At 36.2% G+C, this 64744-nt stretch overlaps 6 protein-coding genes across 6 annotated transcripts; all 6 read right to left on the bottom strand.

The window, feature by feature from the left end:
• Window positions 1–4104: 4104 nt before the first annotated feature.
• Window positions 4105–5370, bottom strand: LOC133336222 (chitinase-like protein Idgf3). Its single transcript, XM_061544506.1, has 2 exons — window positions 4824–5370; window positions 4105–4760 (listed from the first exon to the last, which is right to left on the bottom strand). The coding sequence occupies exons 1-2, from the start codon at window positions 5347–5349 to the stop codon at window positions 4105–4107; spliced, it is 1182 nt and encodes a 393-aa protein (XP_061400490.1). The 5' UTR covers window positions 5350–5370.
• Window positions 5371–9134: 3764 nt separating this feature from the next.
• LOC133336221 (chitinase-like protein Idgf3) lies at window positions 9135–14898 on the bottom strand. Its single transcript, XM_061544505.1, has 3 exons — window positions 14782–14898; window positions 9863–10414; window positions 9135–9793 (listed from the first exon to the last, which is right to left on the bottom strand). Exons 1-3 carry the CDS (start codon window positions 14888–14890, stop codon window positions 9135–9137), a joined length of 1320 nt encoding a protein of 439 aa, XP_061400489.1. The 5' UTR covers window positions 14891–14898.
• A 5039-nt stretch (window positions 14899–19937) lies between these two features.
• Window positions 19938–27060, bottom strand: LOC133336219 (chitinase-like protein Idgf2). The gene is made up of 3 exons (XM_061544502.1): window positions 26949–27060; window positions 20661–21218; window positions 19938–20595 (listed from the first exon to the last, which is right to left on the bottom strand). The coding sequence occupies exons 1-3, from the start codon at window positions 27058–27060 to the stop codon at window positions 19940–19942; spliced, it is 1326 nt and encodes a 441-aa protein (XP_061400486.1). The 3' UTR covers window positions 19938–19939.
• Window positions 27061–35519: 8459 nt separating this feature from the next.
• Window positions 35520–41379, bottom strand: LOC133336220 (chitinase-like protein Idgf2). Its single transcript, XM_061544503.1, has 3 exons — window positions 41263–41379; window positions 36248–36805; window positions 35520–36186 (listed from the first exon to the last, which is right to left on the bottom strand). The coding sequence occupies exons 1-3, from the start codon at window positions 41372–41374 to the stop codon at window positions 35531–35533; spliced, it is 1326 nt and encodes a 441-aa protein (XP_061400487.1). The 5' UTR covers window positions 41375–41379; the 3' UTR covers window positions 35520–35530.
• A 2698-nt stretch (window positions 41380–44077) lies between these two features.
• LOC133336218 (chitinase-like protein Idgf2) lies at window positions 44078–50937 on the bottom strand. Its single transcript, XM_061544501.1, has 3 exons — window positions 50826–50937; window positions 44794–45354; window positions 44078–44733 (listed from the first exon to the last, which is right to left on the bottom strand). The coding sequence occupies exons 1-3, from the start codon at window positions 50935–50937 to the stop codon at window positions 44078–44080; spliced, it is 1329 nt and encodes a 442-aa protein (XP_061400485.1).
• A 6841-nt stretch (window positions 50938–57778) lies between these two features.
• On the bottom strand, window positions 57779–60975 carry LOC133336216 (chitinase-like protein Idgf1). The gene is made up of 4 exons (XM_061544500.1): window positions 60963–60975; window positions 60470–60841; window positions 60290–60397; window positions 57779–58437 (listed from the first exon to the last, which is right to left on the bottom strand). Exons 1-4 carry the CDS (start codon window positions 60973–60975, stop codon window positions 57779–57781), a joined length of 1152 nt encoding a protein of 383 aa, XP_061400484.1.
• Between the last annotated feature and the right edge of the window lie 3769 nt (window positions 60976–64744).

Genomic DNA, 64744 nt, shown 5'->3' with positions numbered 1-64744 from the left:
AGCGATCCAACCACACAAGGCGTGGATTTTTTAAAGAATATTTTTTCAGCGATCCAACCACACAAGGCGTGGATTTTTTAAAGAATATTTTTTCAGCGATCCAACCACACAAGGCGTGGATTTTTTAAAGAATATTTTTTCAGCGATCCAACCACACAAGGCGTGGATTTTTTAAAGAATATTTTTTCAGCGATCCAACCACACAAGGCGTGGATTTTTTAAAGAATATTTTTTCAGGCGTGGATTTTTTAAAGAATATTTTTTCAGGGGTCTATAAGAGGCGTGGATTTTTTAAAGAATATTTTTTCAGAATATTTTTTCAGGGTCCCATCCACACAAGGCGTGGATTTTTTAAAGAATATTTTTTCAGGGTCCCATCCACACAAGGCGTGGATTTTTTAAAGAATATTTTTTCAGGGTCCCATCCACACAAGGCGTGGATTTTTTAAAGAATATTTTTTCAGGGTCCCATCCACACAAGGCGTGGATTTTGTAAAGAATATTTTTTCAGGGTCCCATCCACACAAGGCGTGGATTTTTTAAAGAATATTTTTTCAGGGTCCCATCCACACAAGGCGTGGATTTTTTAAAGAATATTTTTGAAAGGGACCCAACCACACAAGGCGTGGATTTTTTAAAGAATATTTTTGAAAGGACACAACCACACAAGGCGTGGATTTTTTAAAGAATATTTTTTCAGCGATCCAACCACACAAGGCGTGGATTTTTTAAAGAATATTTTTTCAGCGATCCAACCACACAAGGCGTGGATTTTTTAAAGAATATTTTTTCAGCGATCCAACCACACAAGGCGTGGATTTTTTAAAGAATATTTTTTCAGCGATGCAACCAACCACACAAGGCGTGGATTTTTTAAAGAATATTTTTTCAGCGATCCAACCACACAAGGCGTGGATTTTTTAAAGAATATTTTTTCAGCGATCCAACCACACAAGGCGTGGATTTTTTAAAGAATATTTTTTCAGCGATCCAACCACACAAGGCGTGGATTTTTTAAAGAATATTTTTTCAGCGATCCAACCACACAAGGCGTGGATTTTTTAAAGAATATTTTTTCAGCGATCCAACCACACAAGGCGTGGATTTTTTAAAGAATATTTTTTCAGCGATCCAACCACACAAGGCGTGGATTTTTTAAAGAATATTTTTTCAGCGATCCAACCACACAAGGCGTGGATTTTTTAAAGAATATTTTTTCAGCGATCCAACCACACAAGGCGTGGATTTTTTAAAGAATATTTTTTCAGCGATCCAACCACACAAGGCGTGGATTTTTTAAAGAATATTTTTTCAGAGATCCAACCACACAAGGCGTGGATTTTTTAAAGAATATTTTTTCAGCGATCCAACCACACAAGGCGTGGATTTTTTAAAGAATATTTTTTCAGCGATCCAACCACACAAGGCGTGGATTTTTTAAAGAATATTTTTTCAGCGATCCAACCACACAAGGCGTGGATTTTTTAAAGAATATTTTTTCAGCGATCCAACCACACAAGGCGTGGATTTTTTAAAGAATATTTTTTCAGCGATCCAACCACACAAGGCGTGGATTTTTTAAAGAATATTTTTTCAGCGATCCAACCACACAAGGCGTGGATTTTTTAAAGAATATTTTTTCAGCGATCCAACCACACAAGGCGTGGATTTTTTAAAGAATATTTTTTCAGCGATCCAACCACACAAGGCGTGGATTTTTTAAAGAATATTTTTTCAGCGATCCAACCACACAAGGCGTGGATTTTTTAAAGAATATTTTTTCAGCGATCCAACCACACAAGGCGTGGATTTTTTAAAGAATATTTTTTCAGCGATCCAACCACACAAGGCGTGGATTTTTTAAAGAATATTTTTTCAGCGATCCAACCACACAAGGCGTGGATTTTTTAAAGAATATTTTTTCAGCGATCCACACAAAAGGGTCCACACAAGGCGTGGATTTTTTAAAGAATATTTTTTCAGCGATCCAACCACACAAGGCGTGGATTTTTTAAAGAATATTTTTTCAGCGATCCAACCACACAAGGCGTGGATATTTTTTCAGGTTTTTTTAGCGATCCAACCACACAAGGCGTGGATATTTTTTCAGGTTTTTTTAGCGATCCAACCACACAAGGCGTGGATTTTTTAAAGAATATTTTTTCAGCGATCCAACCACACAAGGCGTGGATTTTTTAAAAAATATGTTTTCAGGTTTTTTTTAGCGATCCAACCACACAAGGCGTGGATTTTTTAAAAAATATGTTTTCAGGTTTTTTTTAGCGATCCAACCACACTTTTTAAGGAGGGTTTTTAAAGGTCTTCGCAAGCCTCAATTTTTGTAGGAGGGTTTTTAAAGGTCTTCGCAAGCCTCAATTTTTGTAGGAGGGGTTTTCCAGGACTTCTACAAGCCTCGATTTTTGAAGGAGGATTTTTCAAGGAGTTCCACAAGCCTCAATTTTGAAGGAGGATTTTTCAAAGTCTTCCATAAGCCCCGACTTTTGAAGGAGGGTTTTTCGAGGACTTCAACAAGACTCGATTGTTGAAAGAGACTTCCACAAGCCCCGATTTTTGAAGGAGGATTTTTCAAGGACTTATACAAGTCTCAATTTTTTAAGGAGGATTTTTTCCAAGGACTTCTACAAGCCTAGATTTGTGAAGGAGGACTTCAACAAGACTCGATTTTTGAAAGAGACTTCCACAAGCCCCGATTTTTGAAGGAGGATTTTTCAAAGACTTATACAAGTCTCAATTTCTAAAGGAGGATTTTTTCCAAGGACTTCTACAAGCCTAGATTTGTTAATGAGGATTCTCTTAGGATTTTTTGAACATATTTTTCAAGGATTCTTACAAGCCTAGATTTTTTAAAGAGGATTTTCAAGGACTTCTAGAAGATTTCATTTTTTAACTAGGACTTTCACAAACCTCGATATTTGAAGGAGGATTTTTCAAGGACTTCCATAAGCCCCGACTTTTGAAGGAGGGTTTTTTTCAAGGACTTCAACAAGCCTCGATTTTTGAAGGAGGATTTTTCAAGGAGTTATAACAGTCCCAATTTTTTAAGGAGGATTTTTTCCAAGGACTTCTACAAGCCTAAATTTGTGAAGGAGGATTCTCTTAGGATTTTTTGAACATATTTTTCAAGGATTCTAGCCTAGATTTTTAAACTAAACTTTTTTAAAGGATTGATTTTGGGGTTAGATTTATAAAATACATTTTTATACCCTACACAACTATGTTGTCAGGGTATTATAGTTTTGTGCATTATAGTTTGTAACGCCGCGAAATATTGGTCCTAGACCCACCTTCAAGTATACTGATCGTCATATCTCGACTAGCTGAGTCAATCTAGACATGTGTGTCCGTCTGTCCATTATAATTTGTAAACACGTTACAGGCCACAGTTATGGACGAATCTTCACGAAATTTTGCATGTAGGATGGGTTCTGTCCAATGAAGACCCCTATTGTTATTGGTAAAGATCGGTTAATATTTAGGGGATGAAAGGGACCAAATACTAAATTTTTGTCAGTTTTTCTGGTGGCTCCAGAGGCCGGTTGGGCCAAAGAATGAGCATGCCTGTTTTGACAAAAATCTGTCAATATTTAGCGGGTCAAATGGACCCTGACTTTTGTGTGAAAAATTACAAAATTTGTATTCTATGGTGAATATATTTACTCCCGAAGGACATAGACTCGAAAAGTTGATGGTATATCCAAGAGGAGTGGATGCTCTTTAAATTGATACCAATTACATTGTCGTATGTACTCGGATGTTTGAGTTATACGTACATATTTACATGTTCTTACGTACCCGGAGATTTTTAGTAACCCATTACCACACTAGAGGGCGGAAATATGGCTCGGATCGCTTTGATATTTTCCATGAGGTTCCAGTTATGGTTAAGGACAACGCCTATAATTTTCAGCGAAATCAGGTAATCAGGGTATCAAATTGTCGGCCCCGTCCGAGTATACTGCTTCGCTCACTGGTTTTTAATATTTTTTGTGCGGTTAGATTTTTTTTTAGAAATATTTTTATTTTCCAAAAAAATTTAAAAAAATATATTTTTTTATATATTTTAAATAAGTATACAGAAATTATTTACAATAACTTTATTTTAATGGTTCTAAGCAAGGGAAACTTATCTCCATCGCAGGTGCCACGGAAATCATCCAAGCTTAAGTCAAATAACGCCACACCGCCAAGACCACGATTTTTCACATAGGTCGCTTTAGTGCCAGCCGACTCCAAGTCGTCAAAACTGACCCATAAACCATTTTCACCATGACTATCCGCGGAACGATAAGCATAGACATTGTATTTTCGTGTCCGATCAATCACCCTCTTCAAAGGAGCTTCATCGTCTTTGCGATCAACCTTCCATGGACTTGTCAGCTGACAGATTTCTGAATATTTTAAAATACCAGGAATTTTAGTTTCCACACCGGCCTTCGCTGGACCATCAGTATTCGGTACTATGGGTAGACCATCTGCCTTCGATTCGGCAGTCATTTTCCAAGCTCTACCATAAGCGGCAATGCCGACATTAATTTTACTATGCGGTACCCGCTGTGAGACCCAGTGGTCAATTTGATAATCGATATTGTAATGGCCCTGGCGATTTCCCTCAGCAGGTGGTGGGAACAAGGGTGCTGTATAGTCAGCCTCCTTGGGATTACGTTCAGGGGTGGTGAAATCGAAGGCAGCCAAATTGACGTAATTCAAGTTGTTAATAATGGCAGGAGCATTAAAGTACCCTAAGGGATTAAATTTAAACATTAAAAAACAAATAAAATAATAATCCTGATATTCTGGCTTACATGACGAATTAACATTCGGCAACACGGTCAGTGTCAACATCAAATCATATGGCCTAAATGCGGTCTTTAAATCCTTTACCAATTCTGTAAATTGTTCCTTATGTTCATCGGATTTCTCATCGACAATGTGATCGCCGGTAAACATTTTCTTAAATGACTTCCACACTTGGCCAATTTCCGAATGAACCTTGAGGGGTTTATTGCGTGGAAATTGGAATGCCAAATCGAGACCATCGAAATTATACGCCCTCAATACATCACGTGCTGATTCAATGAATTTTGTTTGATTTGCTCGTCCCGACTCTAATAGTTTTATATATTTTTCTGGTTGCTGCAAATCGGCATCACCGCCCACGCTTAGCAGGAATTTTGTTAGAGGGTAACGATCTTTTAGTTCTGTAACAGCATTGAAATGCCTCCGCTTGACATCACGTTGCACATTCAAACTGATTAGTTCAAATGTTTCAGGATCTATGCCGGCATAACCGTACACGATGTGTGTACAAAATTGCAGGGCGTAGTCCATATCGTGAAGAGTGAATTTTGCATCACCTGGAAAAAAGAGCAACAAAATATTGGTTAATTATCTATCGAATTTTTTAAGGATCATCGAAGTTCTATCGATTTTTGAAGGCGACTTTTATTAGTACAGCTATTTTATAAAGAATATAATTCTTTAGAAATATAAACGCGTTTATGTAGGGATAATTAGAACTATATGCCTGGATTTTTAAAGGAATATTTTCTAAGGACGTTCTATGACGGGTGACAACGGTTCTGATTGGCTTTAACATTGAGATGAAAGAGGGACCTCTTTCATCTCAATTGTGGACACTGACCTCACCGCGGTGTAATATGGGTAGCTATTTCCATCAACCGTTGAAATAGTGAGCTGATATAAGCCGAGTTGAGGCGTCGGGTTAGTTGCATACATAGAAAACATCTCCTACTATGAAAAACCAACGAAAAGGAAAATCGATTCGGACTATTACCTTGTGGCAGCCAAGGTTCGCACCCGTCTTAATATAGTAGCAAAGGTGCGATCTAGCAGAGTCCTACTCCGCTCAATTTACCCACCTGCTGGCCAAAAGCACTTCTTGTCCCGACAATAGTTTAGAAGCATAATATCAAAGAATAGCCCACTCCCTTCAAACTGCAGCAAAAGCCACACTTGGGTATCAAAAACCATCATCAAAAACCCATGGTACGATCAGGAGTGTCGTAATGCCACTGATGTGAAAAACGCAGCGTATAGGGAAACCCTACAGACAGTAGCAACACCTAATGCGATGGAGAATTATCGGGAGAAAAGGAGAGAAGAGAAACGATCGTCTGAAGACTAATAAAGCAACAGGTGCCGATGGATTGCCAACCGAACTATTCAAATCTGTTGGTCAGATGCTGGTCAGGAGCATTCACCAGCTGATAAGTAAACCAGGTGAATGCATGAATACACACAGCGTGTCCCGTGCAGGAAAAAGGAGGCAAGACGATATGTGCCAACTGAATAGCTTCTGGCATATAGCTTCTGTGTGATTCTGAAGCCAATGGCCAAGGACATTATTGGACCATACCAATGCGGCTTCAGACCTGGCAAATCTACCATTGACCAGATTTTCACTCAGCGCCCACGAAAAACACATCGACTCATTCCACCTATTCGCCGACTATAAAGCCGCATTCGTCGGCCTATGCGTTTGGCATTCCTAAAAAATTAATACGGCTATGCACGATAGCTTTAAATGACACGAGATCAGCAGTTAAAGTCGGAAAGGACCCCTCTCAGCTTTTTAATACCGAACGAGGATTCAGACATGGTGACAGTTTATCGTGTGGCCTTTTTATCATCCTGGTGGAAAAGGTCATAAGAGAGGCAAAGATGAACAGAAATGGCACTTTGTACACAAAACAACACATGCTACTAGCCTACGCTGATGACGTCGACAAACAAAATTTGAACAAATTGAGAAGGAGTCTGCCAAAGTGGGTCTGGCAGTAAACGGCGAGAAGACCAAGCTGATGGTTTCAACGCGTAAGACGTTTAATAGACTCGGACCAATTGTGGAACTTGAGAACTACAGCTTCGAGGTAGTGTTGGCCAACAGATTCTACTATGATCTAAGTAAGCAGTTTAAAAATAAGGCCATCCCCCGCCAGACCAAACACACAGTTTACAAGACGATGATACTACCCGTGTTGTTGTATGGATCTGAAGAATGGGTACTTACGCAAGCGGATGAGGCAGCTCTTTGAGTATTTAAAACAAAAAAATATCCGAAAGATCTATGGGTCGATCTGAACCATTAGTTGTACCATCTATTACCAGACGTATCGGACTGCAGCGACTACGTTGGCTATGTCATGTCGTGATAATGCATAAAGATGCCCTAGCTCAAAAGGCATATAAAAGCGAACCTGCTGATGGTTCACGCAGAAGGGGAAGGCCACGAGTAAGGTGAAAAGATAAAGTGGAAGACAATATTGTCGAATATGGTCTCTCATCTGCAAACTTGTTTTAATTTGAAGGAATGAATGTCGGAAATCGACTCATAATTATCTGAAACGTAATTGGTCCAAAAGAACGTGGGGTTTAACTCCAGGATTGAATATTTCAAGGCCTTTCGTTGGGCGCCAAGCAACATATTTGTATGTAGGTGGATGTTAATGAAATATTTTCGAGAATTGTTCAAATGGAGCAAGGGTGCTTTCAAATACAATTTTGACTCAACGTTGGGCGCCATTTCATATTTTTTTTTAGAAGGATTTTTTGTAGTAGAATTTAATTTTTTGTGCAAGGAAATAATGTTCTAAAATTCATCATCTTAAAACATAATTTAAATTTGAACCAGTAAGGAAAGTAGTAAAGTCGGACTGGGCCGACTATATGATACCCTTCACCACTTTGACGATATTCTACATATGTATCTTTACAGATGTCTTTTCGAAGTAACATTGACATGAAATTGAACGAACTTAAAAATGCGACCTTTACCTATAGGCCTGAGACTCCAGTACATTTTGCCAATCGGCCTAGCTATGGGTCTTTAGTACATTGGGGTCGCCCAATCTTCGGTTTTTTAGTGCACAATTTATATGAAATCGGACGAAAGTATATATTGGAGCTATATTTAAATCTCTACCGATCTTCACGAAACTTAGCACTCTTCATTCTGGTCCTAATTCAGTACCCTATGCCAAATTCGAAAGATATATAGGGTCTTTGGAGCCCCATTTACCTTAAATCGGACGGATATATATATATATATATATATATATGGGAGCTATAAATAAATCTAAACCGACTTTCTTGAAACTTGGCACACGTCATTCTGGACCCAATTCAGTACCCTATGCCAAATTTCGCAGAAATCGAGAGATGTGTAGGGGCTTTGGAGACCCATTTACCTAAAATGGGACGAAAATATATATTGGAGCTACATATAAATCTGACCTGATTTTCTCGAAACTTGGCACACGTCCTTCTAGACTTAATTTAGTACGCTGTGCCAAATTTCATGCAAATCGAACGGTTTATAGGGACTTTGGTGTACCATTTACATAAAATCGAACAAAACTATATATGGGAGCTATATCTAAATCTGAACCGATTTTCTCGAAACTTGGCACACATCATTCTGTACCTAATTCAGTACTCTGTGCCAAATTTCGTGCAAATCAAAAGATATAGAGGGACTTTGGTGCCCCATTTACCTTAAATCGGACGAAAATATACATGGGAGCTATATCTAAATCTCAACCGATTTTTCCCAATTTCAATAGGCTTCGTCCTTGGCCTAAATAAGCGAAAAAAGTCCATATCGCTGCCAAAAATTTTGCTTATCAATTAAAAATATTTCAAATGAAAAATATCTTCAAGTGATAGTGTGAGCTCATTAACTTGGATTTTTTCAGAAATGTCACGTACTACTTCCATATTCAAATGCATTCCTTAATTAATTCATAATATGTAGATGCATTCTGAATATAATTAAAAAAAAACTCATTATTTCTAATAAGTCACTGATTACTATTATGGTATTTAAATAAATTAAATATATTATCATATTCCAGTCATAATGCGTTCGGAATAAATATGGAAAACCGCAATTAAAACAAAACGTACCAATGACATCAATACAACAACAACACCAATACACACACATACAAACAACAAATATTCTTAGTATTCTATAAAAGTGAAAAATTTATTCGATTCGATAACGATCATGATCACATATTATTTACAATAATAACAACAAAAGCTATATTTTTTCATTTGAGATTAATCATCTCGCTCCCTCTTTGCCTCTCTCACATTAAACGATATTTCATGGATCTTAACATGGGAAATTTATCACCGGTACAGGTGCCACGGAAATCATCCATAGATAGGTCAAACAAACCAATACCACCCAGACCACGATTCTTGACATAAATAGCCTTATCGGCAGCAGTTCCGGGATCATCATAGCTCACCCACATGCCATGTTCACCATTAGAGTCGGCAGCACGGAAGGCATAGACACCAAAACGCTTGGTCGGATCCATTACACGTCGCAGTGGGGCATCAGCACCGGTCTTGCCCATATTAATGGGATTGGCTAATTTCATGCAGATTTCCGACCATGTCAAGAGGCCAGGGGTTTTACTTTCTGGTCCAGCGGGAGCTGCACCATCAGTTTTGGCAACAATTGGTACACCATCAGCATTTGAATCCTCGGTCATTTTCCATGCTCTACCATATGTGGCAACACCAACATTGATTTTATTTGCCGGTACCTTCTGGGCAAGCCAATGTTCAACCTGGTAGTCAACATTGTAATGGGGCAGACGATTGCCTAGCTGCACTGGAGCATAGGTGGGAGCGGTGTAATCAGCCTCTTCGGGATTACGTTCGGGGGTGGTAAAATCAAAAGCACTCAAGGTAACAAAATCCAGACTATCAATAATGGCAGGGGCATTGAAGTACCCTAAAGAAAATCCAACAACAAATTACTTTTCAAAAATCTCCACAAAAAAGAAAATCCACTTCAACTTACATGACGAATTAACATTTGGCAACACTGTCAACGACAACATCATATTGTAAGGGGTAAATGCGGCCTTCAAATCCTTAACCAAATCCGTAAATTGTTCCTTGTGATCGGCAGCCTTCTCATCGACCACATAATCTCCAGTGAAAAGTTTCTTAAACGACTTCCATGCCTGTCCGACATCCGAGTGGACTTTACGTGGTTTATTGCGTGGCAATTGGAATGCCAAATCTAAACCATCGAAATTATAGCTACGCAACACCTCACGGGCCGATTCAATAAATTTATTTTGTTTCTCACGGCCAGCTTCCAAGAGGTTAACATATTTTTCAGGATTTTGTAAATCCTTATCACCACCAACACTTAGAAGGAATTTCGTATTGGGATAACGATCTTTCAAGGAGGTCACTGTGGCAAAATGACGCCTCTGTAAATCACGTTGGGTATTCAAACTCATCAGCTCAAATGTTTCGGGATTTATACCGGCATAACCATAAACGAAGTGTGTACAGAATTGTATGGCCGTCTCAATGTCGGGCAGAGCAAATTTAGCCGCACCTTAAGAGAGAAAAGAGAAGAAGAGGGAGAGAGAAATTGGGTGAGACATTATTCAATGCAAAAAATCGACATTTTCAAATAATCATAAATAAAATTATATAAAATATATATTTTTTTCAAATATTAGGTCTCCATTATCTACCTCCTCTTCTATTTTCTCTTAAAGGTGCCTAAAGGTTATAGAAGAGAAGTTCTCCATAAGATCATTAATTAAATGTTTTTAAAATTTTGGAAATTAGTTCAGACGAAAGTTTACACTTTAGTATTTTGTACTAAATGTATATATTATAAAATTTATAAGTACCAATCAATTACCTCATAGAGTTATTCTAATGGAGGTCCAAATTGAAACTAGTAAACCGTGAATGAAAATATTGGAAAAAGATACCAACAGCAGAACACACTTGGGGAATTGCGATTAAACAAAAAAAAAAATGAAATTGACTCGTAAATAAGGAGATGAAACACTTTCCCATAGTCCTTGCCCTGTTTAATGAATTCCATCGTGTCGGACGTTTGCTCAAACACGAAAATAATTGATTCCGCGCGTGATACAATTAAATTAACATGTGGCATGCCACTAGCACACATTTGATATTGCATAAGCACCTGACAGTGAAAAAGGTAAAGTTGGGTGGTTCCGGAACGAAATAATTCAAAGGAAACATTCCGCAAAAGGACAATCGGAACTAGTTCCGATTCTTTCACTCGTTCAATGTTGCTCTCGATCGCCTAGTTCCTTCTGATCCAATCGTTCAGCAATAAATATAACGTATCTTTTGTTGGATCGCACCGAAAAAGAGCGAACCGCTTCAGGATGAACATAGACCTACTCTAAAAGAAGGTTAAAAATTACCATTGCGTTGCTTCAAATCACTTTTAAATGAACGTCACAGGTGACGAATCATTCGTGAAATAATACTAACGAATTTTGTTCGTTCCTGTGACTTCTTTTATTATCACACATCTTAAACATGTTTAAAGATCGTTAAGTTCGGCATCGTCGAACTATAAAATTATGGACCTTTATATGGGGATTATGTCAAAATGTATAAATTGTGAGTTCTTGGACGGTAAAAAAACTGTACTGACGCAGTGCCCGTAATTTGGCATTATGTACAGATGATGTTCAATATAGGTCTTAATATGGGAGTTATTAAGGTCTTCCGTTTTCCGTGTGATGAATTTCTTAGCAGATAATGACCACCGATTTTCCGTATTTTTATGTTGGGCCGAGTCAAACATAACGACAGTTTTTCTTCTTTGGTATATTCCTTGCTCTAACTGAATTGTTCAAAAGTTGTGTATAAAAATTGGCAGTTCGAGTTCTCGAGAGTATAAAAGACGTCCCCGGAATTTTTTAATATATCCGTAATTATAAGAATTTTGAGGGTCCCAAGGAAAAGCGACTCAGTTCCACATGTTTGGAATTTGGAAGTTTTAGTAACAGTTTCTAAACAATGTGGCTTGTACTATGTAATTTTGTTTTCCCCAGTCGTAACAGAGGAGAGGTGCGGATGATTTTTTATACCCTTTACCACACTATGGTACAGGATGCATATGTTTGTTACAGGAAAAAGGAAACGAGATAGACCTATGGTTCCTTTTGAGAATATGCATAGAATCACTTATTCTCCATATTCTCCATCCGTCTGTCCATGTTAAATTGTAATCAAAGTACAGGTCGCACTTATGATCCGAATTGGATGAAATTTGGCACAGTCCATTTGTTTGGCTCAAGGACGAACCCTATTGAAATTGGAAAAAATCGGTTCAGATTTAAATATAGCTCCCAAATATAATTTCGTCCGATTTTTAGAAAATGGTGCACCAAATTTTGCACAACAGACTGAAATTGGGATAGCCTATGGTGTGTCAAGTTTCATTGAAATCGGTTCAGATTTATATATAGCTTCCATATATAATTTCGTTTGATTTTTAGTGAATTGTGTACCAAAGAATCAAAATTAGGCCGAATGGCACGAAGTTTTGCACGACGTACTGAAGTTTGGACAGTTTAACGTGTGCCAAGTTTTATGGAAATCGGTTCAGATTTAGATATAGCTCCCATATATAATTTCGTCCGATTTTTAGAAAATGGTGCACCAAAGTGTCAAATTTAGGCCGATTGACACACAATTTTGCACAACGGACTGAAATTTGGATGGTCTAACGTGTGCCAAGTTTTATTAAAATCGGTTCTGATTTAGATATAGCTCCCATATAGACTTTCGTCCGATGCCATATATATTTTCGTCCGATTTTCAGTGAATTGTGCACCAAAGAGTCAAATTTAGGCCGAATGACACGACATTTTCCACAACATACTGAAGTTAGGATAGCCTAACGTGTGCCAAGTTTTATTGAAATTCGTTCAAATTTTGATATAGCTATATATTTAGTCCCATTTTTAGGAAATGGTGCACAAAAGAGTCGAATTTAGGCCGATTGGTACAACGTAGTCAAATATGTTACGTTTAAGCCGATTGGCAAAAAATTTTGCAATGTACTAACGTTAGTATAGCCTAACATGTGTCAAGTTTTATTGAAATCGGTGTCAATTTAGATATATCTCCCATTTATTAGTAGTGCACGAAAGAGTTAAACTGTGTCCCATTGACACAACATTATGCGTAACATATCGAAATGGGTCTACAATAATGCCTAGTATGCCTATACCCTATACCCTGATTGAAGTAAAAAATGCGAAGTCTGTTAGGATACATCTCTTGAATATATCCAAAGTGGTAAAGGGTATCATATAGTCGGCACCGTTCGACTTTACTACTTTCCTTACTGGTTTTAACTTGGTATTCGATATTTCTAAAAATAAAATTTAATGTCGATGTGCGTCTTATTGTTGAAAGTCATTGTAGAGAATGCCATATTTATGTTAGAGCATTGAAATACATTGCAATACGTTTTGGTATAGCCCGAATAAATACAACGGGGGTACCGTTGTTTCAGTTCAGTAAATTTCAGTTTCACATATTATGAATACCCACCTCATATGGAAGCTTCCTGGTAGGCCCTCACCTAAAGTTCGGGTGTTTGAGCACCTCTCACAGCAAATTGGTTGTAATTTTATATTTTGGTTTCTCATTGGGAAGAAAACATTTCTCCCGAAATTATCAAAATTGATCCAAGGTTCCGGTTTGCTCTCATATAATGGTACCCCGATTATTCGGTAGTTGGGGGATTTGGCCATGTTTTTCTATCGAACTGGTTCTAATTTAATTTTTCCAATTGTGAACATTATTTTGGCAGAACATGAAGAACCTACTAGCACATAATGCAGTAACATAGTTCTATATAAATGTTCCGACCGATTTAAGGTAAAGGTCCAGAGGATATAAAAATATCGGCCCTTTGTTTTGATACTAATTACTTGGACAGTGTTTCTGTCAAACACTATAAATATTGTTCGATCTTTGGTTTATGCCCAATGTAATGATCCAGCATCATTATAGGTATTTTGATTTTGTACTTTGAGTTCGAAATCCATATTAGAATATAGGTCTCAGATTTAATAATCGTAAGCGCATTTTCAAGTCCAAGTCCACGTTTTGATATTTCCCCATAGATACTGAAAATCCTAATAAAATGTTTGCAATATGTATGTTTTCTGTTCGTCTGAGACCAATGGCCAAATATAGGGGTGTGGACCGATTTTATGTATTTTTAATGTCCACCTCATGGTTGAGGTAGTTCTGACATAGCATAACGATATACATTGTGGAATACATACCACCTTTCACCGGACGAACTAAATATTTTTTTTTTTTTGCATTCTTGTCTGCTGATAACAGTAGCGTATAACACAATTATTTTATCTCCTCACACGTTTGCCGACATAGGGCCCAATAGCGAATCATTTTATTGATCCGCTTTGAGGCTTTCAAAATTCTTCCTTTGACCATAAATCTGTTTGGCAAATCAATGCCATAACAAATGGCAACTTGTAATAACGACAATTTGACTTTAATTGAGACATAGGTCATGATCCGATTTAGTTTATTTTGGTTCAACACAGTTCCAGAATAAATAGAAACAAAATTGATCGCCCATAAATGTGTTTTTGAAGTTCAAATATTATTTGTATAAGCCTCAGGCCATCAAATTTAATAGCTTTAATACTATTTTTTCAATAAAATGTGTTAATTATATTTCAAACACTAATAGCAACCCAATGTAAACAAATGAGTAATGCTGAACTATTTATATTTGTTTTTCAATTGGATTTTTTCTAGATCGCCGTAAAACCCATAGTGGCGATAGTTACACAACAACAATAAATTCGTAAATTATATATTTACATTTTAAAAGTCATCGGAATCATTGCATTTTTTTCTATTTCTATAACTTACCCTGTCTCTCTTCACTGGAAGCATCGTAATAGCATATCATATTGGGACCCAATGCTAGGGTCAAGCGACCCAATGCCACTATGGCAAATAGATTCAGCCAAAATTTCATGACTGCCAGCTAAATTCTAGATTAAATTAGCTTCGAAAAATAAATCTGCGAGTGATTCAACTGATAATTAAAATAATTCCAACGAAAACGAGAAGCCACGATTTTGTTTTTTCAAACTTATCAACAGCACACTTGTGTGTGAACTGATTTAGTTGGAATTGTGAACGTTTTGTCAAAGCTATTCACAAGTGTATCTCAAAACCTAAAACACACGGAGAGAGATTTTTATCAGCTGTGTTTTGGGCTATGAGGTCAACTGATGGAGCTCTTGTGGGCGAGGGAGACTGCGAAATGTGGGGAGATGTCATTCAATGAGTGGGGATCCACTCAGACAAACAATAAAAATTCAACAGAAATATAAATTGTTTTGAGTATTTTTTTTTTTCAATTCGTAATTGAAAGCTCTGTTTTGTGTCACTGTGTGGGAAGCGGTGTGTGTAGCTGGTGTTTTGAGTTGTGCTTTGAAAAAAAAACTCAGCCAAGTGTCGCTCAGCTGAGATCAAGGGATCATTGTTTTTTAATAATTAAGCAATTACTTGCTCGGTAAATTTAATGGGTACGCATTAATAATAAATTCAGTTTTTGTTTAATATTTGGTTCGTGAGTCTACGCTGTGGTTTTACAATGCCTTGCCAAAAACAATTAATATATTTTTTTTTACAAACATTTCCTTATAAAGTTAACATCACCTTCAGTAATTACAAGACCGTGTCTATCATAACTGATTGTGTTCTAAGAATTTTAAATTTTGTTTGGAGATAAATATTGATATTTGTACATGGGCATGAGTAAAAAATAAAAATTTGTATGTAAAAAATAAAAATGAGCGTAGGGTGGGTAAAAAATATTCTTTAAAAAATCCACGCCTTGTGTGGTTGGATCCACGATCCACGATTTTGTTTTTTCAGTCTTATCAACACCACACTTGTGTGTGAACTGATTTAGTTGGAATTGTGAACGTTTTGTGAAAGCTATTCGCAAGTATATCTCAAAACCTAAAACACACGGAGAGAGATTTTTATCAGCTATGTTTTGGGCTATGAGGTCAACTGCTCGAGCTCTTGTGGAAAAAGGGAGTGTGGGGGCATAGCGGGATGCGTTTGAATGAGTGGGGATCGACTCAGACAAACAATAAAATTCAACAGAAATATAAATTGTTTTGAGTATTTTTTCAATTCGTAATTGAAAGCTCTGTTTTGTGTCACTCGATGAGAAGCGGTGTGGGTAGCTGGTTTTTGCGTTGTGCTTTGAAAGAAAAAAAAAAACTCAGCCATGTGTTAATCAGCTGAGATCAAGAGATCATTGTTTATTAAAATGTAAGCAATTACTTGTTCGGTAAATTTAATGGGTACGCATTCATAATAAATAAAGTCTGTTTTTTGTATTTAATATTTGGCTCGTGAGTCTAGGTTGTGGCTTTACAATGCCTTGCCAAAAACAATTAATATTTTTTTTAGTGACAAACATTTCCTTATAAAGTTAACATTACCCTCAGTAATTGCAAGATCGTGTCTATCATAACTGATTGTGTTCTAAGAATTTTAAATTTTGTTTGGAGATAAATATTGATATTTGTACATGGGCATGGGTAAAAAATAAAAAATAAAAACGATCGCTGAAAAAAATATTCTTTAAAAAATCCACGCCTTGTGTGGTTGGATCCCTTTGAAAAATATTCTTTAAAAAATCCACGCCTTGTGTGGTTGGATCCCTTTGAAAAATATTCTTTAAAAAATCCACGCCTTGTGTGGTTGGATCCCTTTGAAAAATATTCTTTAAAAAATCCACGCCTTGTGTGGTTGGATCCCTTTGAAAAATATTCTTTAAAAAATCCACGCCTTGTGTGGTTGGATCCCTTTCAAAAATATTCTTTAAAAAATCCACGCCTTGTGTAGTTGGATCCCTTTGAAAAATATTCTTTAAAAAATCCACGCCTTGTGTGGTTGGATCCCTTTGAAAAATATTCTTTAAAAAATCCACGCCTTGTGTGGTTGGATCCCTTTGAAAAATATTCTTTAAAAAATCCACGCCTTGTGTGGTTGGATCCCTTTGAAAAATATTCTTTAAAAAATCCACGCCTTGTGTGGTTGGATCCCTTTGAAAAATATTCTTTAAAAAATCCACGCCTTGTGTGGTTGGATCCCTTTGAAAAATATTCTTTAAAAAATCCACGCCTTGTGTGTGTTGGATCCCTTTGAAAAATATTCTTTAAAAAATCCACGCCTTGTGTGGTTGGATCCCTTTGAAAAATATTCTTTAAAAAATCCACGCCTTGTGTGGTTGGATCCCTTTGAAAAATATTCTTTAAAAAATCCACGCCTTGTGTGGTTGGATCCCTTTGAAAAATATTCTTTAAAAAATCCACGCCTTGTGTGGTTGGAAAAAATATTCTTTAAAAAATCCACGCCTTGTGTGGTTGGATCCCTTTGAAAAATATTCTTTAAAAAATCCACGCCTTGTGTGGTTGGATCCCTTTGAAAAATATTCTTTAAAAAATCCACGCCTTGTGTGGTTGGATCCCTTTGAAAAATATTCTTTAAAAAATCCACGCCTTGTGTGGTTGGATCCCTTTGAAAAATATTCTTTAAAAAATCCACGCCTTGTGTGGTTGGATCCCTTTGAAAAATATTCTTTAAAAAATCCACGCCTTGTGTGGTTGGATCCCTTTGAAAAATATTCTTTAAAAAATCCACGCCTTGTGTGGTTGGATCCCTTTGAAAAATATTCTTTAAAAAATCCACGCCTTGTGTGGTTGGATCCCTTTGAAAAATATTCTTTAAAAAATCCACGCCTTGTGTGGTCGGATCGCTGAAAAAATATTCTTTAAAAAATCCCCGCCTTGTGTGGTTGGATCCCTTTGAAAAATATTCTTTAAAAAATCCACGCCTTGTGTGGTTGGATCCCTTTGAAAAATATTCTTTAAAAAATCCACGCCTTGTGTGGTTGTGTCCCTTTCAAAAATATTCTTTAAAAAATCCACGCCTTGTGTGGTTGTGTCCCTTTCAAAAATATTCTTTAAAAAATCCACGCCTTGTGTGGTTGTGTCCCTTTCAAAAATATTCTTTAAAAAATCCACGCCTTGTGTGATTGGATCCCTTTGAAAAATATTCTTTAAAAAATCCACGCCTTGTGTGGTTGGATCCCTTTGAAAAATATTCTTTAAAAAATCCACGCCTTGTGTGGTTGGATCCCTTTGAAAAAATATTATTTAAAAAATCCACGCCTTGTGTGGTTGGATCCCTTTGAAAAATATTCTTTAAAAAATCCACGCCTTGTGTGGTTGGATCGCTGAAAAAATATTCTTTAAAAAATCCCCGCCTTGTGTGGTTGGATCGCTGGAGAAATATTCTTTAAAAAATCCACGCCTTGTGTGGTTGGATCTCTGAAAAAATATTCTTTAAAAAATCCACGCCTTGTGTGGTTGGATCTCTGAAAAAATATTATTTAAAAAATTCCAGTGCTTGTGTGGTTGGATCTCTGAAAAAATATTCTTTAAAAAATCCAAGTCTTGTGTGGTTGGATCGCTGAAAAAATATTCTTTAAAAAATCCCCGCCTTGTGTGGTTGGATCGCTGGAGAAATATTCTTTAAAAAATCCACGCCTTGTGTGGTTGGATCCCTTTGAAAAATATTCTTTAAAAAATCCACGCCTTGTGTGGTTGTGTCCCTTTCAAAAATATTCTTTAAAAAATCCACGCCTTGTGTGGTTGTGTCCCTTTCAAAAATATTCTTTAAAAAATCCACGCCTTGTGTGGTTGTGTCCCTTTCAAAAATATTCTTTAAAAAATCCACGCCTTGTGTGATTGGATCCCTTTGAAAAATATTCTTTAAAAAATCCACGCCTTGTGTGGTTGGATCTCTGAAAAAATATTCTTTAAAAAATCCACGCCTTGTGTGGTTGGATCTCTGAAAAAATATTCTTTAAAAAATCCACGCCTTGTGTGGTTGGATCTCTGAAAAAATATTATTTAAAAAATTCCAGTGCTTGTGTGGTTGGATCTCTGAAAAAATATTCTTTAAAAAATCCAAGTCTTGTGTGGTTGGATCTCTGAAAAAAATATTCTTTAAAAAATCCACGCCTTTTTTGGTTGGATCGCTGAAAAAATATTCTTTAAAATATCCACGCCTTGTGTGGTTGGATCGCTGAAAAAATATTCTTTAAAAAATCCACGCCTTGTGTGGTTGGATCGCTGAAAAAATATTCTTTAAAAAATCCACGCCTTGTGTGGTTGGATCGCTGAAAAAATATTCTTTAAAAAATCCACGCCTTGTGTGGTTGGATCTCTGAAAAAATATTCTTTAAAAAATCCCCGCCTTGTGTGGTTGGATCCCTTTGAAAAATATTCTTTAAAAAATCCACGCCTTGTGTGGTTGTGTCCCTTTCAAAAATATTCTTTAAAAAATCCACGCCTTGTGTGATTGGATCCCTTTGAAAAATATTCTTTAAACAATCCACGCCTTGTGTGGTTGGATCCCTTTGAAAAATTTTCTTTAAAAAATCCACGCCTTGTGTTGTTGGATCCCTTTGAAAAATTTTCTTTAAAAAATCCACGCCTTGTGTGGTTGGATCTCTGAAAAAATATTCTTTAAAAAATCCACGCCTTGTGTGGTTGGATCTCTGAAAAAATATTCTTTAAAAAATTCACGCCTTGTGCGGTTGTATCCTTGAAAAAATATTCTTTAAAAATTCCACGCCTTCAAGTAATCCCTGAAAAAATATTCTTTAAAAAATCCACGCCTCATAGTAGCCCCTGCAAAAAATATTCTTTAAAAAATCCACGCCTCATAGTAGCCCCTGCAAAAAATATTCTTTAAAAAAGCCACGCCTTATAGTAGACCCTGAAAAAATATTCTTTACAAAAATCCAGGCCTCGTGTTGCCCTTAAAAAATATTCTTCAAAAATCATTGGTTGGTTCTAAAAATATTTTGAAAAGTTCGAAATATTTTTTATTTTTAGTTTTGAGTATTTTTTATTAAAAACGTATTAACATAAAAAAATGTGTACATTAAGAAACGAGTAAACATTAACAATTTACGAACGACAAAATTCTACAAACGATATTTGGCAGCTCTCAACAATGGATATTTGTCACCATTGCACAATCCCCGGAAGTCATCATAACTCAAATCGAACATTGACAAACCACCCAAACCCTTGGCATGGACATAGCTGGCCTTATTGGCAGCCGTCTCTGGGTCTTCATAACTAACCCAAATGCCATGATTGCCATCGGCATCAGCCAAACGGAAGGCATAGGTACCATAACGCTTGGTGGGATCATTGACACGAGTCAGTGGAGCATCAGCACCCTTGAGGAAGGTATTCGAGGGGTTTGGTAATTTAGCACAAATTTCAGGCCAGCTAAGCAAGCCAGGCGTCTGACTTTGCAAACCAGCATCGGCGGCACCTTCAGTCTTTGGCACAACGGGAGCACCACCACTGACATTCGAATCAGATGACAATTTCCAAGCACGGCCATAGGTAGCCATACCCAAGATGAGTTTTCGGGGTGGGCAATGGTTTTGTAGCCAATAGGCAACTTGGAAATCAGCATTGTAGTGAGGCAAACGATTTTGATCGTAAAGTTCATATAGGGGTGCGGTATAATCAGCCTCTTCGGGATTGCGTTCGGGAGTGAGGAAATCAAAGGCGGCAATGTTGATGAGATCAGCAAAACCAGAAACAGCTGGAACATCAAAGTACCCTATAAAATTTAATAAAAATTAATAATTTCATAAATTAAAATAAATTTCTTTATCCCCAACTTACACGAAGAATTCACATTGGGCAACACTGTCAACGACAACAAATAACCATCGGGACGTAGGGCATTTTTCAAATCTCTCACCAAAGCAGTAAATTGCTCCTTGTGTTCTTCGGCCTTGGGATCCACAACAAAATCGCCGGTAAATATTTTCTTGAATTTCTTCCATACCAAACCAACATCCGAATGGACTTTACGCGGCTTATTCTTGGGGAATTGATAGGCCAAATCGATACCATCAAAACCATAGGAGCGAACCAATGAGTAGGCGGAATTAATAAAGGCCGTTTGACGTACACGTTCTCCCTCCAACAATTCAATATATTTATTCGGATGTTCCGGATCAATATCTTTATCACCACCAATGCTCAATAAAACTTTGAGGTGGGGATATTTTCTCTTCAATGCGGTGATCTCTGAATACTGATGTTTGTAAATATCCAAATCTTCGTGCAGGCTAAAAGCCTGATATGTTTCGGGCTTAATGCCACAGTAGCCATAGACCAAATGCGTGCAGAATTGTAGAGCAATTTCCAAATCAGGATTCAGCAATTTACCCAGACCTGAGAAAGGAAGAGAGAGAAAGAGAGGAAGAATAGAAATTAGTTACATTATTTTCAGATAGATAGATATTTTGCTGTAATATCAAAATATTTTGGGTTCTCACTTCTTAGAGAATCTTCCTACAAAAATTTGTTAGTATTAGTATTTTAGCACGTTGTGACCCATAAAATTGTCCCAACCTATCTAGGGTATAAGTGTATGTTAGGGTATAAAAAGTTCGACCCTGCCGAAATTTCCAATTTTAATACTACTGTAAATCTTGTGGATTAAGATTCCCCCCTTAACTTCGGTACTGTTGACATCTCAATTCAGTAATTTGTTGACAGACAAGTTATTGAAGCTGTTAGTCACGTTACAAAAGCCAGCCACAAAACCTCAAAGTTGGCTGTCACTGTGGAATATTTAAAATCATAAACTAGTTTTTGATGCGATCATTTATCTTTAAATTATTCCATTTCCGTTGTTTGAATTTGAATCTGAACTTTTACACTCTCAATTTCATTGCCAGCAAAAGTCGTGTCGTAGACAATTCATTTAAAACGGCGCTCAAATTTGCAATACATTTTAATTGTCATTCGCGGAACGTTGGCTAGTCGAATGGAGGATATAATAACTGACATTCATTAGAATGAGAATACTCGACTTGCATTTAATTATTTTAATTTTTTTAGCAATTTGTTTTGGTTTTATTTATGTATTCCTAACCGGTCACAGGTTAGGCTATTCACAAACCAAAAATACTGGTTATGACTCATTTCTTGGTGGTCGAGTATGTTTGTTTATGTATTTAAAAAAAAATTAATAAATAAACAATAGCCACAATAAAAATTCATAGCATGTGCGAGTTGTTCAGTTTTGTGCTGATTTGAGGCTTAACCATAAAATCTTGGTTGGTGTTATATTGTCATCTATTCTATTAATATTACTACCATTACTATTGTATATATTAGGGTGTGACGTATATTTTGTAATCTTATATTGAAATTTAGATATTTTGATGCATTTTTTGTTCTGAGCACCCTTATATTTATATTCCAAGGCATTAAAATGCAATTAGCGTTAATCATTAATTTCGAATCACTCGTAAGGTTGCAAATTAGAAATTAAATTAATTGCACTTTTACAAATTTATAGTAATTTTTAATAATTACAAGTAATGTAAGGTAGAAATTTGAGATTAGAATTAAATAGGAAGTAGACGAACAAGTGCAGTACTTTATAATTTCTCTGGTCTAAACCTTTGTACAATGTTGAATTATTTCCAAGGAGATATTTTATTATGTGAATTATATTTATATGCTCTGAATTGTTATAGAATCCATTTCAACCTTCAGAGTAGCCTAAGACTTTTAAAAATACAATCCAAACTTTAGAAAGAGAGTTATTATATGATAAATCGTCTTGGTATTGGACTTAAGTTCCAATAAGAATAAACCTCGTACAGGTCGTCGAATGACAGAGTTTTTTTTGTGTTCTTTGGATAGAAGGTTTTTGCAATACCTCGAAAAATATAAGTTCCGTTCCAGAACCTAAAAGAATCTACTAATTTTCCTGAGCCCACAAAACTGGTAAAACATTGAACCAAATTTAACAATAACAATAAGGAAAGTTCAAAAGTCGGAAGAGGCCGACTATATGATACCCTTCACCACTTTGGGTACATACAAGAGATGTTAACATCTACAATATCTTATAGATAGAACAGACGTGGAGTCTTTGGAGGACCATTGGATATTTGAACCAACTGAAAAAACCCATGCACATACCATTCTGAAATCAATGAAAAATTGTCAAACGGGCAGACTTGGAAGATATATAGGGTCTTTGGTACAGCATTAACATTAAATTGGACTAAAATATATATGGGATATGCGTAAATCGACTCAAAAGTGATCTTATGCATATCCTCAAAAGGATCCATGGGTCTATCTCGATTCCTTCTGCCTGTTACAAATATATGCACAAATACATAATACCCTGTACCACATATGGTGAAGGGTATAAAAATGTACTGGGACAGACCAATATTATTGATCAGAATAAAATTCTATGTCGATTTAGCCATGATTTGTTTGTCTGTTGAAGATACAGATATGAAATTTTAAACTGGCATTGATATTACTCCTCGGAATATTTCGTATTGAAAATTAAGTAAAGGGTGAGATGAAAAAACGCCAACCAATTTCAGACTGCTGTCATTTCTAAGCCACTCGTCCGACAGCTGTTAAAATTATTCCAGTGACAGCTCATTATATTGTTTACAAGCGTACAAAAACATTTTGGTCCGAATACTCAAAAAAAGAAGTTATTATGTGACTGGAAATAGGGAAACGTATTCTAGAGTAAAAGTCGAATTTTAGACTTTTCGATTTTTGCCTCTGACTAAAAAGTCGATTTTTAGACTTTTCGATTTTTGCTTCTGACTAAAAAGCCGACTTTTCGATTTTGTCAAAATTGATTTTCGACTTTTCACCTAAAAATTTTCTTTTTTATATGAATTGTTGTCAACAGAAGGAATAAAGTTCTGGAATATGTAATTTTTGGGAAGTTTGGGCTTTATGACCATAAACGAAGTATTACAGCCTTACCTAAAATTCAACTAGCTCGTTCGACGTTTTTCACCACAAAAGTTACTGAAATACGTTGACGTACGAATTTTCAAAGTTGAAAAAAATTTAACTATGACAGAACGTAGTTTTGTTTTTTTTTTCTTTTGTTGAAAAAAGAAACAAAACATAATGCCATGTACAGACGAGCGTTGTTCGCTCTCTCATTCGTTGTTCGACCCTTATTATGAAGTAATTACTTAGTTCCCCATACAAAATTGTCTGAGCGAACACCGACTTTTGTACGTTGTTCAATTCGAATCACTCTCTGAATCACCAAGAATTTTGTCCCATCTCTAACAATAGAGAGAATTTATCGAAAATAAATTAATTTTGACAGCATGAAAAAATTTTTAAAATTTTCAAATTATTTTTTCTATTTAGATCCATATGTGATTCACGCAAATATGTTACAATTTTGGTGTAAAACAAGAAACAAAAAGTTTGAAATAAAAAAACTCTGATGACATGAATTAAGAATAGTGTTGTATGAACGGGTTAATTCATATACGTAATTCTGAGAGAATTACGAATTACGAGAATTAATTACGTTGTTCGAATGCCCGTCAGAACATGGCATAAAGAAATATATTTTATTTTCAAAAAGACTATGAAATATTTGAACACATTTTATAATTTCTTAATTTTATTTCGCGATTTTGTTTAGTTCGCTAAGAGAAATGGATTCGACGTATTTGGGTAATACGGCCGTACAAAACATTTTGTCATAGTGGGGAAGTTGAATATAGTACACTTCGTTTAATTTTAGGTAACGTTGTTAATGAAGAAAATCGTAAATTGATCTTGAAAAGTCGACTTTACAATTTCCTCAAAGATCAAATGGTGACTTTGACGTTTAGACTTTTCTAATAAAAATTCGATTAATCGAAAGTCGATTTACTTATCCCTAGCTGGAAACACAAGTGGCTATCGTTAGAGCACTCCAGCATTTAAATGTGAATAAATCTTTTGTGCTGCGTACCATCGTTCGTTACCGTGGGACGGAAAGAAGAACGTGGGACATCAGCAGAAATGGTTCGAAAAGTAAAGAAGCGAATTGATCGATTCCAGCGTCTCAGTGACCGAAAAATGACTTGTGAGCTGAACATATCGAAATATATTTGCGAAAACATTCGGCAAATATTGAAAAATGAGATTGGGCTAAAGCCATTAAATTGCCAAAAAGTGCAAGAACTTACACCGCAACAGAAAGAAAATAGACTCAAAAGAGCTAAAGAGTTGCTTCGATTGGCCGAAAGTGCTGAACTGCCGAATTTGGTTTCCTCCGATGAGAAAATATTCGTTGTGTAGCAGTTTGTAAACAAACAAAATTATCGTGTTTACTTGCCAAAGAAGCCAGCTGAAAATGTGCACCTTCGGTTGGCCACCAGAACTCAAGCCGATGGTCGATCTCCGCTCGGATTAATCGACCGTGGGATCAGAACAAATGCCGAATATTTTCGCGAAAATATTTTGGAGGGTGCGTATTACAGCCTACGGTACGCAAACATTTTGGCCGCAGACCTTGGACATTCCAACAGGACTCAGCACCATCGCACTCAGAACGCGCCACCCAAGAGTGGTTACAAAATAAGGTTCGTTCCTCGCTTCATTTCCACTACTGTGTTTCGAGTATTTTCGAAAGCAAGGTTGGCACTAAAAAATACCAAAGTGTCGATCACCTCAAGCAAACGCTTCGCCGGGAATATTCCAAAATACCGCAGATCAACATTCGAGCAGCGTGTGACGGTTTCACTGACCTTTGAAGGCCATAATTCGTACCAAAGGCGACCAATTCTAACAAATCTAAACTTATTCTAAAATGTGATGCTATTACCGAAATATTTTGCTGTCACTCAATAAAAATTTAAAAAAAAAATGTAAAAATTATATCGTTTGACTTTGTTGCAGTTTTTTTAAAGTAAAGAGCGCAGAAAGTGCCCCAGTCTCCCCTAAACAAATAGCCGATTTAATACGTAAAGATGATCGGGAATTTGTCTATGGGCGCAATGCCATGGGAAATTGCTGCCAGAAGAAAATGAAAAACTAAATTAAAGACACTCAGGTTTAAAAAAAATGTTTTAGGACCATGAAAATTCCGAAAATGGATATACCGAAATGAGCTTAGGACCATAAAAATACTTATAAAGACGATCCGAATACACTTGGTTGGAAAAAAATGTGTCAAAAAATTTTTGTCGTATATACAGGGTATCTGGTGGACACTTCGAGGTGCTGCAAATAAATCTAATCTAAAAATGTCTAAATCGAACGTGTATATTTTATGGAGGCTTTGCAAAAGTTTCGATGTGTTGCAAAGGGAATGATTAAACATTTTGTTTTCCATCCATAGTTATTGCGGGAAATCTACAATGACTGAGATAGGTATGTGTGGAACCAGTATACCGATATTCATATTTTGAGTAGTTGAGCCGATCTAGATATGTATGTCCGTCCGTACATAGTGTAGGCCGTAGTTATGGGCAACACTTATTGTGATAGCGATCGGTTGATATTTAAAGGGATCCGCTGGACCAATAACTGTATTATTTGTCCGCTTTTCTGGATATCCTACAGAGACCATAATTATGACTCGAACATCAGGGCGAAGGAACCTAGACAATGGATATCTATGGTATGAAAAAATATGAAAAATGCTAAATTTGTAATTTTCACTCCAAAGTTTTGATTCATTTGGCCCCACTAAATATCGACCTATCATCATCGTTCTGCAATGAAGATCATTAGATTTTCATTAATCGATGAATATATCCTTAGAAGTATACTTTTTATTCGCAGATAAAAAATGTCAAATAGTTCCAAATTGTACCACAAACCACATTGGGATAAAGGGGATCCAAGACACATTCTAAACACGTCTAACTATTAGATGATGACGTCGACATTTGAACATTCCCATATTTTATTTAAGCTGGGCAATAATCTGATCAGTGAATTTCGAATTTAATGGTATATTTTTTGTAATTGCCCAGATTATGTCAAATTCATTGCCATACATAAAAATTCCCCGAATTGTAATATTTTCTTAGAAAATAATCTAATATTCAGAACTTTTACTTTCAGTAATCTTTAAATACACACAAACACACACAATCGATTTACCTTCACGTATAAAACTGCCCGAATCATAATAGCAAACCATATTGGCTGTGCTATTGGCAGCACCATGGATGCCGGCAAAGAGCGATAACACCAAAACCACCAACAGCTTCATGGCGATCCAAAAATAACACTACACGCACTGATAATCACAAAATTTATACAAAATATTATAATTAATTCAATTATAAAATATAATTAAAATCTAAACACAACCGCTGTGTCCAATTGTTAAAACGACACTAAAATTGTATAGAAATTCACAGATCAAATGTAAAATATAAGCTGTGGTAAAATGGAGCATTTAATAGTTGTATTTGTTGTTGTAGTTATTGTTTTTTCGCTATTTTTATATTTCGAAGAATAAAACCAAAACTGTGTTTTCGTTTTGTTTTAAGACAAAACTGAAAACAGTATTTAAATTTACACTCTTTTCTCAAATAAAATAAATGAGTCAAAGCTTTTGTTTGCCCAAGACACTCGATTTATGATGTTGAGATGTTGTCAAAAAAAAAAAAAAAAAAAAAAAACACAAATGTCACGTCAAAATCAAAACAAAACAAACTCACAAAATTATAACACACAATACAGGGTGACATAAAAAAACTGCAACAAAGTCAAACGGCATAATTTTTACATTTTTATACCCTACACAACTATGTTGTCATGTTTGTAACGCCGCGAAATACAGGTCCTAGACCCACTTTAAGTATACCGATCGTCATATCTCGACTAGCTGAGTCGATCTAGACATGTGTGTCCGTCCGTCCGTCTGTCCATTATAATTTGTAAACACGATACAGGCCACAGTTATGGACCAATCTTCACGAAATTGCATGTAGGATGGGTTCTGGCCAGCGAAGACCCCTATTGTTTTTGATAAAGATCGGTTAATATTTAGGGGATGAAATGGACCAAATACTAAATTTTTGTCGGTTTTTTCTGGTCGCTCCAGAGGCCGCAGCTATGGTCCGAACATCGTGAAATTTTACATGGAGAAGGGGATCGGGCCTAAGAATACGCATGACTGTTTTGATAAAGATCGGTCAATATTTAGCGGGTCAAATGAACCTTGACTTTTGTGTGAAAAATTTCATATATACCTGCTCCTGAAGGACATATACTCGAGATATTGATAGTATGTCCAAGATGAGTTGTTGACCTTTAAATTTATACCAATTATATGGCTGTATGTACTCCGATGCGGGAGTTATACGTAATTAAGTAAAGTTGACTATGTGCATATTATTACTATTACTCCATTAGAGGACGGAAATGTCGCGCTGATCGCTTTGAAATTGTACATGAAGTTCCGATTATGGTCAAGGACGACGATTGTAGTTTTCGGCGAAGTTGAGATTTCATTCAGGGGGTGCTATGAACCGAAAACTTTAATTTTGTCAGATTTTCTAGTCGCTCTAGAGGCAATTATTATATATAGAACATCACATATTTTACAAGGTGAAGGGAATCTGACCAAATACTTAGAGCGGCTGTTTAGATGATGATCGGTCAATATTCCGAGGGTCAAATCAACCAAAACCTAAAGTGACCAATTTTTTATTGTATGGCGTAAAAATTCACTTCAAGAACAACATTTTGGAAAATAGACTTAGAAAGAGGAGTTGTTGATCTATAATCGGTAAAAAGGGTGCAAATATCACGAAATATTGTCCAGGCTCAGAATATAGAAGCGCCGAAAGCGTGTTTTTCGTGGTAGTTGTGTAGGGTATCATATGGTTGGCCACGACCGACTATACTGCTCCGCTCACTGTTTTTTTTTTTTAATTTTATTGAATGAAAGCAAACAATTTTGTTCGACTTGGTCACCTTTGGTTCGAATTATGGCCTTCAAACGGCCAATGAAACCGTCACATGCTGCCCGAATGCTGCTCTGCGGCATTTCGGCCTATTTCTGGCGAAGCGCTGGCTTGAGGTGATCGACACTTTGGTATTTTTTTTAGTGCCAACCTTGCTTTCCAAAATACTCCAAACACAATAGTCCAACGGATTGGTATTCTGAGATTTTGATGGCCATTCTTCGCTGGAAATGAAGCGAGGAACTTCATTTTGTAACCATTCTTGGGTGGCACGTGCTGAGTGCGATGATGCTGAGTTCTGTTGGAATGTCCAAGGTCTGCGGCCAACATGTTTTCGTGTCCAAGTCTTTAATACACCCACCAAAATATTTTCGCGATAATATTCGGAATTTATTCTCTGGTATCCGATTTGATAAATACGAGCGTAGAGCCACCATCGGCTGTTATGGCGGTCCACACCATCACCATGGCCGGCGCTTGAGTTATGGTGGCCAACCGAAGGTGCACATTTTCAGCTGACCTCTTTGGCAAGCAAACACGATCATTTTGTTTGTTAACAAACTGCTGGACAACGAATGTTTTCTCATCGGAGAAAACCAATTTCGGCATTCCACCACTTTCGGCCAAGCGAAGAAACTCTTTAGCTCTTTTGAGTCGCTTTTCTTTCTGTTGCGGTGTAAGTTCTTGCACTTTTTGGAATTTCAATGGCTTTACCCCGAGCTCATTTTTCAATATTTGCCGAATGGAATATTGCGATATGTTCAGTTCACGAGACATTTTTCGGCCACTTCGACGCGGGTTTCGATCAAGTAGCTTCTTTACTTTTCGAACCATTTCTGCTGATGTTGTTGTTTTCTTCCGTTCACTTCCTTGACGTCGGGCTACGCTACCAGTATCACGGTAAGAAGCGATGGTACGATACACAAGTGGTTTTCCAGCCAAATATAAAGAAATCACACTATCACGCTTGAATTCCATCACGAATAACTTTTTTCTGGAAAATTGAAAATTCTCACCAAAATTCTTTTGTACGCTTTCATACAATATACTAAGCTGTCACTGGAATAATTTTAACAGCTGTCGGACGAGTGGCGTAGAAAAGACAGCAGTCTGAAATTGGTTGCTGTTTTTTCAACTCACCCTGTATGTATGGATTCAAATTATGTGTCAACGTCTGCTGCTGTGTCGGCGGCAACTGTCGTCGATTGTCGCGACGCTACGCAGTAACCAGAAACGTCGAGAAGATCACGTCACTGTTTAGCTGAAAAAAGCTTAATCTCAAGAAAAATTGTTCGGATCAGAAATAAGTACGAATTGAAAAACAAAGTAATTAGAAAATGTCTTGTGAATAAAAAATTATATTGAACATAGTTTATAGTATTTCAAATATGAGTAATTTGAACAATGTAATTACTGTATATTGTAATTATATATGATGTGTTTGTGGTTATAATTTTATATTGAACTAGCATAGACCCGCTACGTCGTTAGCGGATATTTGTATAGTTAAAATAAATAAACTTTAGTTTAGGTACACAATATAACATGATATGGATTTATGAATTTCTAAGTATGTACTATAAACGAATAATAATTGGTCCTACATTTTCAATTAGTCAGCTTAGTCAGCATTTCTTTCGAACAAAACAGTTGCCAAAATCCTAATTGGAAAGAATTGTCAGTATATGGAATGTCCGATTTGAATCAAACTTTGTTCAAATTATTATCTGTACGAAGCCTTCGCTTTCCCTCCCCCAAAAAGGTCAATATTATATAAACATGCAAATTTTATTTTAAGCGAATTGAATGACCGATTTCAACAACGTTATATACGAAACCACTTTGATAAAAACATATACATTATATAAACCTTATATATATATATATATACCATGTGTGTAACTCCGAAGATCTCCGCATACCACATGTATATATGTCGGCAACACCGACTGATATATTTTTATTTGTTAGTACAAATTTTCGAAAAATAGTTGCTTTCGTTTATACTATACTTAGTACTTTTTAGTACAAAACAAAATGCGAAAAGCATTGTTTTTCATAAAAAAGGGTTGTACTAAATTTCAGAATTCTTTTAGTCCTGTTTAGAACATATTTCTGGTAAATATTTATATAGAAATTTTTCTGTTATAAGTATTTAATAACAGGTTCCTGCTCTTATCCGTTCTAGCGTTCATAATATTTAGTACTTGTTAGTAACTTTAAGAAAAATTTAGTACCATTTAATACGAATTTCCAACACTAACCTACATGCAAAATATCAAGATTCTTCTGGTCGGTGATGATCAGTCAGTTATAACGCAATTATATAGACTATTTTACATATAGATTAGGCAATGCCAATTTCTGTCTTATTAACTCGTTAATGGCGCTGGGAAAATTTTTATTTTTATTTTAGAAGCCACATACACGAATTCCAAACTCCATCACTTCTAATCGCTCAATACCCATGTACAATATTTAGTAGTTTCAATGCCTTTCAAAACCCATTCTATAAACCAGCGAGCGGAGCAGTATAGTCGGACGGGGCCGACCATACGATACCCTACACAACTTCCATAAAAATCTAGCTTTCTGTGGTTCTATATTCTGAGATTGGACAATATTTCGCGATATTTGCACACTTTTGACTGGCTAGAGGTCAGCAAATGTTCATCCGAAAAATTATTATCTGATCATCACCTAACATTTTAGGCGTTGTCCTTGACCATAACTGGAACGACATTTCAAAGCGATTAGCGCTATATTTCCGCCCTACAGTGTGGTAATAGGTTACTAAATAATATATGAATAGTAAGCACCTGTAAATATTTAAGTGTAACTCCCGCATCCGAGTACCCACGACAATATAATTGGTATCAATTTAAAGGTCAACCACTCCTCTTGGATATACTATCAACTTCTCGGGTCTATGTCCTTCAGTGGTAAATATTCAGTGGTAAATATATATACAAATTTTGTCATATTTCACACAAAAGTTAAGGTACATTTGACCCGCTAAATATTGACCGATCTTTATTAAAACAGGCATGCATATTCTTTGGCCCGATCCCCTTCTCCATGCAAAAATTTGCGGTGTTTGGGCAATAATAGCAGCCTGTGGAGCGACCAGAAAAACCGACAAAAATATTTTTTTTGGTCCATTTCATCCCCAAAATATTAACCGATCTTTTCCAAAAACAATAGGGGTCTTCATTGGCCAGAACCCATCCTACATGCAAAATTTCGTGAAGATTGGTCCATAACTGTAGCCTGTAGTGTGTTTACAAATTATAATGGACAGACGGACGGACGGACAGACACACATGTCTAGATCGACTCAGCTAGTCGAGATATGACGATCGGTACAATCGTTTGGGGCTGCACAAAGCTATAATACCCTGACAACATAGTTGTGTAGGGTATTATAGCTTTGCAAACGAACTAAATTTCCTCACTCTTAGTACAAATATTTAGTATGGTTATATTTCTTACCATTCACCATTTAGTAGGGGAGACTGGGGCACCTTCGGCATCGGGGCAGCTTCGGCAATCGCGTTTTCGATATGAACCTCTCACCGTACATCACTAGTTTCGATACATAGGTACCGAATATCGAAATAAATAACTGACACAAAGTTTGAAATTTCCAGCTAATAAGCTTATTTAGATACATAGGTTTTTCTATTTTTATAGATGTTTTTGTAATATTTCCATTCCATTTCGTAAGTATTTCATGTATACAACTTTTCAAATTTTAAGACAATATTATTAAAAAGTGGTTAACTACGATGTGTACTATTATAGAAGTATATAAAAATATAATGTTTTTACAAAATTGACAGAAAAAAATTAAAAAAAAACTATAAGAAGTACATTCGGGGTAGATTCGGCATTTTACAGTGGGGCACATTTGGCAATATACAGATAGTGCAATTTCATTTCCTTAAAATGTTTTTGAGATCGTCTTTTAAAATAATCCTTTAATATGGTTCGAAATTATATATATAAGACTAAACGTGCTTGTATTGACGAAAATGCGTTAAAAAAAAACCTATTTCTGATGGTGTGTGCGACCTTGAGATTTCAACGTCCGCCGCTAGAAAATATAGCCCTAAAATTCAAACATTATGTCGCGTATTAAAACCAAATAGAGCCTTTAGAGTATCTGAATTTCAACCAGACTGATAGCGATGATACTTACCATGGTGCCGAATGTGTCCCATCAAATGCCGAAGCTACCCCGGGTTGGGGCACATTCGGCGAATTTGACTTTTTTTACAAAACTGTAAAAATTTGTAACTAATAATAATATTTTATATCCTTTTGATACTAGTTTTTATAATTAAGTGTCAGAGGACAATAATCAGCCATAAAGTTTTTATATATGTTGAATAAGTAGTGAGATATAGAGCTCTAAACAAAAAGTGCCGAAGGTGCCCCAGTCTCCCCTACTTTCTTCAAAAATATATCAATACATAGCATAGTCTTTGTAATAGTGAAATCTACCACGTTTCCGATTTATATTTTTACCGGTTCCATTGTAGTGTTTATTATCGCTTTAGTACTAATTTTCACAAAAAAATTTACATAACGTACTAATACTAAAAGAATAAATAGTTAAAGCTATATACTAATTTTCGTATTTTCATCTTTATCGGTTTTTGTACTAAATTTATACTTCTTCCATTGTAATATAATTTTATAGTTCTACTTCCAACCGTACCGGAGTAATACAGGTTTTAGTGTCACATTCTATTTGTAACAGCTTAAGCTACATATAAAGTTTCAGATATATATTAGGAATATATATATAAATTGTAATATAATATTTAGTACCTTTAGTACTAATTTCCAATTTTTTTTTTCAAATTTTCAGAGTTCTACCTCCAACCGTTCCGGCGTAATAAAGTATTAGTACTTTTTAGTAGCTTTTAGTACTAATTTCCGAAAAATATGTTCGCCCCTCATTCTATTGGTAATAGCTTGAGCTCCACACCAAGGTTCTGATATGAATCTTCACCGATTCCAATCAAATGTAATGTTTAGTACTTTTTAGTACCTCTTAGTACTAAATTTAAAATTTTTTTCACACACACCATTTGGCTTATAGTAGGCAAAGGTGCATACAAAATTTCAGAAATATTCTTCCAACCGTTCCGGCGTAATATAGTTTTAGTACTTTTTAGTACCATTTCCAAAAAATATTTTTGCACATCATTCTATTTGTAATAGCTTAAGCTACATACTAAGTTTCAGATTGGTATATCTACCGTTCCCATTCAAATATAACATTTAGTACTTTTAGTACTTTTGCCGTTTCATCTGGGCGTTGATGATCAGTCAGTCACTTATAACGCAACTCTTTTATATATATAGATAGATTGTACAGAATATGAATGAGTATGTCATACCCTTTTTTATACCCTTCACCACACTGCGGTACAGGGTATTATGTCTTTGTGCATACGTTTGTAACAGATCGCATTTATGATCCGATTGGATGATATTTGGCACAAGTCACTTATTTTCCCCCAAGGATGAATCCTATTGAAATTGAAAATCGGTTCAGATTTAGATATTGCTCGAGTACATAGTTTCATCCAATTTAAGGTAAATGGGGCACCAAAGACCCTATATATCTTTCGATTTGCACGAAATTCGGCATAAGGGTACTGAATTAGGTCCAGGATGATGTGTGCTAAATTTGGTGAAAATCGGTTCAGATTTAGATCACATATATATTTTCGTCCGATTTAATGTGAATTGTGCACTAAAACCCATAGTTTGGCCGACCGCACACAATTTTGTGCAATGAACTGAAGTTACCATAACCTTTCGTGTGTTAAGTTTTCTTGAAATCGATTTTGGGCCCAATACAAGTCGGGTATTTTTTAAATAAAATATTTCTGGAACCAATACCAACAAGGCATGTATTTTGGGTTGATTTGACATGGCGTGAATTTTTTAAAGATTATTTTCAGCGATCAAACAACTCGTGCATTTTCAAAAAGATATTTTTTATGGATCCATACAAGTCATGGATTTTCTAAGGAATACTTTTTGGAATATTTTAAAAATATTGTTAGGAACCAGGCGTGGATAAAGGGTATCTACAATTCTGCCCGCCTCACGCTTTGTTTTGTTATGCAAATGGTAGAGTTTATGAGCTGGGGTGAGTCAGGGATGGTAACCGTAAATGGCCGTAAACATGTCTCTGAATGTAGGCCATTCGTCATAACTTCCATAGAAGTTTTGCTTGTCGCAAGGTGGAACTTTAATACAAATATCCGACATATTAAATGCGGTATTTGGGGGATACTGACTGAATTGTGAAATGATGAAGGACCCATTAAATCGCCTCTAGCGTCATATGCATTTTAAATTCATCTTTTTTTTAATTTTCTAACCAATTGGACTTTATATCTGGCTGTCAATTTGCAATCTTCATCGTCTTCTGTAAAGTAGACCCTTGACAAAATATTCTTTACAAAATCCACGCCTTGTGTGGCCCTTGAAAAAATATTCTTTACAAAATCCACGCCTTGTGTGGCCCTTGAAAAAATATTCTTTAAAAGATCCACGCCTTTTGTAGCCCTTTAAAAATATTCTTTGAAAATCCTTAATGTTTCTACAAATATTGTGAGTCCTTACTGTCCTTAAATATTTAATTTTTATTGAGTATTTTTTTATTAAAAACTTGTTAACATAAAAAATGTGTACAATAAGACACATATAAAAATAACAATTCACGAAACATACAATATTTTACAAACGATTTTTGGCAGCTCTCAACAATGGATACTTGTCGCCATTACACAATCCCCGGAAGTCATCATAACTCAAATCGAACATTGACAAACCACCCAAACCCTTGGTATGGACATAGATGGCCTTATTGGCAGCCGTCTCGGGGTCTTCATAACTAACCCATATGCCATGATTGCCATGGTCATCAGCCAAACGGAAGGCATAGGTACCATAACGCCTGGTGGGGTCATCGACACGAGTCAGTGGAGCATCAGCACCCTTGAGGAAGGTGTTCGAAGGGTTTGGTAATTTACCACAAATTTCAGGCCAGCTAAGCAAGCCAGGCGTCGCACTTGGCAAACCAGCATCGGCGGCACCTTTAGTCTTTGATACAACGGGAGCACCACCACTGGCATTCGAATCAGATGACAATTTCCAAGCACGGCCATAGGTAGCCATACCCAAGATGAGTTTTTGGGGTGGGCAATGGTGGTCTAGCCAATAGGCAACTTGGAAATCCGCATTGTAGTGGGGCAAACGATTTTGATCGTAAAGTTCATACAGGGGTGCGGTGTAATCAGCCTCTTCGGGGTTACGTTCGGGAGTGAGGAAATCAAAGGCGGCAATGTTGATGAGATCAGCAAAACCGGAGACAGCTGGGACATCGAAGTAATCTATAAAAAATTTATAAAAATTAAAAATTATATAAAATATATTTCTATATCCCCAACTTACACGAAGAATTAACATTGGGCAACACGGTCAACGATAACAAATAACCATCGGGACGTAGGGCATTTTTCAAATCCCTGACCAAAGCGGTAAATTGTTCCTTGTGTTCTTCGGCCTTGGGATCCGCAACAAAATCTCCAGTAAATAGTTTCTTAACTTTCCTCAATGCCTGACCAACTTTCGAATGGACTTTACGCGGCTTATTCTTGGGGAATTGATAGGCCAAATCGATACCATCAAAACCATAGGAACGCACCAGAGAATAAGCGGAATTAATAAAGGCCGTTTGACGTGCACGTCCACCCTCTAACAATTCAATGTATTTATTCGGGTGTTCCGGATCGATATCTTTATCACCACCAATGCTCAATAAAACTTTGAGGTGGGGATATTTTCTCTTCAATGCGGTGATCTCTGAAAACTGGTATTGGTAAATATCCAAATCTTCGTGTAAACTAAAAGTCTGATATGTGTCGGGTTTAATGCCACAGTAGCCATAGACCAAATGCGTGCAGAATGGTAGAGCAATTTCCAAATCAGAATTCAGCAATTTATCCAAACCTAAAAGAAAGGGAATTAGATAGATTTTATAACAAAATGAAAAAGTATTTATATAGGAAAGCTGCAGAATGTTTGGATGATAAGGGCTACTGTATATATTCTTGGGCTAGGCAACATGTTTACATGTTTTCTGGAGCTATCTGGCATTTCCATTGGAAAGTTTGACATTTTTAGCTTAAAAGTGTTATGTACGGCTTGACGTACGAACATGTCATTAAAATCAATAATGATGTGATAATTTTTCTCAAGTTCCGACATGGATTAGTCGCGGTCGACGCTCGCTCAAAGATTGTCATGTGAGACACCCTTAGACAAAGGCAACATTGTGTGAGTTCTTGCACTTTTTGGAATTTCAATGGCTTTGCCCCTAGCTCAATTTTCAATATTTGCCGAATGGAGTATTACGAAATATTCAGCCACTGCGACGAGGGTTTCGATCAAGTTGCTTCTGTACTTTTCGAACCATTTCTGCTGATGTTGCTGTTTTCTTCCGTCCACTTCCTTGACGTCGGGCTACAATACGAGTATCGCGGTAACGAGCGATGTTACGTGACACAAAAGATTTATTCAAATTTAAATGATTTTTTCTGCAAAAATTCTCACCAAAATGCTTTTGAACGCTTGTAAACAATATAATGAGCTGTCACTGGAATAATTTTAACAGCTGTCGGATGAGTGGCTCAGAAATGACAGCAGTCTGAAGTTGGTTGCCGTTGTTTCATCTCATCCTGTATTTGATACCTTCTATCACTAGAAAAACAGACCAGATCTTGTGGAAAATACATTATATGAAGTCCTTGTTCGAAGTTAGTAAAGCCTAGAGTTTTTAATTTTTTTGCTTTGAATTTTTTCCCAGCCGAAGTCGTGTCGCAGACAATTCATTTAAAACGGCGATCAAATTTGCATTCATTCAAATAAGAATACTATTTATGCCCTACACATCTATGTTGTCAGGGTATTATAGCTTTGTGCAGCCCCAAGAGTTTGTAACGCCGCGAAATATTGGTCCTAGACCCACCTTTAAGTATACCGATCGTCATATCTCGACTAGCTGAGTCGATCTAGACATGTCCGTCTGTCCATTATAATTTGTAAACATGATACAGGCCACAGTTATGGATCAATCTTCAAGAAATTTTGTATGCAGAACTGGTTCTGGTCAATGAAGAACCCTATTGTTTTTTTGTAAAGATCTGTTAATATTTAGGGAATGAAATGGACCAAAAACTAAATTTTTGTCTTATTTTCTGGCCGCAAACTTCGCGAATTTTGACATGGAGAAGGGGATCGGGCCAAAGAATAAGCATGCCTGTTTTGATAAAGATCTGTTATTATTTAGCGGGTCAAATGGACCCCGACTTTTGTGTGAAAAATGACAAAATTTATATTCTATGGCGTATATGTTTACTGCTGAAGGACATCGACCCGAGATGTTGATATTATATCCAAGAGGAGTGGTTGACCTTTAAATTGATACCAATTATATTGTCGTATGTACTCGGATGTGGGAGATACACTTAAATATTTACAGGTGCTTACGTATTGATATAGTATTCAGTAACTCATTACCACACTGGAGGACAGAAATATAGCGCTGATGGTTTAGAAATTTTCCATGAGGATCCAGGTATGGTCAACTACTACGGCTATAATTTTCGGTGATGATCAGATACTAATTTTGGGATGAATTAGACCGAAAACTTAATTTTTGGTGTTTTTTTCAAGTCGATCTATAGGCCACAATTGAAAGCCGAAGATCACAACCCAACCCACTGTGAAGGGAATCTGTACTCAATATTAGTAATATTTGTTGACCTCTAATCGGTCAAGACGATGCAAATATCGTGAAATATTGCCAAGATCAGAATATAGAACCCCAGAATGTTAGATTTTCGTGGAAGTTGTGTAGGGTATCATATGGTCGGCCCCGTCCGACTATACTGCTCCGCTCACTGGTTCATGTTCTGTTTTTCATTTATTGTAACAGAAATGATCTACAGGAAATGCAATTAAATACGTGATATTTTCAAAAACATTTTTTTTTGCCAAATTTCGTGTTTTTGGAAGGCCAGTTCCCGCTATTCTAGCTTTTCACGAAGAAGATTTTTTAAAATGTAAAAAATCTTACTGATCGCGGGTACCCATATCATTCAGTTGACTGATCTAAAAATTTGGTCCGAAAAATAATTTTTTTAGAAATTTCATTGCACAAAATGTCCACCTTCGGATGAGTATTACTCTGAAGCTGTACATACTACATACACAAAATGTTTATCAAATTACTCAGATTCGCGACTACAATAATCTTATAATCGATCTTTAGAAATTCTTGTTTGCGCATTGAAACTAGAAGTAAAATCCAAAAAACACTCAAAATCGAGCTTCAAAATGTCAGCATAATTTAAAGGTAAAAGCAGTTAAAATATTAAAAAATGATACATAAGAGGCGTAGTCCCGATTTGGTTGACTTCTAGTTTTACTTTGACATGAAGACCGTGAAATGAGTGTCTTAGTCACAAATCGAAAGAGAACATAAAAAAACTCGTTCGCCTCAACCTGTTTTTACACATTTTTATACCCTTCACCACACTGTGGTACAGGGTATTATGTCTTTGTGCATATGTTTGTAACAGGCAAAAGGAAGCGAGATAGACACATGGTTCCTTTTGAGAATATGCATAGAATCACTTTCTAAGTCGATTTATGCATGTCCGTCCGTCCGTCTGTTGATGTTAAATTGTAAACAATGTACAGGTCGCATGTTTAATCCGATTTGGCTGAAATTTGGTACAGCTCATTTATTTGGCCCAAGGACGAACCCTATTGAAATTGGGAAAAATCGGTTCAGATTTAGATATAGCTCCCATATATAGTTTCGTCCGATTTAAGGTAAATGGTGCACCAAAGTCCCCATAAATCATTCGATTTGCATGATTTGTGTGCCAAGTTTCGAAAAAATCGGTTCAGATTTAGATATAGCTCCCATATATAGTTTAGTCCGATTTAAGGTAAATGAGACACCAAAGTTCCTATATATCTTTCAATTTGCACGAAATTTGGCATAGAGTACTGAATAAAGTCTAAAATGATGTGTGTAAAGTTTCGTGAAAATCGGTTCAGATTTAGATATAGCTCCCATATATAGTTTCGCCCGATTTTTGGTAAATAGTCCACTAAAGTCCCTATATATCATTAGATTTGCACGGAATTTGGCACAGCGTACTAAATTAAGTCTAGAATGATGTGTGCTAAGTTTCGTGAAAATCGGTTCAGATTTAGATATAGCTCCCATATATATTTTCGTCCGATTTAAGGTAAATGTGGCACCAAAGCCCCTATATATCTTTCGATTTGCACGAAATTTGGCATAAAGTACTGAATTAGGTCAAGAATGACGTGTGCCAAATCGGGTCAGATTTATATATAGCCCCAATCAGGGACGAACGCAGGGGGGCGGCCCTGGGGGCCCGGGCTCCCCCCGAAATGAATTTTTTTCACAGTAAATTTATATTTGCAACAGCGATTTTTTTTCATTTTGTACTACCGGGCCACCCCCGAAATGAAATCCTGTGTACGTTGCTGGCTCCAATATATATTTTCGTCCGACTTTAGGTAAAAGGGTCTCCAAAATCCCTATATATTTTTCGATTTGTGCGAAATTTGGCATGACGTACTGAACTGAGCCTAGAGTGACGTCTGCCATATTTCGTCAAAATCGGTCCAGATTTAGATATAGCTCCCATATACACTTTCGTCCGATTTTATGTAAATGGTACACCAAAGTCCCTATTAATCTTTCGATTTGCACGAAATTTAGCATGACGTACTGAATTGAGCCTAGAGTGACGTCTGCCATGTTTCGTGAAAATCGGTCCAGATTTAGATATAGCTCCCATATATAGTTTCGTCCGATTTTATGTAATTGGTACATCAAAGTCCCTATATATCTTTCGATTTGCACGAAATTTGGCACGACGTACTGAATTGAGCCTAGAGTGATTTTTGCCAAATTTCGTGAAAATTGGTCCAGATTTAGATATTGCTCCCTTATATATTATCGGTTGACGCACCAAGTAAGTAATTGACGCACCAAGGAACCAATATATTACTGATATTACTAACCTAAGAAATCGGTTCTTATTTGGATATAGCTTCCATATTTATTTTCGTCCGATTTTAAGTAAATGGTGCATTGTTCAGATTGACATGAAATTTTGCACATCGTACAAAATTTAGCATAGAATAGCTTAACAAACGAATGGCATGTTTATTGATTGATCTTAGTCGATTTAGATAAGTATTACATATTTTAGTTCATCCAATTTCATGTTAATGGTCCTGCTTAATATACACATAGTGGTGAAGGGTATCATATAGTCGGCCCCGTCCGACTTTACTACTTTCTTACTGGTTTTAATTCCAGTGAGAATCCAAAATACTTAATTATATCCGATTACCTTGACGTATTAAACTGCTCGAATCATAATAGCATACCATTTTGGCAGTGCTATTTGTAGCTCCATGGATGCCGGCAAAGAGCGATAACACCAAAACCACCAACAACTTCATGGTAATCGAAAAATAACACTACACCCAACGATAAAGAATTATTTTCAATATTTAAAAAATTATATCAATATCTATAAAACACAACCGTTGTGTCCAATTGTTAAAACGACACTAAAATTTTATCAAAAAAATCAGAGATCAGATGTCAAATATAAGCCTGTGCTAAATGGAGCTATTAATAGTTGTATTTGTTGTTGTAATTATTGTTTTTTGTTTTTTTTTTATATTTCGAAGAATAAAAGACACGACAATATCGAAAGAAACATTAAAATAATCGAAGCTTCTGTTTGCCCAAGAAACTGGATGTATGATGTTGAGATGTAGTCAAAAAAAGGGCACGTCAAAATCAAAACAAAACAAACGCACAAAAATGATAACACTCAATATCTATTCAAATTATGTGTTAACATCTGGTGCTGTGACGGTGGCATCTTTCGTCGCTTGTCGCGACGCTACGCACAAACCAGAAGCGTCGAGAATATCACGTCATTGTCAGACATAAGCACGTACAGTAGATATCGGATATAAGCACATCTCATATATGAAAAAATCGCATATAAGAAAGATTATTTAAAACACCTATTTTGCATCTCCTCAGTGTAAAAATTGCTTCATATAAGAACCAGTAAGGAAAGTAGTAAAGTCGGACGGGGCCGACTATATGATACCCTTCACCACTCTGGGTATATTCGACAGATGAATCCTAACAGACGTCGAATTTTTAAAGGACCAGTAAAATGAAAGTCGAGTCATAAACATGTCATTTTGCAACCTATACTAAATTATTCATTTGGTCAGATATAGAAGCTATATCTAAATCTGAACCGATTTTCACGATACTCAGCATTCCAGGCTCAATTCAGTACGCTATGCCAAATTTCTTGCAAATCGAATGATTTATAAGGACTTTGGTGAACCTTTTATATAAAATCGGACAAAACTATATATGGGAGCTATATCTAAATCTGGACCGATTATCACGAAACTTGGCAGACGTCACTCTAGGCTCAATTCACTACGTTATGCCAAATTTCGTGCAAATCGAAATATTTATAAGGTCTTTGGTGAACCTTTTACATTAAATCGGACGAACATATATATTGGAGCTATATCTAAATCTGAACCGATTTTTCCCAATTTCAATAGGGTTCGTCCTTGGGCCAAACAAATGAGCTGTGCCAAATTTCATCCAATTCGGATCATAGCTGCGACCTGTACTTTGTTTACAATTTAACATGGACAGACGGACGGACAAACCCCCCTAATGTTGACGACCCCCGCAAACGTAAAAAAGGACCACGATCTGCGAGTCTGCACTTGGAATATGCGCACCTTGTAGAGAACGTACAAGAAGTACAAAGCCGATATTATTGTCTTACAGGAAATGCGATGGAAATGGAAAAGATTACGCTCTGTATTATAGCTGCCATGAAACGAGACATGAATTTGGCTGCGGATTTACGGTTAACAGGAGAATAAAATACTTCGTCTCCTAATCCTGGAAAAAAAACCCACGAAAAACACATCGACACATTCCACCTATTCGTCGACTATAAAGCAGCATTCGACAGCCCTATCCGTTCAGAGGTGTATAAGCCATGTCTGCGTTTGGCATTCCTGCAAAATTAATACGGCTATGTAGGATAAATTTAACAAGCACAAGATCAGCAGTTAAAATCGGAAAGGACCTCTCGGAGCCCTTTAACACCGAACGAGGATTCAGACAAGGTGATAGTTTGTTGTGTGACCTTTTTAACATCCTGCTGGAAAAGGTCATACGAGAGGCAAAAGTGAACATAAATGACACTCTGTACACCAAACAACACATGTTGCTCGCCAACGCCGATGACATCGACATAATGTGTCGAATACTGAGAGCGGTAACAGCAACCTTCTAACAAATTGAGAAGGAGTCTGCAAAAGTGGGTCTGGCAGTAAACGGCGAGAAGACCAAGCTGATGGTATCAACGCGCAAGACGTCCAGTAGACTCGGACCAACTGTGGAACTTGAGAACTACAGCTTCGAGTTAGTCAAAGATTTTATATACCTTGGTACCGCCAGAAACAAAACGAATGACATCAGGTTTGAAATTCGGAGAAGGATAGTGATGGCCAACAGATGCTAATATGGGTTGAGCAAACAACTCAAAAGCAAGGCCACCTCCCGCTAGACCAAACTCACACTCTACAAGACGCTGATACTACCCGTGCTGTTATGTGGGTCTGAAGCATGGGTACTTGCGCAAGCAGATGAGGCAGCTCTTGGAGTGTTTCAGAGAAAAATTCTCAGAAAAATCTATGGGCCGATTTACGTTGACGGTGAATATCGCCGTCGAATGAACCATGAGTTGTACCAGCTATTCTCGGACATCGACATTGTTAGACGTATTGAGCTGCAGCGACTACGTTGGCTAGGTCATGTTGTGAGAATGGATGAAGATGCCCCAGCCCCAAAGGCATATACATAAATCAACGCCTATCGTAGCCTTTGGAAAAGTATTCTTTAAAAAACTACTCCTATTGTAAACATTGAAAGCATATTTCTTTAAAGGCCCTGGTTGTTCCTACAAATATTTTGGAAAAATTCGCAAAACCTTTAATTTTTTATTATTGAGTAATTTTTATTAAAAACGTGTTGACTTATAAAAAATTTGTACATTAAGAAAAGAGTTAAGATAAAAAAAAATCACGAAACACAATATCTTACAAACGATTTTTGGCAGCTTTCAACAGTGGATATTTGCCCCCCTTACACAATCCCTGGAAGTCATCATAACTCAAATCGAACATTGACAAACCACCCAAACCCTTGGTATGGACATAGCCGGCCTTATTGGCAGCCGTTTCGGGGTCTTCATAACTAACCCAGATGCCATGATTGCCATGAGAATCAGCCAAACGGAAGGCATAGGTACCATAACGCTTGCTGGGGTCACCGACACGAGTCAATGGAGCATCAGCACCCTTGAGGAAGGTGTTCGAAGGGTTTGGTAATTTTGCACAAATTTCAGGCCAGCTAAGTAAGCCAGGCGTTCCAGTTAGCAAACCAGCATCGGCAGCACCTTTAGTCTTTGGTACAACGGGAGCACCACCACTGGCATTCGAATCAGATGACAATTTCCAAGCACGGCCATAGGTAGCCATACCCAAGATGAGTTTTCGGGGTGGACAATCGTTGTCTAGCCAATAGGCAACTTGGAAATCAGCATTGTTGTGTGAAAAACGTTTTTGATCGTAAAGTTCAAACAAGGGTGCGGTGTAATCAGCCTCTTCGGGATTGCGTTCGGGAGTGAGGAAATCAAAGGCGGCAATGTTGATGAGATCAGCAAAATCGGATACAGCTGGGACATCGAAGTACACTACAAAAATGTATAAATATTAAAAATTATATAAAATAAATTTCTATATCCCCTACTTACACGAAGAATTAACATTGGGCAGCACGGTCAACGACAACAAATAACCATCGGGATGTAAAGTAGTTTTCAAATCCCTGACCAAAGCTGTAAATTGTTCCTTGTGTTCTTCGGCCTTGGGATCGACAACAAAATCTCCAGTAAATAGTTTCTTAATTTTCTTCAATAATTTTTCTTCAACACTCGAATGGACTTTACCCGGCTTATTCTTGGGGAATTGATAGGCCAAATCGATACCATCAAAACCATAGGAACGCACCAGAGAATAAGCGGAATTAATAAAATCCGTTTGACGTGTACGTTCACCCTCTAACAATTCAAGGTATTTATTCGGATGTTCCGGATCCAAATCTTTATCACCACCAATGCTCAACAGAACTTTGAGGTAGGGATATTTCTTCTTCAATGCGGTGACCTCTGAAAACTGGTGTTGGTAAATATCCAAATCTTCGTGTAAGCTAAAAGCCTGATATGTGTCGGGTTTAATGCCACAGTAGCCATAGACCAAATGAGTGCAGTATCGTAGAGCAAATTCCAAATCAGGATTGAGCAATTGACCCAAACCTAAAAGGAAATTAGTTAGATTTTATAACATAATGAAAAAGTATTTATATAGAAAAGCTGCAGAAAAATTTGGATGACGAGGGCTATTCTATATATATTCCTGGGCTAGGCAACATTACATATTTCCTGGCGCTATCTGACATTTCCAGTAAGAAAAAAATGAAGTAAAGTAGGACGGGCCGACTATATAATACCCTTCACAACTTTGATTATATTCTACATAGCCTCCTAACAGACGTCGCCCGTTCAAAAGACATGCAATTGAACGAAAGATATATAAGAGCTTTGGTGCACCATTTATATTAAATCGGACGAAAGTATATATGGGAGCTATATCTAAATCTGAACCGATTTTCACGAAACTTAGCAGACATCATTCTAGACCTAATTCATTACGCTGTGCCAAATTTTGTGCAAATCGAAAGGTATATAGGGACTTTGGTACACCATTTACCTTAAACCGGATGAAAATATATATGGGAGCTATATCTAAATCTGAACCGATTTTCATGAAACTAGACTTAATTAAGTACGCTATACCAAATTTCGTGTAAGTCGAATGAAATGCGAAATTTCGTGCAAATCGAACTTTTGTGCATCATTTACCTAAAATCGGGCGAAACTATATGTGGGAGCTATATCTAAATCTGAACCGAAACTTAGCACACCTCATTCTAGACTTAATTCAGTACACTATGCAAAATTTCATGCAAATCGAAAGATGTATGGGCGCCATTTACAGATAATCGGATGAAACTATATACGGAAGCTGTATCTAAATTTCATCCGATTTTCTTCAATTTGAAGAGTGTTCGTCCTTTGGGCTAAATCAGTTGCGTGTGCCAAATTTCATCCAAATCGGATTATAAATACGACCTGTATTTTGTTTACAAGTTAACATCTACAGACGGAGAGACTGACGGACATGCATACATCGACTCAGAAACTGATTCTATGCATATTCTCAAAAGGAACCATGTGTCTATCTCGTTTCCTTTTGCCTGTTACAAATATATGCACAAAGACATAACACCCTGTACCTCAGTTTGGTGAAGGGTATAAACATCTGGACTTTCTGAAAAATATCCTTTTATTTTTTGTGAGGCCTGTTCGTACTTCATTAGGGAATTCCATGGAATAACCTTCTGATACCTCTTCTATACCACAATAACCGGTCAAAGTCATACTGGTCTATGAAAAAAGTGTTCCTGGTCTTTGACTTCATAAACTATGAGAATTAGACCACGATATATAAAATATTTTTGGTCTGTTGTTATATTTAATAACTTCGATCACTAGAAAATCAGATCAGATCTAGTGGAAAATAAATTATATGACCTCCTTGTTCGAAGTTAGTAAATCCTAAAGTTTCATTTTTTTTTTTCTATGAGAAATCGCCAATAGTATATACAGAGGTCTTCCTGTAGAAGTCTACCTACATTCTGTTTTCCCCCCTGTTAGATTCTATTCAATACCCCCCTCACTTATAGAATACTTTGTAATGTCTACATCTCAATTCAATAATTTGTTGACAGACAAGTTATTGAAGCTGTTACTCACAAAACCTCAAAGCTGGCTGTCACTGTGGAATATTTCAAATCATAAACTAGTTTGTGATGCGATCATTTAAATTATTTCATTTCCGTTGTTTGAATTTGAACTCTTAAACTCTAAACGTCATTGCCAGCAGAAGTCGTGTCGCACAAATTTGCATACAACAAAGTAAGAATACTCGACTTGAATTTAATTATTTCTATTTTTATATTTTTAAAAATTTGTTTCCTAACCGGTCACCGGTTAGGGGATTCACAAAACAAAAATATTGGTTATATGTGGTTATACAATAGCCACAATAAATATTCATAACACGTGCGAGCTGTTCAATTTTGTGCTAATTTGAGGCTCATATATTAATATTAATACTATTACTATTTTACATATTGGGGTGTGTTTAATATTTAGCATTTAAAATTGTTTTCTTCTGCACACCCTAATGTTTCTAAATTTGGTACAAGTTGGATTTAGATGAACAGATAGAGTTGGAGTCTTAAAATTGGGAATTAAAATAATTGGGACTTGCTGTCGAATTTGACGTAGAATATTTTATTCTTTGATATTATATATCTAAAATTAAGTTTCATGCCACTTTTATGCGCTAGTCGAAAAGAGTAGAAATGTCTTTGAAAAAAAAAATACAATAACATTTTGAATTTTTTGTTCAAAATGTATGACTATATATTCGGTATATACATTATATATACAGATTTCTCTTGTTCAGTGACTTATTCTATAAATTGATGGAGAATATTTTTGTTCCTTATACCATCCTTCCAAAACGACATCTTGTGGGGAAAATGAGTAAAAACCAGTAATATGTACGATTTTAAACCTAAAATGATTTGTGGTTTTTTTTTATAAGATTTTTGACGTTTAGGCTGATTTGTGAGTTTTAGCCTATTCTGAGACATACAGAAAAATTTTATGGCGAATATTTCTGTAGAATATTCTGAGCACCTTTAACCCCGTTTTGAATGAGTTCTCAATACCTTCTGCAAAAGGGGACCGAAAAGTCTTCTTCAATGAGTCGGTTGAGGGTTAAAGTTGTATACCAAAATATTCCTCCATATTTTATCAGTAATAGTGCCGAAGATACTATATATACCCAAAATGCAAGGATTTCATGAAAACATAATTCGAAAATTATCAAAATTCTTGAAAAGAGGGAATATCCCCCCCCCTTTTTTTTTGGGTTACCCCCGATGTAAACTTTCAAAACGCTGATATACGTGTATTCTTTTTTTATTCCCTTTTTCATAATCTGTAGGAATTTCCCGGTAATTATCAAAAAAATTTAAATTTGTCGCTCAGTGTAATAGGCAACGAAATACTGTTTCAGGTATTTTCAAAAATATTACGAAGTGTAAAGTTTTAGTCAATTCGGATTCATATGAAATTTATGTTGGAGGTGTATATTAAATTTGTCATTTCGTTTGTAAACCACAACCTGTATTGTAATATACTGGTCCTCAATAACATCAATAAAATATACCCCATTTGTGCCTAAGCCAGTTTTCCAAACTGAGTGTCTTTAATTACATAAATTATTCATTACATACATAAATTATTAGTTGTTCCTAAGTCAACTATAAATTCGCATTTTAGGTGTCTCACTTGACAGAAGATTTTTCATTTTATCAATAAATTTTATAGCAAAATACATAAAATTTCTGGGAAAATTACATTTACAGTTTCAATTGGACCTAAAGCTTTGAAAAAAAAAAACAACAAGTTGATCTATTTTTTTAACTTCAAATAAAAAAATTACAACATATTTCCACATATACAATTTCAGTTGCATATGTTTTGATCAGCACTGAAAGGGTGAGATGAAAAAAACTGCAACCAACTTCCGACAGCTGTTAAAATTATTCCAGTGACAGCTCATTATATTGTTTACAAGCGTACAAAAACATTTTGGTGAGAATTTTCAATTTCCTTAAAAAAATTTATTCATGATGGAATTCATGCGTGATAGTGTGATTTCTTTTTATTTGACTGGAAAACCACAAGTGGCTATAGTTAGAGCACTCCAGCATTTAAATGTGAATAAATCTTTTGTGATTCGTAGCATCGCTAGTTACCGTGATATTAGTAGCATAGCCCTACCGAATTTCGGCAGTCCAGCAGTTTGTCAACAAACAAAATTATCGTGTTTACATGCCAAAGAGGTCAGGTGAAAATGTGCACCTTCGGTTGGCCACCAGAACTCAAGCGCCAGCCATTCTGATGAGTGGCCCCCATAACAACCCATGGCAGCTCTCCACTCGTATTGATCGACCGTGGCATCAGAATAATTGCCAAATATTATCGCGAAAATATTCTGGAGGGTGTATTAAAGCCCTGAGCACGCAAGTATTTTGGCGGCAGACCTTGGATATTCCAACAGGACTCTGCACCATCGCACTCAGTACGCACCACCCAAGAATGGTTACAAAATGAGATTCCTCGCTTCATTTCCAACGCACAATAGCCATCAAAATCTCCGGATACCAATCCGTTGGACTATTGTGTCTGGAAAATTTTGGAAAGCAAGGTTGGCATTAAAAAACTACCAAAGTGTCGATAACCTCAAGCAAGCACATCGCGGGGAATGGGCCAAAATATCGCAGAGCAACATTTGGGCAGGGTGTGACGGTTTCATTGGCGGTTTGAAGGCCATAATTCGTGCCAAAGGTGACCAATTCGAACCAATCTAAACTTATTCTATAATTTTATGTTATTTCCGACACTTTTTGCTTTCACTGAATAAAACTTAAAAAAATGTAAAAATTATGGTGTTTGACTTTGTTGCAGTTTTCTATCGCACAAAATTGCAATTTGGCTGAAAAATGTGGCAAATCCTAGGGCGGCCATCCTAGGATAATAGCAAAATATGTGCAGAATTTCAAAGCTCTATCATGATTTCAACAGATAGACGGACGGACATGTTATCGACATTCGACGTAGAATTTTATTTTTTATCAAGAATATATGCACCTTATGGGGTCTCAGGTGATATATAATTCGAGGTTTTATAAATGGAACGACAAATTAAATTAAAAACTAGTAAGTGGAGCAGTATAGTCAGACGGGGCCGACCCTACACAACGTCCACGAAAATATAACTTCAAAGCAGACATGCTTAATCTTTGGCCCAATTCCCTTCTCCATGTTAAAATTCGCGATGTTTGGGCCAAAATTGCGGCCTCTGGAGCTACCAGAAAATCAGACAAAAATAAAGATTTAGGTACATTTCATCCCTTAAATATTAACCAATCTTTACCAAAAACAATAGGGGTCTTCATTGGCCAGAACCCATACTACGTGAAGATTGGTCCATAACTGTGGCCTGTATCGTGTTTACAAATTATAATGGAAGGACACACATGTCTAGATCGACTCAGCTAGTCGAGATATGATGATCGGTATACTTAAAGTTGGGTCTAGCACCAATATTTTGCGGCGTTACAAACTCTTGGGGCTGCACAAAGCTTATAATACCCTGACAACATAGTTGTGTAGGTTTTAATAACCAAAAATACATTAAGGGGACCTCCCCCATTTTAAATGTAAATGAACAATAATTTGCAAAATTTGGTTGTTGTTTTTAGTGATTAAAGAAAAGTCCTTATTTTTGATGGTGGGCATGATAACTCCTCACTATCTTCAATAGTTCTTGAGATTTTCACTAGAAAATTTTTTTTCGACATTCTTCAAGTAGTGTAGATTCGAATTAAATCAAAAAACAAAATTAATTTTTTTTGACACCTTAGGGGGCAGTACCCCTTAAGTGGAAAATTCAACACTCCAAAATTTCATTTAAGCTGTGCAATAATCAGGACAGTGTTTTTTGAAATTGAATGACATGTTTTGTAAGTGTCCAGACCTTTTACATTCAATAACATTTAAATACACACACACAATCGATTTACCTTCACGTATGAAACTGCCCGAATCATAATAGCAGACCATTTTGGCAGTGGTATTTGTAGATCCATTGATGCCGGCAAAGAGCGATAGCACCAAAACCACCAACAACTTCATCGTAATCGAAAAATAAAACTACACCCAATGATAAAAAAAATATTTTAAATATTTAATAAATGATATCAATATCAAAACACAACCGTTGTGTCCAATTGTTAAAACAACACTAAAATCACACGAAAATAAAAAATCACAGATCAAATGTCAAATATATGCTGTGGTAAATGGAGCGTTTAACAGTTATATTTGTTGTTGGGGTGTTTGAGAAGAAACTTCTTCGAAAGATCTACGGGCCGATCTGCGTCGACGGTAAATATCGGCGTCGAACGAAGCACGAGCTTTACAATCTATACACGGATATCGACATAGTCTGTCGTATTGAGCTGCAGCGACTACGGTGGCATATAAAATCGAGCCCACTGATCGTTCATGCAGAAGCGGAAGTTTCGCGAATTAGATGGAAAGACCAAGTAGAATACAACATCTCGGAACATGGTCTTTCAAATTGGAGGAGATGCACACAAGACCGACGCGCTTGGAAATTTTTATATACCCTTTACCACACTGTGGTACTGTGTATTATGTCTTTGTGCATATGTATGTAAAAGGCAAAAGGAAACAGGACAGACACATGGTTCCTTTTGAGAATATGCATAGGATCACTTTCTGAGTCGATTTGTCCGTCTGTCTGTCCGTCCGTCTGTCCATGTAAAATTGTAAACAAAGTACAGGTCGCATTTATTTGATCCGAATTGGATGAAATTTGGCATAGGTCATATTTTCAAAAAATCAGCTTTTTTGTTTTTGTGGTACATCAATGATTTTTGGTACACATATAGAAAAAAATGTTCTGACTCCGAAAACGTTGAAATTTTGGGTTGATGCGCGCAAAAGTTATCGAGGATTTAATTTTGGGCATAAGAAAAAAATCTTAAAATTACGCCGTTTATTATATTGACCAAAAACGTTGATATATATCTTCCTCCGTAAAATAAGAATATGAATATATTATAATAATCGCGAAAAAGTTGTGTATCTTCGCGAAATATGAGAAAAATAATAATATTAATGACATACACACACCTAAAAAATAATTTAAAAATATCTACATAATCTAAACACGATGATGAATCAAATGATATCAAAATCACACAAGTCAGTGTAGCGGTTTGTAAATTACAGCGACAACAAAACAAGATATTGAGGAAAATTTTTTGTTTTTGGTTCGAAGAAATAATGTCATCATATTTATTTTTTAATTTTATACAAGAAATTTCAGAAAATAAAAATGTTGGGGTTATTATTCTATTTTACCCGAATCTCACCGAAAAATTGCCATATATAAAAATAATCCCTTCATATGTATAAGTATACACCTTGCGGATTGTACCAAGACCCTTCCGATAAATCTTGGGGTTCTATAAATAGGAATAAATCTTAAAATACAATAATATTATGAAATATACATTTTAAATTGCGTCTAAATCGCGTAATTATCAAAATCATTTGATGCGCATGCGGTTTCAAGGAAGTACTCAAGTTTATCTTCCAATCCATGTATATTTTGCGAAATTTCATTTGACGGCTACGATGAGCCACATGTTGCATTGAAGTACCCAAAAACTCGTAAAACGTGAATAATTTCCGAAAACTCCATTTGCCTTTAACGCGCATCCGATTTCGGTGTGCACCCTAAAGAATTACATCAATCTATACCGATTTCAATGTGGTCCATTAAGAACCATAGATGTGCCAGCTCACACTATTTTTGAGATAAATTGGGTACATATCTCTTTCGGCTGAAGTTTTTAAAGTTCTCTTTTCGAAAAAGATCAAAATCCGTATGAGGTCATTTATTGAAGCGGAAATGATCCACAGAAAATACAATTAAATCCGCGATATTTTCAAAAACATTTTTTCCAAATTTCGTGTTTTTGGAAGGTCAGTTCCCGCCGTTCTAATTGATGGATTTTCACGATGATGATGGATTTTCATTCAGTTGACAGATCTACAAATTTGAACCGAAAAATAGTTTTTTTTTTAGAAATTTGATCGCACAAAATTTTCACCTTCGGATGAGTATTACTCTGAAGCTGTGCATACTACATACACAAAATATATATCAAATTACTCAGATTCGCGACTACAATAATCTTATAATCGATTTTTAGAAATTCCTGTTTGCGTATTAAAGCTAGAATTAAATTCAAAAAACACTCAAAATCGAGCTTCAAAATGTCAGCATCATTTAAAGGTAGATGCAGTTAAAATTTTGAAAAATGATACATAAGGGGCCTAGTCCCCATTTTGTTGGCTTCTAGATAGAGAACATAAAAAAACTGGTTCGCCTTTAACCTCTTTTTACACATTTTTTTACATTAAAGTAGACACAGCTTCCACCAAAATAAAATTTGGAGGTCAATATCAGATCGATTAACCCAAAACTATTCACTTTTCTTCATATACTTAAGTAATTCCCGAGGGGTGAACCTCCGCTTCAGCTATGTTATATATATTCTTTAAGGGGACCTCCCCCATTCTCGGTGTCAATTTTTTTTTTTATTTAATTCGAATCTACTCTAATACTAGAATGTTCCTACAAAATTTCAAGTGAAAATCTCAAGAACTCTTGAAGATATAGCCGATTTATTGTGTCAGCATTAAGTGACGGCTAAAGGGCTTCTCAAACTTTAAACGCGTTTTTCTCAAAACGAATGGCGGGCACGATAACTCAAAAACTAACAATCCAATCGGTTTCAAATTTTGACACGTTTCTCTGGGAGTGTGTAGCTCTCGTATGAACTAGGATAAAGCCAATCGGTGGAGATCTTCCTTATTTTTTAACTTAGTTTGTGGTAAAAAAATAGGCGATTTTCCATATAAAAATTTTCAAAGTTCCGCCATTTTGTTAATTGTTGTGCGTCAATAATCCTAGTTCATACGAGAGCCAGACATGTCCTCTTTCTAACACAGTTGGAATTTTCGGATTCCGATGTTCCAGTGAGGAGTTATCATGCCCGCCATCGAAAATATGGACTTTTCTTTGAACCCAAAAAAACAACAACAAAACAACAACAACAAATTTTAGTAAATTATTTTTCTTCCTTTTTAAATCTTCAAATATATATGTGCCAAGTTACAAACCTTAACAAGCATTGGTATTCATTTACCAGCCCATTTAAAATCTTAAAAATAAAAAATCGAGAATGGGGGGGGGGGGGGGGGGGTTCCCTTAAATTGATTTACACAATTTTGTCCCATTTTAAGAAGCAACCCTATATCTGACCAAATGAAAAATTTAGTATAGGTTGCAGAATGACATGTTTATGGATCCATTTTCATGTTAATGATCCTTCAACGTCTGGTAGGATTCATCTGTTGAATATACCCAAAGTGGTGAAGGGTATCATATAGTCGGCCCCGTCCGACTTTACTACTTTCCTTACTGGTTTAAGCCAAAACGGTTTTTTTTTTTCAAGACAAAATCGAAAAAACAGTATTTAAATTAACGCTCTTTTTTCAAAAAAATAAACGAGTCAAAGCTTTTGTTTGCCCAAGACACTCGATGTATGATGTTGCCAACAAAAAAAAAAACACAAATATCACGTCAAAATCAGAAAAAATTAAAACAAAACAAACACACAAAAATGATAACACACGATATCTATTCAAATTATGTGTCAACGTTGTGGCGGCGGTATCTGTCGTCGCGACGCTACGCAGTAACCAGAAACGTCGAGAAGATCGCGTCATTGTTTAGCTGAAAAAGCTTAATCTCAAGAAAAATTGTTCGGATTAGAAATAAGCACGAATTGAAAAAACAATGTATTTAGAGAATGTCTTGTGAATGAAAAATTATATTGAAAATAGTTTATAGTATTTCAAATATGAGTAATTTAAAAAAACAAAACAGCGCTTTATATTTGTATATAAATATTTAAATGAATTGATTGGCATCTGAAATATTCATGGTTTTCTATAATTTAGTCACTATAACCACCATACTTTACACACATTACTCTAGCTATATCTAAATCTGAACCGAATTTCAGGAAACTTAACACACATCATTTTAGACCTAATTCATTACGTTGTGCCACATTTCGTACAAATCGAAATATATTAAGGGACTTTGGTACACCATTTACCTTAAATCGGACTAAAATATATATGGGAGTTTTATTTAAATCTTAACCGATTTTAACGAAACTTAAAACACATCATTCTAGCTATATCTAAATCTGAACCTATTTTCAGGAAACTTAAGACGCATCATTCTAGACCTAATTCATTACGATGTGTCAAATTTCGTACAAATCGAGTGATATATAGGCACTTTGGTGCACCATTTACATTAAATCGGACGAAAATATATATGGGAGCTATATCTAAATCGGAACCGATTTTTCCCAATTTCAATAGGGTTCGTCCTTGGGCCAAATAAGTGACCTATGCCAAATTTCATCCAAATCGGATCATAAGTTCGACCTGTACGTTGTTCACAAAAATACATGGTCGGACGGACGGACATGCGTAAATCGACTCAAAAAGTGATTAGATGCATATTGTCAAAAGGAACCATATGTCTATATCGTTTCCTTTTGCCTGTTACAAACATATGGGAAATTACAAAAATCTTTTAAATTCCTTGAAGCTGAGGTTTGCAAGGTTATAACTCGCGAAATATGAACATATTGCATATAATTTAAATTCAAATCTATAAAATGAAGTATTCTTGTCAAAATCTTAAAATATTGGTAATAAATAATAAGTTGCGTGGAAGCTGTGATGGTGGTAATGTAAAAAAATGGGTGAAAATGTGTTGAAGCCAACGAGTTTTTTTTGTGTTCGTTCCCGATTTGTGGCTAAACTACACAACGCACGCACATGTGATCAGTGACTAAGTTGCAGAATACCCCATGGACAATATGGTTCTAATGTATGATTTTTCGATATAATCACTGCATCCACCCAAAATGGATGCTGACATTTTGAAGCCGAATTGATTTTCCGTGTTTTTTGAATTTTTCTTATAATTAGGATGCGCATCCAGATAATGGAATAAACTAATTATAGGATTGTAGAACTCGTGATTCTGCTTCGTTTAGTGTATATCTCATGAATGTGCTCATTGTAGCTTCTTTGCAATTGGTTTCCAAAGACGAAAATTTGGTGCGTAATTTTTTATAAAAAACATATTTTTTGAGCCTAAAATTAAGAAAGTCCTTTCAAATTCCGTGGAACCCCGCGTGATTTTAGTGTTTTTACGTGCCGGACCTAATGAGCCCATCCATGTTCAATTCCGTCCAATAAAACGGCGGATATAGGTACCTTGAATGTGGGAAAAACTGCAAAAACTTATTTTGACAAATTCGCGTAAATAATCGCGGTTTTCTTCGAATTAATTTTACATGCATTTATGCTTGTATTGTCAAATTCGCGAATCTGTGTGGAAATATGTCAAAAATACATCGATACGCGAATAATATGCGTATTTTATCCAAAATTGATTGTGGAGGCACATCCGCGGTTCTTAACCGATCCTTTTAAAATAGGTGTCCTTTTGCGTATTTTCATAGGAGATTACTGAAATCTGATGCGCATAAAAATCGCATGCACGTTGCGTGATTTTTAGCCATTTTTAGGGTTTTTGCATAGTAAAGTGCATCGAGTGGCACACTTTGACCGCTAAATTAAAAATCGAAAAATTCATAATTATTGAAAGACATTGATTCGGTTTATACGAAAATAGTATGCGCATCAACTGATTTCAACTAATTCGCGAATTGTAAGCTTTTCAATATTGATCATTTTTATGTATTGTAAGTGCAATATATTTAGCCATTAATGACGTCAAAACTCTTATCAGATGAATCTACCGATATTTAACAATCATCTAAAAGAATTTGCAGAAGAAAGCGTCGTATATTTTAGAAGATTAAGGCAAACCCGTATCCTCTAAACCATACTAAAAAATCGAACATTCAAAAAACATTTTTGTTTTAATTCAAAAATTAATTTATTTTATTTTCCGATATCTTCATGTTTCTATTTGTTTTTCGCGACTATTAAACCGTATTTCAGTGTGATTTGACTAGTACGCAAAGAAAACAATGGTGTTTAAGCATTTGTGAAGAAATTCGCGAATTACAACGAATATGAATCCATTTAATTTATATTTGAAATACAAGATTTAAAACCGCTATAACTTTTGTGCGCAGCATCCGAATTTGTGAACGCGAACAGATTTCGAATCAGCATATTTTTCTTAACCTATGTACCAAAAATCATAAATGTGCTCGCAAAAAAAATTTTCAAAATTTTTTTAATGGAATTTTAAAAGAATTTTGTAATTTCCCATATGCACAAAGACATAATAACCTGTACCACAGTGTGGTGAAGGGTATAAAAATCTACTTGCAAGGCCTCGAAAAAAAAATATTATTTTTAAAAATCTCCGACTACGAAAAAAATCTAGACCTCGAAAAAATATCCTTAACAAGTGTACACTTTGCATGACCCTGAAAATATAGTTTGAAAAAATCTACGCATTTAAACATGTTATAAAGAATCAATAATATTATTTTATTATTTAATATTGTTTTATTTATTATTGAATTATGTTTTAAAATTACAATAATAAGAAATTTAACAACATATGTATATACACACATCACTTACATACTAATAATGTTATCACTAGACTACCCGATTTAATCTTGAAAATGACCCTGAATCTATAATCTTGAATATACATTTTTATTGGAAACAACTTAAAGGTCAATAGCATGCTATACGGTTTAACAAATATATATTTCAAATATTTTCACTTTACTCTACAACAACAATTGTTTATTTATTTTTCTAATCACTAAATGTAAATTACACAAAAACTATTCTAATCAATAACATTTTGTACAGAACGTAATATGGGGAATTTGGCACCCGTACACAATCCCCGGAAATCATCATAACCCAAATCGTACACAGCCATACCGCCAATACCCTTCTGCCGGGCATAATCTGCCTTGTATCCAGCAAAATCTGGATCATCAAAACTAATCCAAATACCATGTTCATTATTTTCATCGGCTGGACGAAATGCATAATTGCCATATTTACGATCGATATCGACCACTTTCTGCAGGGGAGCATTGGCTCCACGGAATGTACCCGCCGTACTGGCCTTATTAAGTAGGCCACATATTTCAGGCCAACTCAGCAGGCCAGCACGACCAGACATAACACCAGCATCGGCAGGACCATATGTTGCCGGTACAACTGGCATACCCGACAGCTGTGAATCCGTTGTCATTTTCCATGTACGCCCGTAGGTGGCAACACCTAAGTTAAGTTTATTAGCCGGGCAACCATTTGTCAGCCAATAATTAACTTGGAAATCAACGTTATAGTGGGGCAAACGATTCTGTTCATCTTTCAAGAAGATGGGTGCTGTGTAATCTGCCTCCTCGGGATTACGATCTGGTGTAAGGAAGTCAAAGGCGAACAGATTGATATATTCGAAGTGGTTATGTATCTTGGGAATATCAAAGTACCCTGGAAGAGAAAGAGAGAGAGACATAATAAAAAAATATTCTTAAAAAATATAGGCCTATAATATTCACTGAAAAAAATGCTTTAACAAATCCCCGCCTTGGATGCCTGAAAAAATATTTTTTAAAAAATCCACGCCTTGTGTGGATGCCTGAAAAAATATTTTTTAAAAAATCCACGCCTTGTGTGGATGCCTGAAAAAATATTTTTTAAAAAATCCACGCCTTGTGTGGATGCCTAAAAAAATATTTTTTAAAAAATCCACGCCTTGTGTGGATGCCTGAAAAAATATTTTTTAAAAAATCCACGCCTTGTGTGGATGCCTGAAAAAATATTTTTTAAAAAATCCACGCCTTGTGTGGATGCCTGAAAAAATATTTTTTAAAAAATCCACGCCTTGTGTGGATGCCTGAAAAAATATTTTTTAAAAAATCCACGCCTTGTGTGGATGCCTGAAAAAATATTTTTTAAAAAATCCACGCCTTGTGTGGATGCCTGAAAAAATATTTTTTAAAAAATCCACGCCTTGTGTGGATGCCTGAAAAAATATTTTTTAAAAAATCCACGCCTTGTGTGGATGCCTGAAAAAATATTTTTTAAAAAATCCACGCCTTGTGTGGATGCCTGAAAAAATATTTTTTAAAAAATCCACGCCTTGTGTGGATGCCTGAAAAAATATTTTTTAAAAAATCCACGCCTTGTGTGGATGCCTGAAAAAATATTTTTAAAAAATCCACGCCTTGTGTGGATGCCTGAAAAAATATTTTTTAAAAAATCCACGCCTTGTGTGGATGCCTGAAAAAATATTTTTTTTAAAAAATCCACGCCTTGTGTGGATGCCTGAAAAAATATTTTTTAAAAAATCCACGCCTTGTGTGGATGCCTGAAAAAATATTTTTTAAAAAATCCACGAAAAAATATTCTTTAAAAAATCCACGCCTTGTGTGGATGCCTGAAAAAATATTTTTTAAAAAATCCACGCCTTGTGTGGATGCCTGAAAAAATATTTTTTAAAAAATCCACGCCTTGTGTGGATGCCTGAAAAAATATTTTTTAAAAAATCCACGCCTTGTGTGGATGCCTGAAAAAATATTTTTTAAAAAATCCACGCCTTGTGTGGATGCCTGAAAAAATATTTTTTAAAAAATCCACGCCTTGTGTGGATGCCTGAAAAAATATTTTTTAAAAAATCCACGCCTTGTGTGGATGCCTGAAAAAATATTTTTTAAAAAATCCACGCCTTGTGTGGATGCCTGAAAAAATATTTTTTAAAAAATCAACGCCTTGTGTGGATGCCTGAAAAAATATTTTTTAAAAAATCCACGCCTTGTGTGGATGCCTGAAAAAATATTTTTTAAAAAATCCACGCCTTGTGTGGATGCCTGAAAAAATATTTTTTAAAAAATCCACGCCTGAAAAAATATTCTTTAAAAAATCCACGCCTATGATGGCCTCTAAAAAATATTCTTTAAAAAATCCACGCCTATGATGGCCTCTAAAAAATATTCTTTAAAAAATCCACGCCTATGATGGCCTCTAAAAAATATTCTTTAAAAAATCCACGCCTATGATGGCCTCTAAAAAATATTCTTTAAAAAATCCACGCCTATTATGGCCTCTTAAAAATATTCTTTAAAAAATCCACGCCTATGATGGCCTCTAAAAAATATTCTTTAAAAAATTCACGCCTACGATGGCCTCTAAAAAATATTCTTTAAAAAATCCACGCCTACGATGGCCTCTAAAAAAATATTCTTTAAAAAATCCACGGCTACGATGGCTTCTAAAAAAAATATTCTTTAAAAAATCCACGCCTACGATGGCCTCTAAAAAAATATTCGTTGTTGTTACTTACATGTAGAATTCACATTTGGCAACACTGTCAAAGCCAATGACAAATTTGCCGTTGCATAGCCCGCCTTCAGATCCCGCACAAATTCCGTAAATTGTTCCTTGTGTACCTCTGCATCGGGATCCACAATAAAATTACCCGTAAATAATTTTTAAAATTTCTTCCAATATGTTCCCAAGGTGCCATGAACCTTGCGCGGCTTGTTGCGTGGAAATTGAAAAGCCAAATCCAAACCATCAAATCCATTATTTTTCAACATGGTCACTGAACTACGAATGAAATTATCATACAACGGTTTGCCACCTTCTAGAAAATGAATATATTTCTGCGGATCCACTTCATCGTTATCGTAGTCACCACCAAGACTAAGGAAGATTTTCAAATCGGGAAATGTCTTCTTCATTTCTGTTATTTGACGGAAATGGAACATATCCAGGTCAACGTTGAGGCTGGCAATTTCGAAGGATTCACGGGTAAGGCCGGCATAGCCATACATCAGATGAGTGCAAAATTGCAGGCCATATTCGAGGCTGGCAAGGGGGAATTTAGCAAAACCTACAATTTGAAAAAAAATTAAATTAATGATTTTTTTGTGTGAAAAATTTCATAAGTCCTACCTGATCTCAACGAACTCTGGGCATTGTAATAGCAAATAATCCTTTTTTGTGATTTTTACCCCCAAACCCCATTGCTGTGGCTCAGGGCTAGCAACGCTAAAATTGTTGTCAACAATTTCATTTTCTGTAGGTCTTTCTCGAAGCTCTCAGTTCTTATTTTTTTGTATTTTTTTAACGACGTGATCTTTTGCAATGTCTGGCTTAAACTGAACAGCCACTCACAAGTTGTAGTCATACACGGTGAATAAAAATAAAAAACCTTGTTGGCCGACTCAATCATCTCGGTCTTATCACTTGTTTCTCAATAAATAAATAAAAATAAACTGCAAAACAAATAAAAAATATTAAAAAAAATCATCTGTTTTGAGTAATTTTTTCCGCAATAGAAAACGAGTAATCAAGTAGTTGTTGTTGTTGTTGCTTTTTTAAACAGAAATTTCGAAAACGTCATTACGAAATATAGCGCTATTTTGTCATTTTTAAAAGGGGTTCATTTAAACCGAAAGCAAGAACATTTACTAGGTTAGGATTTTGGAAAAAAATGACTGAGTCTGGTTGTTATGTGAAAACATAGATATTTCTCTCCAAAAAATATTCTTTTTCTTGGGGGTCATTGAAAAAATATTCTTAAAATATTCATGCCTTGTGGTGGTCATTCAAAAAATATTCTTCAAAAAATCTACGTCTTAAGTAGCTCTTGAAAAAAATATTATTGAAAAATATCCTAAAAAAATTCACGACTTAAGCACCTATTTTTTAGCTAGCTGTGACAGAACTTTCGTTCCATAAGCCGAGCTTAAAAAAGATTTCCAGGCCCGTCGGTCTTTTGCGCAGTTTTTCCAATTTGATATTCGGCAATGTTGTCTTCCACTTGGTCTTTCCATCTTATTCGTGGCCTTTCCCTTCTGCGTGAACCATCAGCTGGTTCGCTTTTATATGCCTTCTGGGCTGGGTCATCTTCATCCATTCTAACAACATGAACTAGCCAACGTAGTCAATGCAGCTCAATACGTCTAACAATGTCGATGTCCGAGAATAGTTGGTACAACTCATGGTTCATACGACGTCGATATTCACCGTCAACGCAGATCGGCCAATAGATCCTTCGGAGAAGTTTTCTCTCAAACACTCCAAGAGCTGCCTCAAGTGCCCATGCTCGAGATCTATATAACAGCACGGGTAGTATCAGCGTCTTGTAGAGTGTGAGTTTGGCGGGAGGTGACCTTGCTTTTGAGATGTTTGCTAGTAGCATCTGTTGGTCATCCCTATCCTTCTCCAAATTTCAAAACTGATGTCATTCGTTTTGTTTATGGCGGTACCAAGGTATATAAAATCTTTGACTACCTCGAAGCTGTAGTTCTTAAGTTCCATAGTTGGTCCGATTCTACTGGACGTCTTGCGCATTGATGTCATCAGCTTGGTCTTCTCACCGTTTACTGCCAGACCCACTTTGGCAGAATCATTCTCAATTTGTTCAAAGGTGGCTGTTACTGCTCTCAAATGTTCGACCCATCATGTCGATGTCATCGGCGTTGACGAGTAACATGTGTTGTTTGGTGTACGGAGTGTCATTTCTGTTCACCCTTGCTTCTCGTATGACCTTTTCCAGCAGGATGTTGAAAAGATCACACGACAAACTGTCACCTTGTCTGAATCCTCTTTCGGGCTCCGAGAGGTCCTTTCCGACTTTAACTGCTGACCTTGTGCCACTTAAAGTTATCCTGCATAGCCGTATTAATTTTGCAGGAATGCTGAACGTAGACATGGCTTTAAACACTTCTGAACGGATAGGGCTGTCGAATGCGGCTTTATAATTGGCGAATAGGTGGTATGTGTCAATGTGTTTTTCGTGGGTCTTTTCCAGGATTTGGCGCAGAGTGAAAATCTGGTCAATGGTTGATTTGCCCATCATCGCTTATTGGTTCTGGGGTATCTTCTTCACCGCCACTATTTGATACCAGAAGCCTTTTAAAATGTTCCTTCCAGATCCTCAACACGCTGTCTGTATCTGTCACCAGATTTCCTTCTTCATCTCTACAGGAGGATGTGCCTGCACCAAAACTTTCGGCTTGATGTTTTACTCGTTGGTAAAATTTTCGGACTTCATTCTGATTCCTGCACATCTCGATTTGCTCACGCTCACGTTTTTCTTGCTCTTTCTTCTTTTTTCTGAAAATACGTTTCTCCTCTCTCCTTTTCTCCCGATAGTTCTCCATCACATGACGTGTTGCTACTGTCTGAAGGGTTGCCCTATACGCTACGTTTTTCAGATCAGTATTATTACGACACTAAAAGCTCCCAGCATGATGTAGAAGAACTTCGCTTTTATACGGATTCGCTCCTCTACTGGAGTGAATCTGGAGACGAGGCCTTTTATGATCCTGTTCACCAGCTATAATACTGGGCGTAATCATCTGATTTACTTACGCCAGTCCCTTTCCATCGCATTTCCTGTAAGGCAATAATGTCGGCTTTGTACTTCTTGAGTACATCCGCCAAAGCGGACACTGTGCCTGTTCTGTACAACGTGCGCACATTCCATTTGCGGGGTTCGTCAACATTAGGTGGGTTTGGTTTTCTTTTTCTTTGCTTTTTTATAGTAGGTTGGTTTTTCCAAGTGTGGGCAACTAACCCGACGCCTCAACTCATTATACCCTTCACCACACTGTGGTACAGGGTATTATGTCTTTGTGCATATGTTTGTAACAGGCAAAAGGAAACGAGATAGACACATGGTTCCTTTTGAGAATATGCATAGAATCACTTTTTAAGTCGATTTATGCATGTCCGTCCGTCCGTCCGTCCGTCTGTCCGTCTGTCCGTCTGTCCGTCTGTCTGTCCATGTTAAATTGTAAACAAAGTACAGGTCGCATTTATGATCCGAATTGGATGAAATTTGGCATAGGTCACTTATTCGGCCTAAGGACGAACCCTATTGAAATTGGGAAAAATCGGTTCAGATTTAGATATAGCTCCCATATATATATTTAACCGATTTAATGTAAACGGTCCCTATATATCTTTCGATTTGCACGAAATTTGGTACAGCCTAATCATTTACGTCTAGAATGATGTCTGCCAAGTTTCATGAAAATCGGTCCAGATTTAGATATAGCTCCCATATATAGTTTCGTCCGATTTCATGTAAATGGTGCACCAAAGTCCACATATATCTTTCGATTTGCACGAAATTTGGTACAGCCTAATCATTTAGGTCTAGAATGATGTCTGCCAAGTTTCGTGAAAATCGGTCCAGATTTAGATATAGCTCCCATATATAGTTTCGTCCGATTTCATGTAAATGGTGCCCCAAAGTCCCAATATATCTTTCGATTTGCACGAAATTTGGCATATCGTACTGAATTAAGCCTAGAGTGATGTCTGTCAAGTTTTGAGAAAATCGGTTCAGATTTAGATATAGCTCCCATATATAGATATAGCTCCCATTCGTCCGATTTCATGTAAATGGTGCCCCAAAGTCCCTATATATCTTTCGATTTGCACGAAATTTGGCATATTAAGCCATTTTGAATTAAGCCTAGAGTGATGTCTGCCAAGTTTTGAGAAAATCGGTTCAGATTTAGATATAGCTCCCATATATAGTTTCGTCCGATTTCATGTAAATGGTGCCACAAAGTACTTATATATCTTTCGATTTGCACGAAATTTGGCAATTTGCTAAGTTTCGTGAAAATCATATATAGTTTCGTCCGGTTTCATATAAATGGTGCACCAAAGTCCCTATATATCCTTCGATTTGCACGAAATTTGGCATAACGTACTGAATTGAGCCTAGAGTGATGTCTGCCAAGTTTCGAGAAAATCGGTCTATATAGCTCCC

The sequence above is a fragment of the Musca vetustissima genome, unplaced genomic scaffold, assembly GCF_032173495.1.
Source record: "Musca vetustissima isolate MV318-11 ecotype Yass unplaced genomic scaffold, APGP_CSIRO_Mvet_v1 utg9238, whole genome shotgun sequence".
NCBI lineage: Eukaryota > Metazoa > Arthropoda > Insecta > Diptera > Muscidae > Musca > Musca vetustissima.
Note: the sequence above shows the minus strand (reverse complement) of the source record. Positions and strands in the feature narration are given on the sequence as shown.

Bases quoted from the DNA above. Each gene is read 5' to 3' on its own strand.
- LOC133336222 (XM_061544506.1), bottom strand. From the start codon at position 5,349: ATGGACTACGCCCTGCAATTTTGTACACACATCGTGTACGGTTATGCC. The intron at 4,761-4,823 runs GTAAGCCAGAAT...TTAATCCCTTAG, and splicing joins GCCGAATGTTAATTCGTCAT to GGTACTTTAATGCTCCTGCC.
- LOC133336216 (XM_061544500.1), bottom strand. The intron at 60,398-60,469 runs GCACCTTGGGAA...ATCCCGATGCAG, and splicing joins CAAGCCGCGCAAGGTTCATG to AGGTACACAAGGAACAATTT. The intron at 58,438-60,289 runs GTAAGTAACAAC...TTTCTCTTCCAG, and splicing joins GCCAAATGTGAATTCTACAT to GGTACTTTGATATTCCCAAG.
- LOC133336220 (XM_061544503.1), bottom strand. From the start codon at position 41,374: ATGAAGTTGTTGGTGGTTTTGGTGTTATCGCTCTTTGCCGGCATCCAT. The intron at 36,806-41,262 runs GTAATCGGATAT...CCTTTCTTTTAG, and splicing joins GAGCAGTTTAATACGTCAAG to GTTTGGATAAATTGCTGAAT. The intron at 36,187-36,247 runs GTAAGTTGGGGA...AATTTTTTATAG, and splicing joins GCCCAATGTTAATTCTTCGT to ATTACTTCGATGTCCCAGCT.
- LOC133336219 (XM_061544502.1), bottom strand. From the start codon at position 27,060: ATGAAGCTGTTGGTGGTTTTGGTGTTATCGCTCTTTGCCGGCATCCAT. The intron at 21,219-26,948 runs GTAAATCGATTG...TTCCTTTCTCAG, and splicing joins GGGCAGTTTTATACGTGAAG to GTCTGGGTAAATTGCTGAAT. The intron at 20,596-20,660 runs GTAAGTTGGGGA...TAAATTTTATAG, and splicing joins GCCCAATGTGAATTCTTCGT to GGTACTTTGATGTTCCAGCT.
- LOC133336221 (XM_061544505.1), bottom strand. From the start codon at position 14,890: ATGAAATTTTGGCTGAATCTATTTGCCATAGTGGCATTGGGTCGCTTG. The intron at 10,415-14,781 runs GTAAGTTATAGA...TTCTCTCTTAAG, and splicing joins TTCCAGTGAAGAGAGACAGG to GTGCGGCTAAATTTGCTCTG. The intron at 9,794-9,862 runs GTAAGTTGAAGT...GATTTTCTTTAG, and splicing joins GCCAAATGTTAATTCGTCAT to GGTACTTCAATGCCCCTGCC.
- LOC133336218 (XM_061544501.1), bottom strand. From the start codon at position 50,937: ATGAAGTTGTTGGTGGTTTTGGTGCTATCGCTCTTTGCCGGCATCAAT. The intron at 45,355-50,825 runs GTAAATCGATTG...ATTTCCTTTTAG, and splicing joins GGGCAGTTTCATACGTGAAG to GTTTGGGTCAATTGCTCAAT. The intron at 44,734-44,793 runs GTAAGTAGGGGA...ACATTTTTGTAG, and splicing joins GCCCAATGTTAATTCTTCGT to TGTACTTCGATGTCCCAGCT.